Source organism: Magnolia sinica, chromosome 17 (genome assembly GCF_029962835.1).
Source record: "Magnolia sinica isolate HGM2019 chromosome 17, MsV1, whole genome shotgun sequence".
Classification (NCBI taxonomy): domain Eukaryota; kingdom Viridiplantae; phylum Streptophyta; class Magnoliopsida; order Magnoliales; family Magnoliaceae; genus Magnolia; species Magnolia sinica.
The window spans coordinates 1,433,590-1,505,678 of record NC_080589.1 but is presented as its reverse complement, the minus strand read 5'-3'; the positions used below and the strand labels follow the sequence as shown (position 1 = coordinate 1,505,678).

The 72,089-nt window shown below is 41.7% G+C and overlaps 3 protein-coding genes and 1 non-coding gene across 5 annotated transcripts; 1 reads left to right on the top strand and 3 right to left on the bottom strand.

Moving 5' to 3' along the window:
• Positions 1-23,493: 23,493 nt before the first annotated feature.
• Positions 23,494-37,817, bottom strand: LOC131231142 (guanosine deaminase). Of its 2 annotated transcripts, none has more exons than XM_058227235.1 (5): positions 37,450-37,817; positions 31,042-31,101; positions 30,192-30,382; positions 23,902-24,006; positions 23,494-23,793 (listed from the first exon to the last, which is right to left on the bottom strand). In XM_058227235.1, exons 1-5 carry the CDS (start codon positions 37,463-37,465, stop codon positions 23,605-23,607), a joined length of 561 nt encoding a protein of 186 aa, XP_058083218.1. In that variant the 5' UTR covers positions 37,466-37,817; the 3' UTR covers positions 23,494-23,604. The 2 variants fall into 2 exon arrangements, with proteins under 2 accessions (XP_058083218.1, XP_058083217.1); XM_058227234.1 differs by lacking the exon at positions 37,450-37,817 and adding an exon at positions 35,396-35,507.
• LOC131232191 (U1 spliceosomal RNA) lies at positions 24,619-24,779 on the top strand. Its single transcript, XR_009164809.1, has one exon. It is a non-coding gene; the product is annotated as a U1 spliceosomal RNA (small nuclear RNA).
• A 13,458-nt stretch (positions 37,818-51,275) lies between the features above and the next one.
• LOC131230821 (1,4-dihydroxy-2-naphthoyl-CoA thioesterase 1-like) lies at positions 51,276-54,951 on the bottom strand. Its single transcript, XM_058226824.1, has 3 exons — positions 54,749-54,951; positions 53,002-53,193; positions 51,276-51,487 (listed from the first exon to the last, which is right to left on the bottom strand). Exons 1-3 carry the CDS (start codon positions 54,869-54,871, stop codon positions 51,335-51,337), a joined length of 468 nt encoding a protein of 155 aa, XP_058082807.1. The 5' UTR covers positions 54,872-54,951; the 3' UTR covers positions 51,276-51,334.
• Positions 54,952-60,404: 5,453 nt separating this feature from the next.
• Positions 60,405-68,909, bottom strand: LOC131231217 (1,4-dihydroxy-2-naphthoyl-CoA thioesterase 1-like). The gene is made up of 3 exons (XM_058227337.1): positions 68,702-68,909; positions 62,466-62,657; positions 60,405-61,019 (listed from the first exon to the last, which is right to left on the bottom strand). The coding sequence occupies exons 1-3, from the start codon at positions 68,822-68,824 to the stop codon at positions 60,867-60,869; spliced, it is 468 nt and encodes a 155-aa protein (XP_058083320.1). The 5' UTR covers positions 68,825-68,909; the 3' UTR covers positions 60,405-60,866.
• Positions 68,910-72,089: the final 3,180 nt, after the last annotated feature.

The window sequence follows — 72,089 nt, the reverse complement described above, 5'->3', positions numbered from 1 at the left end:
AAACGCGTTTCCAAACAGGCCCTAGATCTTTCTGGTACGGTTACGTGGTTCCAATACCACTACAACTTGTGGTGGTGACGGGATTTTGTGGGGCCAACCTTAACCTTTCATCAGATGCACCCCGTCCATTAGATGATCACTTCTATTTTAGACCATTTGGATGAAAAATCGAACCGAATGGAAGCTCAGCTACGCTGCGGGACAAGTAATAGTTGGGAGGGTACACCGACCAATAAAGCATTCACCACTGTTTTTGGTGCCCACCCTTTTTATTTTTTATTTTTATCATCTAGTCCATTCATTAGGAATGATTAAATAGGATAAAGGAATACACAAAAAAGCAGTCTATTAAAAGACCTTTTTGTGCCACATCACATGAACTTAGAGGTATTAGCCATGATTTTTACATTTTTCTTGAGTTATGACTTCTTTAAGTTTTGGATTGGACTGATTTTTCTACGGTGAGAATGAAGGGAACAACAACATGAACGGGATCGATTGATTCAAAGGTGACGTAGGCCTCGCAGCATCGTAGTATACCACCGCATGTTTTGGTGCTACCGTTACCATTTGAACGAAAACCACTGGAAGTTGTTATAATATTCACAGGTGCACGATAAAAATGGCCAGCGGATAAGATATAACTCGAGGGTTCATATTAAACATATATTTGTGGCCAGGATTATGAGTTCGCGGTGGATTTCACCGCATGAACGGTTTGGATCTTTCGAACACGTCCTACGCAGGCAAATTTTCTGCAAAGATTACCCTAAATCTTACGCGAGCGACTGCCGTTCTGATTCTATGACTCCGTTAGGTTTCCATCTAGTGACCGTTACATGGCGGTGAACTAGCCGTTATAAGTAACGTCGTTAGTTGAGATCCTGATCCAGCGGTCTCCACGTGCGCGTCGCCTGCGGTCAACGTTGTTGACAGCACGGCTCTCTGACGGTGGTTAGGGTACGTGGGGCCCGCCGCTGGAATACCTAACCCCACGACTCTTCCACCGCGCCACGTCAAAGGAGGGAGAAAGATGACTGGCTTCTCGGCTCGGCTCGGCTCGGCTCGGCTGCTACAAAAGGGTAGCGGATTAAGTGTTACCCGGGAAACACGTTAGTCGGTGTTTCTCTGACTGTGGGGCCCACCTTGATTTATATTTTGTATATCCCGTCCGTCCATCAGTTTTTAAAGATCATTTTGTATCATGATAACAAAAATTAAGCAGATTAAAATCGTAAATGAACCATACAATAGGGAATTAATGCACCATTAAAAGATTCTTGGGGACCACAAAAGTTCCGATCAAGCTGATATTTGTATTTCATTCAAGTATTTGTGACCTCATAAAAATTTTGGATGGAAAATAAACAATAATCTGGCCCTTGGAAGTTTTTAATGGTGAGCGTTCAATAAGCATCTTTTCCTTTGTGTGGTCCACTTGAGATTTTTATCTCCTTGATTTTTGGTAATATTATATAAAATGATCTTTAAAAACTTATGGACAGCGTGGATATACAATAAATACATCAAGATGGGCCCAAGGTGAGGGAAACACCCACTGACTTGTTACACCGGTAACACCTAATCCGCTCCCTACAATCGCAGCGTACAGCTATGCCCACACGTAACTCTACACGCGGATAAACTTGCCATTGTGGCCCCTTTCTTTGACATCGTAACCGCGCATCGTGTGGGACCCACCTCTTAGATGGAACATACGACTAATGAAATCGTTCTAATCCTAAGAGCATCCAAACGTGATGGTTGACTAATGGCTGCTTCTACAGTCCTGCATTGCCGCGTGTAAGAAATGGATAGCAAAGCTCTAGAGGAGAGACGCTCCTACCAAGTAGTGTACCGAACACCGACCTACCGTCGTGAGTTGCCAAAACATTTCTTCTCCACACATCGAAAGTGTGTGCAACGGAGGATGTAGTGGGCCATCTTCGGATGGACCATACCCTGTCCATCACGGCAATCAGCTCATAATCGTAGCCCTTTGATTAGTGGCTTGCAAATGAACGGTTAACATAGATAAACGGTGCAAAGTCACGAAAATTCGAAGGTCATGATGAATTTGGGGTGTGGCCCATCTACATGTATATTGTAACAAATATTTTGACTACCCATGTTATATTGTTATAGGAAGAGGCCGGTTCCTCTGCAACGTTTGTAGAATAAGCTTATTCTACAACCGCATCTGTTGGGCTTACCATGATGTAGGGCTCACATTCGCCACTTAACGCGTGCCCCTTAAATCTCACCCTCTATCTCAAAAATCAGGTTGATCCAAAAACCAGGTGGGTCACACCATTGGAAATAGAGGGGTGGTGATTCCCACCATTAAAGCCTTCCAGATTTTGTGTGGGCCCACCCTATTTTTATATGCCATCTGATCTATTCATAGTAGGCAACCAAAAAGATGAAGTGACAGCCCAAGTATCATGACATTCCAAAACTCAGGTGGACCGCCAGGTGATCTTAGAAATATTAGGAATAAATTTATCTTGTGTGGCCCACCTAAATCTTGGATCTAAGTAAATATTGGGCCCTAATGAGAACATGAAGGTACTCACATGATGAACGGAGTGGATTCCATGTAAACATCACGGTAGGTCCCACACACATAGTTGCAGAGTGAGCTTGTTTTCCAAACGTCTACTAATTTTTGCCGAAAAGGGTAGTGATTTTACGCGCTCTGTTTTGATGCATGCACTTCCTTCTTTGTTTTTTTTTTCTACTTTTGACTTTTCTTTAAAGTAGAAAACATTCAGTGAAAAAAAGTGGATGTATCAAGGCACAAAATTCATAATATCACATGCATCTCATGAATGTGAAAATTCGCATGCTGCACTGTCTTTCTCGCCAATATCCTGGAAATCCGGCCGGGCCCACTGTGTATAAAAGCTTGGTATACTCGGTTGATGGGCCACCCCGTCAAGATCAATGGATAGCCATTGATTTAACTTATAGTACATATATGGTCCACAGAAGGTGTGGGTCCGCCTGATTTTCAACGGAGTCGCTCTTCATGGTATGGCCCACCTTCTGTACGACTCTGATGCCCAACATAAATGAACATTGGTGGGAATGACGGGAACGCAAGTGAAAGTACATATGCATCCCATGCACGTGATAATTCGAAGAATGTACCATGCATGTTCCGTGAAAAATCTCGGAGCGGATTGGGCTTTACACGGGTAACACGTGGATATTGCCTTGAGTGGGGGGGCTCACCTTGAGATATGTGTTGTATATCCACGCCGTCCATCAGTTTTTCTGGCTTATTTTAAGGCATGGTCCCCGAAAGGAAGGAAACCCAGACCACATGGTGGGGATTGAACGTCTGCTATTAAAAACTTTTTGGTGGGCCCTGGAAGGTTTTTAATGGCAGGTAATGAGCACTGCTTTTTTGTGGTGCGGTCCACTTGATTTTTAGATCTACTTCACTTGGTTTCGTCCACTTTAGATTTGGATATACTTCACTTGGTGTGGTTCCAACCACAAAAATCAATGGTGGGTTTATCTTGTCAAATCGTTTCTTGTGGTGTGGCGTACCTTTATTTCAGATTGGCCTTATTTTTGGGCCTTTAGGTAACATGAGGTTGACACATCTGATGGACGAATTGGATGTTGTGCATACATATCATGGGCCCTACAACAGTCAGTTACTACCATAAGCCATGTTCGTACCCGTGCGAGTGCAGCGCACCTCCAGAAGTTATTGCATTCCCACTGAAAATTAGATTTTGCCATTTAAAAAGGAGGTCCATCAATCACTTGCTTTTACTAATTCATGCTTTAGTCGTGCGTGTATGTTCTCGTGTCTTTTTCTGTACGAGAGGGTAGAGAAGTTTGCTAGAATACTCCAACGTATAGCAACAGTCTAACGTGGTCATCTTCGGCAATCCGAACCGTTCACAAGATTTGCCTCACCATAGATGATTTAGCATACATAATAATTAAAATCTTCAATTAGAATAATTTAGAACTTTGATTATTTAGCATTCTTCTATTAAATATGGACCGTTATTTTGACGGTTGCCTTGTGGTCCATTAATTTGAAAAATTATAATTTTCCAATCTTATTTCTTAGTATCAGCAGTTTGGATCATTGAATATGACACTAGATCCAACGGCTTATATTATTGCAATAAGTAGGGTCATATTGTAGAAAACCGTGACCATCCACTTGTTTAGAAAGGGCGGTTAGTAACTTGTAACTTAAATGTGGTCCATTGATGGAAAGATAAGGAAACTAACGTAAAGTGGCCTAATCCAATGAATAAAGAGGGAGGCAATCCACCCACTTGTGTGCTTGTTTGAAAAAAGGAGTGTTTGGGAGTCCAATCTTCTTGGTCAATCCTCTACCTGATCTGAGACTCTCTACGGTATACTCAGTTTTTAGTCTGACAAGTGGGCCATTGGTTCGGTAATCTATAGTCTGGACGGTCATAGCCTTTGGCCTGTGGCCTCAAAACAGATGGTTAAGAGAAGTACATGGTAGTGGTCCACAATCAATAAGAAGTTTTTTTGGGGTTTGTTCTATCTACAAGAGGAAACAGACCAACGGTCTGGATTATCGAACCATGGTCCCACTTGTACGAACTGAAGACTGCCTTGCAAAAGGCTCTGGTTATAAAACTTTCTAACATTTCCCACTTGAAGATTGTGCTCCTCTTACTTTCGGTGCAATATAATTTTTTTGTGGCTGGGCCCACCTTATGAACAGCCGTGATTTCGATCATGTCTGCCGAATCAGCACGTGTGTCACGAACAATTCCCTCCTCGTCAATGGGAATGGGGTTTGCTCCCGCTCTGTCTTGGAAGCTAAGCCAATCCATGGAGCTGAGCTAATGGTAGGTGGAGACCATGACTACGATGGTTCATCATCTCTTTAGTGGTGGTGATCATCTACCATACACGTTTCACACAGGCACTTCAATCCAGACCTTCCAAATTGTATGATCCACCGTGGATGGATTGGAAACCTGATCATGAGGCTGATGGAGCTTGCTAAACTGTCCCAACGGTGGGTATCAAATGGACAGATAAAAATGAAACAGTCAATAGTCCAGATTCACTAGAGAAAATCGGACGGTTAAGATTGTCAAATGGTGTGATGTTCAGGCTATGCTCATTCATCAATATCTGGGCCCCAATAATCGAACGGTCCTGATATCATGCCACGTGTGCAGCGGATGAGTCACCCACCATTTGAAAAGTGGTGATCGACTATGAGGGGAGCCTACCCAGTGAAAGAGCTTCCCAATTTCATATGCTTGAAAATGAGAATAGAGTAGCCCAAAAGCTTCCCTTAAGGTCGCTCCCCTTTCAAACGTTTAAGAAAAAAGAGGCCCCTTGTGGGGCCCACCGAAACGTGAGATCTTTGAAAAAGCATCCGTTGAACAGAAAATGCGGGGTGTTGAGATGTAAAAAGAAAAGCTTTGTCAGTTTCCATCACGTAAGAAGATTTATCACGGAAACACATATGAAAGAAAAAGGAAGAAAAAACATCTCTTGCCCTGCGGTACGGACTCGCTTGCACGAGTTGGATAGGCAGACGTGATGGGGAGCGGATTAGGTGCGGTCCTGGCCACACCCAAGATAGTGAGTCCCTTACCTTGGGGTCCACCTTGATGTATGTATTCTAAATCCACACCGTCCATCTTTTTTTTTTTTCCAACTCATTTAATAGCATTAACCCAAAAATGAAGCAGATCCAAATGTTAGGTGGACCATACTATAGGAAACAGTGGTGAATGAGCTCTCCACCATAAAATAATTCATAGGGCCCACTGTATTGTTTATTTACCATCTAACTTGTTGATAAGGTCACACAAACCTGGATGAAGGGAAAAAACAAATATCATATTCATACAAAACTTTCGTGGTTCATAATAATTTTTAAAGGTCAATCACCAATACTTCGTATGTTATAGTCCACATGAGATTTTTATTTCATCTATTTTTAGGGTTATACCTTAAAATGATATTTTAAAACGGATGGACGGAGTGGATATAGAATAAATACATTAAAGTGGGCCCCAGGGCAGGGGCGCACCGTCTTGGGTGGGTCCAAGGCCGCACCTAATCCGCTTGACGCCGTGATGGGCTTGAACTCCATGTAAACGTACCAAATTACCCTTTAATTTATAAGAATATTGCTTATGAGACCTTTGTTTTATCTCAGGTGCATTCTGGTCATAGCAACTAAGGTATGATTTTGGTAGCAGCAAAAGCAAGTCCTGAATGGCCTATCCTGATTAGATTTGTACTGATTTTCGAGTGCTTGAAGTGAAAATCACATGTGGTGGTTGAAAATATGCATAGGTGTATGCTAGACAATGTAAGGTGCCTGATATGTATGATGGCACATGTGTGAGGTGTCCAATTGTGTGTCGTGACACACTATATATAAAACTCAGCACAAAGGATTAAAATTTGAACATGATATATGCTTGCTCCACTAGAAAACAAATGGAGCCACCTGTGACACATTGACAGGTATGGTGGATGTATTATGAGGGCCTATTAGGGTTTTCCATTATTTATTTATTTATTTATTTATTTTTGTGAAATGCGAATTAAATGAGCCATTATTATCACTTCTAAGTGTTTGTTTAAATATAAATTATGGCTCATAAATTAAGATTTGAATACACTTTCTAATTTTTTGTGAAATACGAATTAAATGAGCCATTATTATTGTTGATGCAAATATCCGGTTCGTCCTCTTAGACCTTCGTATACCTGCACAGAGAGAGGACAAAGGAGACCCTGGCTTGAGCAGGGGACCCTCCGATGCCAAGTCAGGCCTGGATTCTGGGTCTAAGTGTATTGAGGAGTTTTTTTAGAGAGAATTCTTTTCGTACCTTTCAAGGTGACCGGGGTCCCTCTTTTATAGCTGCTGGGGCATTTAATCGCACCAGGATTCTCTTCCTGATATTGTGCGCGGGATCTTCTCCTGGTATCACGGAGATAGGATCGTGCCCATCTCGAGCCTTCATCCGATCCCGTGAGCTTCGGGGTCGGAGATCTTATCCCAAGATATCCGGGATGAGGCTTGATCTTGCGATGGTCGATTCTGGTAAGGTGGTCCGCCCGACGCATGCCCGGAATGCTAATGAGTCGTCCGAACCGACTCAACCTTTGTCTCGGTTTAGCGAATCATGCCTCAGATTTGACACATCCTTTGGTGACCCGAGGCATTAAGTCCGAGTCTGCGGACTTGTATTTTTTGTTCCCAACAGTAAGCCCCCCTACTCCGTGTGTTTCATATGACACTTAGGAGTAGCGAGTTTTGAGTCGGTTCACAACCCAGTCCGAGACAGTAGGTAGTCATTTAATGCGTTCCGTGTCGCCTTTGACGGGAGGCGGTTCGGTTCCTGACATCGCATGCGCCGTCAGCCGTCAAATCGCTCATCCTGCCAATGAGGGTTGGACACGTAGCAAGGGCATTATTGTCGTCGGTCGACGAGCGCCACGTGTCGAGTGGGGGAATCGATGCAGGCGTCGAATCATTTCCCCATTAATTACTTCCGCCGTATGGCAATCTTATAAATTGGTGGGGGTCCCGCATTTTAAACTTCTATTGCCATTCCTACTTTTCATTCCCTTTGGAGCCTTCTCAGTATTTCATCTTCTTCCTTTCCTCTCTCTTAACCGTCAGCGCTTCCTTCCGCCATTTCCGTTTTCCTTTCTCCCTCCGGTGAGTTTCTCCTTCCTCTTTATTAAGTAATAATGGCGGATAGGGGTTCTCGAAGTCCCCAGGGGGAGCTTCCGGAGACGAGGGCGAAGCGCAACGTTTTTGAAATGTTGCGGAATCGCCTTCCTTACTAACGGAGATAGCAGTGGATGCCAACGCTGCTTTTCTATCTGAGAGAGTCACTGAAGCTCCGGCGGAGCGCCCTGCTTCCGTTATTCCTTCTCGTGGTGGGTCGTCTTTATTAACCCGCCCGGGAAGGCCTAACTTTCCAAGGGGCATGGAGGAAGATGAGGAGGAAGAAGATGAAATGTTGATTGCCGAGGGAACCTCTGATCCAGTTCCTGTCGATGAATCGGCGCACGCCGAGTCTGAAGGAGAAGGATCGGGGGAAGATTTAAGCGGTCCGGTTCCCTCGGTTTTAACTGAGGCGGACTTAGACAGAATCCGAATCGGGTATCACATCCCCGAGTCGGTCATCACCTATCTCCCCCGTCCGAATGACTTGCCGGATCACCTTCCTACTGGGGCGGTCGCGATTTACCAAGTGTCAATGCAATGCGGCTTGCGTCTGCCCCTTCAGGCCATCGTCCGGAGAGTTTTGTCTCGCATTCAGATTGCCCCGGGGCAGATAGTCCCGAATGGGTGGAGGAACTTATTCGGGTGTGCGGTGTTGTGGGCCGAGATGGAACAGCCACCGCTTACAGTCGACGAATTTCTCCACCTGTACCAAGTGCGAGTGAATCCGAACTACCCTGGCTTCTACGTCTTCGCTGCTTGGCGAGGCGGAGGCGGTTCCCTGATAACTGACCCTCCCACTTCCAACAAACATTGGAGAGAGCGTTGGTTTTGGGCATGTGGTCGCTGGGAGACGGATGAGTCCGGGTCTTGCGAGGCTCGTGTTCCTCGGACATTCCAGAGAGCAGGTGACTTGGGTCTTCTCTCTCTCGCCCTTTTTCATTTTTTGTAATATTCTGAGTCTGAAGGGCTTGTGTCTGGCAGATATTCCGAAGAAGCGGCCGAAGCTCGGCTCCAGTGCCTCGGCTCGGATCAAAGAGTTGAGGACGTTGGATCCGGCGGATAGGTCTTGGAAGGTGCTTTTACAGCCGGAACGCCTTCATCTTGCAGGTCTAGACTCGGAAGTCACAGGTAATTGAAAATGTATCTTCTGAGTTTTCCGAATTTCCCCTGACTTACTTCGTTTTTTTTTTAGATCTGCCCGAAGCCCGTCCCAATCTCAGGACTGTTCACGAACCGGCTCCCCCAGAAATGACTGGAGCTCGTCCTCCCCTCAGGGCAGTCATGAAGTTGAAGGCTCCTCCGCGGTCAGTTCTTCTATCGGAGCCTCGGCCGCCGAAGAGGCAAAGGGTGGTGCGGAAGGAGAAAGAGCCAGCGAGTTCTTCTGCCCCTTCCGTCGTCGTAATTCCCGACCCGGAAGAAAGGGCGGAAGAGACGGCGGTCGCTGCCTCGGAACCTCAAGCGGCACCCGACTCGGTACACGTTGAGACGGATGTTCCGAGACAGGAGGAAGAGACCAGGGCCGCGTCTTCCAGAGGGGAAGGTGAGACGAGGACCGCATCCTCCAGAGGGGAGGAGACGAACCAGAAAGGGTCGTCTTTCCTGCAGCAGGTGGTATCGGGGATGGTTCCCTGGGCCTTAGCCCACGGGGGCGAAAGAGAGTTCGTGAGGCTCTACAACGCTCCGTCATCGCAAACCGTCGGCTATGCAGCAAGGGTGCTTTTTGAACTCGCTCCCTGCTTGATTAAGGCCAGCAAGGAGCTATCCTCGACTCATCGGCTGCAGACTCTTCTGTCGGAAGCCGAAGGGCGACGCGAGGAGGCCGAAATCCGGGTCGGCGTCCTGACAGGCGAGGCGGCCCTTGCCCGGAAAGCTGCCGAAGATGCGGGAGCAGAGGCGACTTCCTCCAGAAGAGCCTTGGATGAAGCGAAAGCAGAGGTTGCTCCGGTACTGGCTCTTCTCTCCGAAGCTGAAGAAGAGAACCGGCGAGTTCTCGCAGTTCATGCTTCGTGCGCAGATGACTTAGCTCGGGCTAAGCTTGAGGTGGCGGAGCATATTCAGCAGGCCGACGAAAAGATTCGGGAGGCTGAGAAGGCTAGGGACCAAGCCGTCCAAGCTTTCCTTGAGTCGGCGGAGTTCGAGGACGAGAGGGACCGCTTGTTTCAAAGCGGATATCTGGAATGCGTCAAGGATATAAAGAAATCTTTTCCTGACCTTGACCTTTCAGAAATCGAGGGTGGAGCAGCCTCGGAATCCGAGAACCCGGACGCCGCTGCTGAAAACACTGCTGCTGGGGACGAGGCTGGTGCATGAGGACAGTTACCAGGGCCCTTCGATTTTTTTTTTCTATTTGCTTTGATGTATTCACACGTTGTATTTGCATGTGTTTTGATGAATGAAAGAAAAATGCTCAGCTTTATTCATTTGACTTGGCTTTAATCTTTCTTAGTTCAGAGTCTTTAAACATTGAGTACCGAGCTAAGGATAGTAGACCTTGAGGTGTTCAGCGTTCCAAGGGTGAGGCAATGGTTGTCCGTTTAGGTCTTCTAGCCGATACGTTCCTGGTCGGATGGTGCCCGAGACGATATAGGGTCCTTCCCAATTGGGTCCCAGCGTACCCGACCCAAATTCCTTGGTGTTGGAAAATACTTTCCGGAGAACCATATCTCCTATTCGAAACCTTCTAATCTTAACTCGGGTATTGTAGAACCGAGCCACTTGTCGTTGCCGCGCCTCCGTGCGCAGCCGCGCCACTTCCCTTTGTTCGTCCAGAAGGTCGAGTCCGAGTGCAAGGAGTTCTTCATTCTCTTCTGCATTGAATGAGGTGATTCGAGCCGAAGGTAATCCGATTTCAACGGGAGTGACGGCTTCCGAGCCATAAGCTAGTGAAAACGGAGTCTCTCCTGTGGTCGTTCGGGTTGTAGTTCGGTAAGCCCAAAGAATTTTCGGGAGCTCTTCGGCCCATGCTCCTTTGGCCCGACCAAGCTTGGTCCGAAGATGTTGCTTGATAATCTTGTTAACCGCCTCGACTTGTCCGTTGGTTTGAGGATGATGAGGTGAAGAATAAACGTTTCTGATTCCGAGGTTGTCGCACATCTCGCGAAAGCTCCTATTATCAAATTGCCTTCCATTGTCTGTAACAATGGTACGGGGTACTCCGAATCGGCAGATAATGTTTTTCCATACAAACTCGGTGATCTTCTGCTCGGTTATTTTAGCTAATGGTTCTGCCTCGGCTCACTTCGTGAAATAGTCCACTGCTACCACAGCAAACTTGGTCTGACCTTTTCCCATAGGGAGCGGTCCTATGATGTCGACGCCCCACTGTGCGAAAGGCCAGGGACCAGTCATCGGTGTCAGTGCCTCGGGTGCTTGCCTCGGAATTGCCGCGAACCGTTGACATTTGTCGCATTTTTGAATGAACTTGCGAGCGTCGTGTTGGATAGTGGGCCAGTAGTATCCCTGTCGTAGGACCTTGTAGGCGAGAGATCGCCCTCCAGAGTGGTTTCCGCAGATTCCTTCATGGATTTCACGTAATACATAGTTCGCCTCACTGGGTTTGAGGCACCGCAGCAACGGAGCGTAGTAGCCTTTCTTGTAAAGGGTTCCGTTGAGTATGGTGTAACGAGAGGCTCGGATCTTAACTCGTCGAGCCTCGGCACGATCTTTAGGCAGCTCTCCCTTGTCAAGGTAGTGGCGGATTGGATCGATCCAGGATGGTCCCGAGTCGATTGTGTTGACGGCCTCGCCAATTGGTTCATTTACACTCGGCTTGTCGACGTATTCGATAGGGACGGACCTGAGTATATCATCTTCATTGGCGGAGGCGAGCTTTGCTAATAAATCGGCTCTGCTGTTTTCTGTACGAGGGATCCGAGTGATACGACAGAGCTGAAATCCATTGACAAGTTCTTTCGCTTTCTCCATGTATGCTCTTAATTGGTCTTTCCGTGTTTGGTATACACCGGTAACTTGATTAACAATCAACTGAGAGTCGCTGAAAACGCTTAGGTGCGTAACTCCCATACTAGCGGCGAGTCGGAGGCCGAGTAACAATGCTTCGTATTCTGCCGTATTGTTCGACGCTTGGAATCCAAGTCGTAAGGCATACTGTATATAGGTATTATCGGGAGTTTCCAGCACAACCCCAGCCCCACTAGCCTTCGAGTTGGAAGAACCGTCGACATACAGTTTCCATGGAATAGGGCAAGGGGGAGCGGTTGATGTCGGAACTGCACCGTCCTTCGGCGTATCGTTTACTGAGAGTTCGGTTGGAGGCGTCCCCTCGGCGATAAAATCAGCTACGGCTTGCCCTTTGATTGCTGCCTTTGGTCTGTATTGAATATCAAACTCACTCAGCTCGATAGCCCATTTAGTGAGTCGGCCGGAAGCCTCTGGTTTCTGCAATACCTGGCGAAGCGGAAGATCGGTCATCACGATGATGGTATGGGCATGGAAATACGGCCTGAGTCGGCGAGAGGAAGTTACTAAAGTCAATGCGACTTTTTCCAAGCTTGGGTATCTCGTTTCTGCTGGCAGTAACACTTTGCTGACGTAATACACCGGCAGTTGCTTTCCTCCGAATTCTCGTATCAAAGCCGAGCTGACCGCTGCCTCGGATACTGCTAGGTAAAGGAGTAGGGACTCCCCTGACTCGGGTTTTGTTAAGAGAGGTGGAGAACCGAGATATAATTTTAACTGTTGGAACGCCGCTTCACATTCTTCCGTCCAACCCATCGTTTGCCTTCCTTTCAATTGTTTGAAGAAAGGGAGACATTTATCCGTGGCTCTGGACAGGAAACGATTAAGTGCTGCAACTCGTCCGGTCAACCTTTGGATGTCCTTAATGGTTTTGGGGGATTCCATATCAATCAAAGCCTTTATCTTCTCAGGGTTTGCCTCTATTCCTCGCTGACTGACCAAGAAACCGAGGAATTTTCCGGAGCCTACTCCAAAAGCACATTTACTCGGATTTAGCTTCATCCGGAACTTCCGTAGGATTAAAAATATTTCTTCCAAATCATTCACATGATCTGCCACGTGTATGCTTTTGACGAGCATGTCGTCGATGTATACTTCCATGGTTTGGCTTATAAGCCGAGCAAAGATTTTGTTAACTAACCTTTGATAAGTTGCGCCGGCATTCTTCAAACCAAATGGCATCACTCGGTAACAATAAAGGCCTTTGTCGGTGACAAAGGTAGTTTTTGATTTATCTGTTTGATGCATTACAATTTGATTATAGCCTGAATATGCATCCATGAAGCTAAGGAGCTCATGTCCGGCGGTACTGTCTACTAGCTGGTCTATCCTCGGAAGCGGAAAGCTATCCTTGGGGCAGGCTTTATTTAAGTCGGTATAGTCAATACAGACTCGCCACTTCCCGTTGGATTTCTTTACAAGCACGACATTCGCGACTCACTCTGGATAGTGTATTTCTTCTATGAAATTAGCCTGGAGGAGTTTGTTGACTTCTTTTTCAATGATGGCGTATCGTTCAGGGCCGAGCGGTCGTCGCTTCTGTCGGATTGGTCGATACGACGGATCGACGTTGAGTCAGTGAGTCACCACAGAGGGGTCGATCCCGGGCATATCTTCATGACTCCAGGCAAATACGTCGGCGTATCTACGGAGCAGGGCTATCAGCTTTTCTTTCAAAGGGGACTGCAGAGATGAGCCAATTCGTACCGTCTTGGATCCATCCGTCTCGACCAAGGGGACCGACACAAGATCTTCGACCGGCTGTCCTCGTTCATAATTCTCGCCCCGAGGGTCCAATGATTCGATCGTTAATATGTTGGTCGGACTTTTGTCGGCGGCTCCTTTTACAGCTATCATGTAACATCGCCTCACATCTTGCTGGTCTCCTTTGACAATTCCGACTCCCGACTCGGTCGAGAATTTCATTGAAAGATGGTATGTGGATACCACGGCCTGGAGGAGACTCAATGAAGGTCGGCCGAGTATTGCGTTGTATACTGAGGGTTGATCGACGACCAGGAAGTTAATCATCATCGTCGTCTGATGTGGGGCACTACCAGCAGTGAGTGGTAACGAGACAATCCCTTCGGGCAGTACCTGTCCTCCCGAAAAACCGATCAATGGGGTCCGAACTGGGCGTAGTGCGGACCGTTCGATCCCCATTTTGTCGAACGCCTGGGTAAATAACACGTCTGCAGATGATCCCGTATCGACGAGTATCCGAAACACTTTTCGGTTAGCGATAGTCAGGGTGACAATCAAAGCGTCATCGTGGGGATGATAGATGCCTCGGGCATCTTCCTCTGTGAACGAGATGCAATATCTTTCTCTTTTCTTCTCCTTTGGTGGCCGATCTATAATCATAAGCTCGGACTGAGGCTGACTAAGTTTTCTTGCATGATTCCTTCGTGCATTGTTTGAGTCGCCCCCACCTTGTGGACCGCCGATAATCGTCCGGATTTCTTCCATAGGTTGACTCTCGGTCGGGCGTGCCTCAGCTGCCCCAGCTTTAACCATGTGTTCTCTGAGTCGGCCGTCTTTTATGAGTCGTTCGATCTCTTCTTTTAGGTGACGGCAATCACTTGTGTTATGCCCGTGATCACGGTGATAATGGCAGTATTTATCCTTGTCTCGCCGATTAGGATTACTCCTGAGCTTACTGGGCCAGTTAACAAAGCCTTCGTTTTTTATTTCCATCAATACCTCTTCCCGAGTCTTGTTCAGGGGAGTATATGTGGAAAATCTTCGATCCGGCCGTTTGCCTGACCTTCGCTCATCACATGCTTGATCATCCTTGCGTTTCCTTCCTCCGGCCGAGTCGGCTTCCTTTTTGGCCGACTCTTTGGCCAAAGTTTTAGTTTCACGCAGGATTCGCGCTTCCTCGGCATTCGCATACTTATCCGACCGTGCCATAAATTCTGCCAGAGTATCGGGCGGAGTTTTGTCTAGAGATGCCAGGAATGACTTATCTCTAACTCCTTGCATGAGCGCATTGAGAGCCGTTTCTTCTGAATGTTTTCGAACCTGAAGGGATTCGAAATTAAAACGCTTGATATAATCTTTCAGTAGCTCTCCCTGCTTTTGAACTACGTTGTTCAGATGTGCAGGGGGCTTCAATTTCTTCTTTCCGCCGATGAAGTTGGTGAGGAAGGCGTCGCTCAGCTCAGCGAACGAACTGATGGACTTTGGTTTCAACTGTTTGAACCACAGTCGAGCTACATCGGTCAATGTAAGAGAAAAGGCCCGACACATTACTGCATCCGAGGCATCGTGGAGCTCCATATAGGTTCTGAAGCATTCAATATGCTCGGTCGGGTCGGTCTTGCCGGTGAAAGGAGTGATTTGAGGTAATCGAAACCTCTCGGGCAACCGGGCCTTCAGTACCAAGTCCACAAAGGGGGACGCCTTCGCTTCGGACCCGATTGAATATACATTCCGGCCGTGCTTCATGTCCGCCATCTCTTTCGCCATCTCTTCTCACACTTCTCTTTTAAAATTTTGAATATCGGCTTTCCAAGGTTCACTGCTCTCTGCCGTGCCTTCCATGGATGGGCGATTGCGCCTTCTTCGCTCTATCTCGTGCCGAAGATCAGTCGGGGGTAGGGAAGCGTTGGCTGACTGCGCTGGAGATGGTTCTGATCCGCCTTGGGGTTGGCTCGGCCGGAAAGACTGCGGCGCGGAAGGTTGAGGATCAACCACCGTAGTTGGTACGTGTGCTGTCTCCCTTTGAGGATGCGGGAGCGGCTGCATTTGTTGCTGATACATTCGTTCCAGCATCTGCTTCATCATATTCATATCAGACCGGATTTCTTGAACCTCCTTATCCAACCGTCCATCGTCGCGACCCCGCTGATTGTTGCTTGTCCTGGTCGCTCCTCGTTGGCGGTTGTTAGGTGGGTTCTGGGCTGCGGGGACCGCGACTGGACCCACCGGCCCTTCAATCTCATTCAAATTTTCCTCTGGGACCGTCCTTCTAGTCATTACCATTGAAATCAATATAGAGATATGAGATGGCTTTTTTGTACGGTTCCCACAGACGGCGCCAAGCTGTTGATGCAAATATCCGGTTCGTCCTCTTAGACCTTCGTATACCTGCACAGAGAGAGGACAAAGGAGACCCTGGCTTGAGCAGGGGACCCTCCGATGCCAAAGTCAGGCCTGGATTCTGGGTCTAAGTGTATTGAGGAGTTTTTTAGAGAGAATTCTTTTCGTACCTTTCAAGGTGACCGGGGTCCCTCTTTTATAGCTGCTGGGGCATTTAATCGCACGAGGATTCTCTTCCTGATATTGTGCGTGGGATCTTCTCCTGGTATCATGGAGATAGGATCGTGCCCATCTCGAGCCTTCATCCGATCCCGTGAGCTTCGGGGTCGGAGATCTTATCCCAAGATATCCGGGATGAGGCTTGATCTTACGATGGTCGATTCTGGTAAGGTGGTCCGCCCGACGCATGCTCGGAATGCTGATGAGTCGTCCGAACCGACTCAACCTTTGTCTCGGTTTAGCGAATCATGCCTCGGATTTGACACATCCTTTGGTGACCCGAGGCATTAAGTCCGAGTCTGCGGACTTGTATTTTTTGTTCCCAACAATTATCACTTCTAAGTGTTTGTTTAAATAGAAATTAGAGATCATAAATTAAGATTTAAATACACTTTTCAAATTTTTTTTGTGAAGTGCAAATTAAATGAGCCATTATTATCACTTCTAAGTGTTTGTTTAAATAAAAATCATTGCTCATAAATTAATATTTGAATACATGTAGATGCAGGGACGGACGTGAAGAGGTTGAGCACCGCCTTCCTCAAGGGATAATTACTCCAAATCCATGGAGCTTCAGAGATTCCTCAAATCCACAAAGGAAAATAGGAAAAGAGAAATAAATTTAAAAAAAATTTAAAAATTGATTGATAGATGATAAAAACGAATTTACAATCCTTTAAATAGTAATACCAAACATAAGAATATGTTTCAGGATCAAACTCTAACTCAAACTTCCTAAAATTATTTTTGTGCCTTACTATAAACTTACTATTTATAGACGACATGATTACTACTAGACTTCATGGTTTTTGGCCAAAAATAGTAAGTGTCCAATTTGGCCTAACCATGTTGTTATCCCAAATTTTTAAAGCCCTTTTCATATTGGCATAACTCCTAAAGCTCAAAGGATGAAGAGTTATGATCGAACTAAAACTTACGTTATAGTAAAAATGAAAATAAAATGAATTTTCGACCGTTGATCCGATTGAATCTCGCGAATTCGGCGTGAACAACCCGGCATAGCGGGTTGATTGGCTAAAGTAGCTTCTCCTACCTTAAATTCATATATGGTACGTCGAATAACTCATTCTGATTTGCGAGATATGTCTTTTTAAGGGTTCTGATGGTCTTGATCACTTCCGCCTACAATCAAACCTTTTCTAATCCTAATTGTCATGGTCCTCCTCAACTTTCATACAGAACAAATAAGATTTGACGAGTATCCAAACGTCAATTGTCTCAGTAATGTAAAAAAAAAAGTGCTATTATTATGATTTTATTACTCAAAATAAACATAGAAATTATTAGTCAAATGTAAATGTAACAAGGAGACAAATAAAGAAATTTGTAATTATTGTGTTTTTTTCATAGCATTATTTGAAAAATCTTGAATCCAAATAATAACATCAGTGTATTTTGATGATGATTTGACATTGAAATAATATAAAAATATTATTATTATAATTTTAATGCTTATAAACCAACTATGAGAATCAACTGCAATTTATACAAATGTTGCTAGAAGATGGATAAAGTAACTTATAATCATTACAGATTTGCTTTACACCATTGCTGTTATTGTTGAAACAAATCAACTATTTATAAAAAACCTAAATTAACTGACTCAACGGTCCAAGTGTATTGGTGAGCTCAATGTATCATAACTGATGATACATCCAAGGAAGCACTTTAGGTTGATGATCCTAACCATTTGATCCATGGCGCCTAATAATAAAGGCTATGGTTGGAATAAAATAGTCATTTCTTGTCTCTAGTGGTATCAAATGAATGGGTAGTCCAGATTCAACCCTTAAAATTGAAATTGGTGCTATAATAAGTCATCTCAATGCTTGATTTTGCAATGTCCTAGTTGGCTAGACATCTTCAAAGTTCTAGAATTTTAAAAATCAATGGAAGGAGAGAGAATGTGAGGAGATGGTGTGGGGATGAAAGGTAGAGGTCAAATTCGTATTTTGGGTCGGCTCCCAAACACGTCATGATTTCGTAATTTGTGGCAATCTTCGATGTGACCCTCACGTGTGGGAGTAGTTAGAGAGAGATGGATTGAATGGATGGACAGTCGAGATTGATTGATACGTAAAAGATTGTCAAGATTGAGAGGGAGAGAGGGTTCGATTGAATGAACAGTTTAGATTGATTGATGCTGAATGAACAGTCTAGATTTATTGATTCTGAATGGATGCGCGATATTGAGAGGAAGAGGGGGTTAGATTGAATGGATGGTCTAGAGTGATTGGTATGGAATGGAAGGTCAAGAGGTCATAGAGATTGATTCAATGGATGATCTAGATTGTTTGATACAGAATGTATGGTTCAGATTGAGAGAAAGAGAGAGAGAGAGAGAGAGAGAGAGAGAGAGAGAGAGAGAGAGAGAGAGAGAGAGAGAGAGAGAGAGAGGGGTTGGGTTGAATGGATGGTCAAGATTAACAACCCATCACCCTGGGCCAACATGTCAAGTGTCTAAGACCTCGGAGCCCTACAAAAGGTGGGCCCCGCCATGATGGTCATTGGGTGGGAAAAGCAGGCTCGTCCGGCCATCCGGTGGTCCACATGAGTAGGTAGACAGCCGTACGTTTGGACTGGTCTATGTTCATCGTGCGGCCCACCTTTTGCATGGCTAATAAAGTCATACCCAACAAGAGGTTGGCATTAGTGTCGGGCTGTAGCTTTAGCTACCCCACAAGAAGCTGGAGGTGATCATCGTCGACAAGATGAGAGAGAGAGAGAGAGAGAGAGAGAGAGAGAGAGAGAGAGAGAGAGTCTACGCAAGTTGCTAACATGAGCATGGGTCTCGCTACGCAAGTTGCCGGGTCAGGCGCCGATTTCGTTTACTACACCCTTTCTTTCTTTTGACTCTCCGACCATCTCTCTCTCTCTCTCTCTCACGTGAATCTCAAATGACCATTACAACCTCAGCACAGGACTTCCAAACCTACAAGTATAGAACCATGGAGAAGCAGAAAGTCCATTGCTGGACTACTATGTTAGTTTTGCACCATTTGAGAAATGGTGGTGTTACTAAGTTCACCCAAATATTCTAAAGATTTCACTCCTGATGTCATGATGATCTGGAATGGAATTCATTGGGCCCACCATCGGGAGACACTCATCATATGATCTAAACCTCTAATATGAGGCCTTCAAATGAACGGTTAAAACAAATTGCACTACTCACAGTTTAAGTCCTACAATTTGATGGCTAGGATCATCTGATTTGTGTGATGAAACATCTCCTTACGTGGGTGGGCCTGATCACAGGGATGGACCCTTGTGCCCCTATGGTTATGACCCAAGTGATGCACCATTGTAGTGCTGGGTTGCCCGTAAGAAAACAAACAAACAAGGGTATTAGCACCCTGTAAACATATTCATACTAACCAGAGTTAAAAAACCCAAAACCTCAATTGCATTTATGTTAATCTGTGTTAAGTTGACTTAATGACTCAACCACGTCTTTACTCGATTCGACTGGACTCAGGCATTTAAAAATAGTTATGTTTAGTAACATTAATCAATTACTTGAAATGAATAAATGCATAGCCCATGGTGCATTGTAGATATTCGAGTGGACGACACGTCGAGTCAGTGAGCTGACTCGTGAGTTTCGAAAGTAACAGAATTATAGAACTACAACATTAGTAACACTGTAGTTTTATTGTGGGGACATACATTGCTTTCGCCGCTTAATTAGGAGGAAAAATGCGATTTTCTTGGATAAAGTGGGCCTTGATAACCTTAGGGAGGAGTTTTCCTCAGATTGAGTCTGGTTGCAGCCCGTGCTTACTTGTATATTTTGGTTTTGCTTTTTTTATCCTCATGATAGGCTTCCCGGGCCTTTTTTCTCCCCGGGCAACCCGAAAGTCAGTCAAGGTCTCTGTTTGTGGCTCCCACTTTATTAATATACTATGATTTTAAACAAACAAAAAAAAAAACATAATTATAAATTATTTTTTTTTAAAAAAAAAAGGGTGAAAACGGCGGTTGAAGACCGTTGTTTAAGGGAATTCAAGAGTTCTTATCCCTCTACCTAGAATCAACAACTTGTCGGTTTGAATTTTGGTGTCTTGGGATAAGAAGTATCCGAATGAAGGATCCATGAATACAATGATCGCGTGAAAAATCAAGTATGAGTTACACAATCTTGGAAAAATAGATAATGGTGTTAGCTAATTAGAGTAACATTATCTATGCTAATTCAAGCTCGAAACAATAAGGAAGTTTTTAAAACAATTTCTGTACTTTGACCTTAGCTTCATTCCAACTTGCCCTTAATTAATGGGCCATGACGAACGGTATCTTGATTATCATAAATGGGTTTGCAGTCTTTCTCGATTAGTCAATATTTTAGCAGTGTATTTTCTGTTGTAATTGTCAAAGAATATTGGAATGATGATACATTGATGTGATGGTCTTGATGGGAAAATCCTAACCCTTCAATTGGAGGCCTGAAAATAAATGGTTAAGAAAGAAATTACAGCAACTTTCCACATTCAATACAAAGAGGATCAATTGGGAAGATTTTCAGTGACTGGGATATCCATGCATGATGATGGGGCTAATGGGGACACTGGTTTTTAGTTTGTGTAAGTGGAGCCCATGTTTAAGTGATCCAGACGGTTGGTACCATTTCAGGCCCCACTGTGGATGGGCCTTGCTCTAAAAGCTTCCTTGATAGCAAAATGCTTGCTTATCAATTGGTGCAGTCAAGAGGATAAATACAACAACAATCCACATTGAATAAAAAGGAGGCCGAAGATCGGTGGCTTGGATTTTCTGATCTTGGAGATATTGAAATCCAGACTGGGTCCATCACAGAAAAATGGTCTAGATCATGGAAAAGTAGGCCCAACTTGCACAAGCTGAATACCAAGTCTTCATTATTTAAGTTAGATAGGTGGAAGGTATGATTCATTTAACAAGGGGTTAGAGACAGCTCCAACATCTTCAAAGGCAATTTATTGAGAATGGGTGTCATAGAAACGTAGTTGTCAGTGATTCATAGCATTTTCTATCAAGGGTAGCAAACTTTCCATATCTTGACCAATCAAACTGAGATACTGTATTTTAATCATATCACCCCATCAATGTGATGCATTTCTTACCACTTCAATTTTCTTGATTCAAACCAGTCAAGCTGCCGCTTGAAAGTATTGCTAACCAGTGGGCTCTCTCTCTCTCTCTCTCTCTCTCTCTCTCTCTCTCTAACACACACACACAGATTAATTAAAAATTTGATTATGATGTTTTGAGGCCTATCCTACAGTACTTCTCATGTGGGGCACAGCCCACATCCAATCCCTCCACAAGGTGTGCCTCTTCATGTTCATCCCGCATCCCAAAAATAAGCCTGACCCAAAGCACAGATGGCACCACAAGGAACAGTAGGTGGGGATGCCAGCGGCACATCAGTAAAACCTTTCAGATTGTGTTTGTAAGGATCACACACACACACATATATATATATATACACGGAAACGCTCACCTGCGAACCAGTTCGTACCTACTACGGACGAACTTTTTTGAGAACCCATCCTACGTGACGTGGATCCAAAATCTGAACCGTTCATGTGAAGCAGCACCTCGTGAAACCCCCCAGGCCTAAGTTTTACTTTGATCTAAAACTTTGATGGCCCATGAAAAATGAAAACATTTTCCTCCCTTGATTTGCATTTCTCTTTGCTATGGCCCAACAGAATTTTAGACCAGGGTGAAAATTTGTCACATGGGGTTTCATGGAATTCCGCATCACATGGACCGTTCAGATTAGACACCCATGACACGTGTGCAAAAGTGCGCACGTGCGTAGGTGCGCACGACTCTCTCTCTCTCTCTCTCTCTCTCTCTCTCTCTCTCTCTCTCTCTCTCTATATATATATATATATATTCCAGCCAATCCATTTCGAAGGTGCACCCTGCTGGATGAATGGGCACCCCACAAACCAGTCCATTCCAAAAGTCATGTTTTAGGTATACTTTTTCATGTTGTGGCCCACCCAGGTTTTGAATCGGCTTGATTTTAAGGTTCCAAGGAGAACAGAAAGGGGCTGACCTTATGGACGGCCTGGATGTGGGTTTACAACTTAGTAGAGCAACAAGCACATTTGTAGTAGTTGTTTCTGCAACTCTTATTCACTTGTCCGTAAAAGGTAATAAACTCACAAGAGTTTCAACACGAGGTCATGGGTTCGAGCATCCATTGCCATGATATCTTATTATGGTGTGAGTGCATGAGCATGTGTGTGGTGTGAGTGCTTGTGTAAAAAAAAAAAACCACAATGTTGAGACCAAAGGTTCATTGCTACACAGCTTTAGCAATTCCAGTGCCGATCTTTTTCAAACTAAGGTAGCAACGATTCATTAACAATTGAAATGGTTAAGGATGCGTTTGGTTGCACCAAATATCATGATATGTAATGATTAATCAGTCTAATTTGGTGCATCCAAACACCCCCTTGGAAAAAAAAAAAAAACTAAAATCTAATTTCCTTTATAAAAAATAAAAACAAAAAATAAAAAAATAAAAAACAACAACCAGATTTCTCTGTCGAAGAGTTCAGATCCCCAACTAAAGTTTAGAGCTTACGATAAAAACCAAGTCCCTTGGTCACATCCATTTGTGGCCTAGATAAGGATTCCAAATGGACCATCATGAAGTAACCAATCAGATCTTGACATCTTCACCATCCAATATACTATCATAAAACTCTGTAACGTAATTGCATTGGATTGTATGCTCCCATTTGCCATCATAGTTCAGAAGAGTATTTTCTAATCCATGCTTGCAATTTCACGCTCTCTCCCACTTCCTTCATCCTGCTGCTTACAACTCGGTCATCTTGATCACTCATCAACTGGGGTCCAGCCCGCCGTTGATGGATCATGTGGAAACAACCCCATCAATCAGTGATCCTCGAATCTCTTGCAAAGGTGTTGAAGTCCTTTACATGGACGGTGAAGTATGCAGATTGCCTGCGACACTCATGTGGGCCACATGACAGGAAATAGTGGGGATTGAACGCCCACCGTTGAAACATTTGTGGGCCACAAAAGTTTTGTATCAAGCTAGTATTTTCGTGTTTTCAGTTCGTCCCAGTGGTAATGACCTTATGAACGGTTTGAATGGCACATAAAATCAAGGTGGACCACGGGCAGGTTTCAACGGTAGGCATTTCTCTCCCCACTTTTTCCTGTTGTGTGGCCCACTTGAGTTTTGGATCCACCTCATTTTTGGGTTCATGCTCTTACATGAGCTGGTAAAACTAGCTTACGACTGAGGTCGGGTGTTGCAGGCAATCTGCATCCAATGGTGAAGATCTCTAGTCATTGGGGTTTCTGGCATGTGCCAATCCTACTAGATGAATGGTCTAGATCACCAGATAATGGCCTACAAAGGGCTAGCAAAAATGCAAGCAATGCATGGTCTCATCCCATATAAAATCTGAATTGACAGCAATCCAAGATCATGTATTGCAAATGACTGCATGAGTCTAAATGATGTATGACAATGATGAGAATGAAACCACTTATTTGGAATGGAGAATCAGTGGCACCACAGAATAATAAAGGAAATTCATGGAGAATGGTCTTTCCTTCCTGTCAGCCCTTGAATTTGTCAATCAATACATCCGAAACTTCTCCTTGGTCTTCTCAAAGACTTGTTCCGCGATGATGGCACCATTACCATCAGCTCTTTTGATCTCCAAGTGGGCCTTTTGGTAGAATCCAGTGCCCCTCAATGCATCAGCTATAAAATCATCGAATCCAATAGCTATTGCCGCCTCTGCCTGGGCTCCGTACACCAACCTCTGCATTACAAGGACAGTTCATGTGAAACCCAATCAAAAACATAACTGGATAGTTTTTCAGACAAAATACCGAGTTGTGAAAAGAGGAGAGAAGGGATGGTGTCCCACCTTAATTCGAGAAAGATGGATTGCACCAAAGCACATTGGACAAGGCTCGCAAGATGCATACATTTCGCAATCGGAGAGCTCAATCCTTCCAAGTTTCTTGCATGCCTATACAGTATACATGTATCACACCATTCGTGAGATTCATATGGATGTAATTGATAAAATACTACGAATGTGAAACACAAGCTTCAACAAGAACACATGCATGCCTTTATGCCACATATGCAACTACAAAATACAATGTGTATTCCATGGCAATAAGAGAAACTGCACCAAACTCAAGAAGAATACAAGAAGTAGAGAACTGCAGTGTTGCCTCATGCACATTCATTTAGGAGGAAGATCGTATTTTTTCTTATTTGCATTGTATCTGATGATAGTGATTCTATATGCACGTGGCATATAAAAAACTAGGACTAATACCAAAAACGGAATAACCTCCTCTTTTCCTCCCATCCCAAAACAAAAAAAGAAAAAAAAGAAAAAGAAAAAAAGAAGTCATTAATGACTAGGTAACAGATTGACACCTAAAAATGGATTTTTGACAAACAAAAAACGATGTTGCGGAGACAGGATTTGAACCTGTGTCTTAGCTGAAAATAAGTAAGGCATTGATGTCGGTTTCCCATCTGTTTTCTGCAAATAGACCACTGCAGTGTCTGGGATGCCTCATCAGGTGTCGGGCATAGTTGTACAACTCAGGCATAGGTGTCAGGCATACTTAGCTGGACGGGGTCAATGGGTGATCAAGAAGGCCCATGGCCTAGGTTAGTGGCTTCCATTGCACTTGGGAGGGGCACCGACTTAGCATCTCCTCAAGTAGGAGAGTGCATGTCATAATTTGTGGTAGAGGGGGTATGCATTCGCACGGGCCCCTGATAAATTTTAAAAAATTAAAGAAAAGAAAAGAAAAGAAAAACTTGGTGACTCAACTTGAAACTAAGCTGAGTGCACTCGAGTCGATGAGATTTGGATCCAACTCACCCCAAAACTTGCTTGAGAGCATGACTTGGCCTTGATTTGTTGATTCAACACGATGATCCAGCCGACTTGACTTGACCAGTAGTGAGTCACTCGCTTGAGCTGAGTTTTATATGAAAAGGCAATGGTTTTTGGTACCAGCATGCAAAGGTTCAAATCCTTTCACTCCAGATTATGAACACCTGATCGGAGCTGTCAAGAACAAGCTGATGACTACAGGGGAAGCGGCTGACTGCAGCCCTTAAGCCCAGCTTGTAGAACGCCAAAAGTGTTAACCTAAACCTACTTTACTAAGAGGAAAGAGAAGGGAAAGAGAGACAACAGAGAAATCCTTCCAACCAGCCAACCTGCATAGTTGAACACAACCACAACCACAACTAGAATAAACACTTCAGCTTCGGCTAGGTTCTTCCATCATCCTGGCCCTTGATTAACTCCTTGTTCCATAAATTGGTCGCTGCTTTCTTACTAGCTTGTTTCTACAACTTCTTAAGGGCTTGTGGAGTAACGCACTTCACTTGCTCTCGTGAAACATGATCTTTGGCTTCTTGGGAAAGGAGGTTTTGCAAAACCATGGGAGACATGGCCCAACTCGTGTTGTTTGCAAAAGCCTGGTACTTGTGGTATGCCCACCTCCATGAAAAAAGAGGTTCTCGCTTTCCACAAAGAAGCGAGGCCCACAAGAAGGGTGAGTGCAAGCTATTTCAAAAAGACAGAAAAGGGGTGAAGCTTTCCTTTGTATATTATGGTGTTGGGTCATCTTAGTAAATTACAAGATTTGATGTGGTATGGGGTTCCTTTGATTTCCAGATGCAGCTCAGGGCCAATGTATCTTTCTGTCAGTTGATGAAATCAAGGAAAGCCAGCTCCATTTGATTGTGATGAGTAATTTTTTTTAGAAGCAACGGGAAAAATATATTAAAAACCAGGCAAAAGGAGAAAGCATACAAAAGCAAGAAAGAAATACAGAGCTGCTGAGATAGCAGAACTGACACTAACACCCTAAGAAACAAAGGTCATAGCCTTTCAATCCCTTAACATTAGCTGCCCATTCAACCAACAGCCTCTTGGCCCTGGCCCCCACCACAGAAGCTGAAGAAGACATATCGTTGAAGCATTTATCATTCCTTTCTAACCAGACCGACCACCAAATTGCCAAAATGGCCAATCTCCAAATGGATGTTCTGGGTTTTCCTAGCCTCCAACCGTGCCAGGACGAAAGGAGATCATGGGTCGAATCTGGAATGCACCAGGATAAGTTGAACTGTTGTCCAAAATCGTTCCGGATTTGACAAATGAAGGGGCAATGCACCAGAAGATGGTCCACCGATTCCGCATCTTGCATACAACACAGGCAGATATTGATGAGCTGCATTCCTCTTTTACGGAGATTGTCAATAGTTAGGATTCTGTTACGGTCCACCAGCCAACCAAAACAAATAAACTTAGGGGGCACTGGGTATCTCCAGATGCAGGGGGATGCTGAGATTGGGGGGTTTGAAGAAGGAGAGAGATAAGAATATAAGGATCTGACTGTGAATAAACTGGACTTATCTATCCTCCAGATAAGCTTATCAGGCTCAGAATTCTGCGGCATGGTCTTGGAGATGCAGTCGAGGAGGTCCATGTACTCAGTAATCTCGCTATCTCTGAGATTTCTTACGCATCTAATGTCCCAAACTATTTGAGCAGCCGTAGAAGAGTAGCAATCCGAGATGAAAATGTTCTTGACTCAGTAATTTTTCAAAATCATTTCCTTTTGACCAAAATAGCCAAGGAAATATGCTCGAATGACCAATTCTCTAATTGTGGCACGAAATCATTGGGCCCCACAGTACAAATCCCGGAACCCATAACGGATTTTCAGGCAGTCCACGGAATGAGCAAAAGATCATTTCCACAGCATGATTACAAATAGAGGAAGTGGTCACTTTATGTGCCATTTCAGTGTGAAGGTATCTTCACACGTCGAGTTGATGCTGACTGAAGCTGCAGAGGCATTATGGTTAGAGAGAGGACCAAATCCAATTTGGGTTTTGAGTAGAAAACCAGCGAATCAAGTTGTAGAAAGAATAACTGGCCTGGTGACCAGTATTTGTTCCTATATCTGTAGATCTTGAATTTGCATCTTCATATCATCATCATCATCATCATCATCTTTCTCCCAACAATTTGGGGTTTGCTTTGAATGGCGGACTGACAGACGTTCTAAGATCATCAGCCCACCAGACATCCAACCTACCCATTTTATACAGGCTTCTGAAACCGGCCATGGAAGAGGCTCTCATTTACACCGCTTGCATGTTAACACTCTCATAATATGAAATGCAGCCTGACATACATGCAGGCCCCAAACCGAGAGCAACCAAAGTGGGCTCATGAAGGGGCAGTTGCCAGACAACCTGCCGTGCATGATACACCTGGGCATAAAAGGTATGCTCAAGTAGCAGGCTGCACAAACTAGCAAGGAACCCAGATGATGATCAACATGACTCACATGTCAACAAGGTCGAGCCCCACACAGCACCTTAGCACACCTATGGATTGCTACCCACAAAGGAGAAATTACAAGCAATTGATGTCTACAAAATGATGTACCAGAAGAGCCTGCTGAGCATGTGAGTTCAGGATTGTATGCTTTCCAATAATGGGAATGTCTCAAGTCCAACCGGTTATATCACAATTTATAGTCCACCCAGCAAATAACTTCCATTCCATCATGTTTGTGTGGCATCGTCACAAAAATCAGACCCATCAACTCAACAGGTGGGCCATACAATAGAAAACAATTTCTAGACACCAATAAATAACAAAACACAAGTGTGGTTCATTCGATGAGTGGACATGGCCGATTTTTGCAAACGGTGATCCTCATGATGTGGACAACCTACTAGACGGGTTTGATATGGAATACCATGTGGGGTATAGGAAACAGTCAAAAGTTTTTGAGTTTTTTTTTTTTTTTTTTTGGGTTTGTGGGGATTGGAAAGAAAATGCCAAAAAAAAAAAAAATTTAAATAAAAAAATCAAAGATGAAAAGTTTGGGTTTAACACAGTTTTGACTACAAGATAGAGTAAGTGTATTTAAAATATAAGATCAAAATATAGAAAGTCAGTTAAAACAGGCTTCTGTCCACTAAAAATAATTTTGTAAAGCAATAATGAGAATTTCTATTTCAAATCCTATCGATTGGAGAAACAGATTCATAAAGGCACCCCAAATAGCTCGGACAAGGCTGTGATGATGACGGCGATATATGCCCACACATAACATACAAGAAATCCCCCTATGTAAAGGAATTACCATAAGAATTCCTGTTTCCGTAGACACCAGAATCCCAGTACATTGGATGATAATGATATACACAAGAAAATCAACATGATGATGATAATATACACAAGAATTCTCATCATTAAAAGAGACGAGAATGTAATTCTCTAGATGATGATAACAATATACACGAGAATTTTAACTGTGGACGATCTGCACAAGAGAGGGATGATCTTGCCCACCGTTTGTCTTTTGTGTAAGCTAAGTGAAGAAACAGTGGAGCATCTTCTCATCAACTGTCCTTTTGTGGCAGGGGTTTGGGAAAGCATCATATCAGTATTTCTCTTTGAGTCGGCTCTTTATGGCCTAGCATGGTGGCTTTCCTTCTTCATCCGACAAATGGAAATGGCTTATAGCATTGCTGGCAGCTTTGAGGGGCATATGGTGGGAAAGGAACGAAAGATGTTTCAGGGATAATAGTCATTGCTAGGTTTTTATAGTTAACAGGGTGTTCTTCATGATTAGGGAGTGGGGTGACTAAGCTGGGGGTTGAGGTGTTGTATTTTTAGTTTTTCTTTTCTGTTTGTCTGTTTTGTCGTCTGCTTTCTCATTTCACCCTTTGGGCTTTTAAAATAAAAATAAAAAATAAAATTCATCCTTCAAAAGAAAACATACACAAGCATTCCCTTCTCAACTAGCACTCCACGTGGTACCAGTTAGGAAGTGCATTAACAACTTGAAGTGTGGAAAGATTCCACAAGGAAAGCCACTTGATCATGCATACATATACATTTTGGAAATAAGGATGAGTCCCTTTCGAATGTGCTATGTAGGAGGGAATAAAATACAGGCTTCATTTTTTACATCTCTGATCTCAATCTGTCAAAATTCCAGTTGAATCATGTTAATGATTATTTGAATTAGTCCCATTAGGTATATTGAGGAAACAAAAAAGGTTCTACTCTCAACAGGTTGGGCTACATAGGTTTCTTTCAAAATGTTAGCAAGTGTTAAAAGCCCTAGGAAACAAAGTGGGAGCATGACTCTGAAGCATGTTCTCCAGTGAAACCGAGTCGACTCACTTCCGGTGGAGTTTAAACCTAGTTCCTAACATCACAAAGGTCAAGCTAAGGCACAATTTATGTTCCATGTTGGTTGAAACTTCCTGGTTCAAGATTGTTTCTTGTCCACTGAGCTGTCAGGTTCTATTTGGAAAGTGTGGAAAACCCAGTCCACATCGAGCAGAATGAAGAAAAGCCATCAAACTGTCTCGAAATAGATAAGTGAGGTCAACGTGGCAAAGAGGCCATTCCACTCAATGCAAATATAGAATCCGAACATAGACCTAAGGATAACAATAGATACGGGCATGCCATTTAATCGAAAGTGCCACCGAACAAGTATTCACAAGCATTTCGAAGATGGGGCACACTCCAATGGTACTGACCAGTTGTGCGGCCTACGTGATGTATTACACCATCCAAGCCATCCATCCAATGCATCGCCTCAAAAAACCCCTAATGCTCGATACTCAGCCCAATCCAAAACTGAACTGGGGCAACAGCAAAGAGAACATGCTGGAAGGGAACAACCAGCCTTGAATTTCAAAGAGGCACACCTTAATCATAAAACAGTCTGGTTTTTTGTCCTGACCCGTCATCTGGTCTGGATGAATATCCAAACAACTTGGATTCTATATATATAATATGGTAGGCCCCACTCTAATCAACGGTGGGAGTTCCCTCTCCAAATGTTCCATGTATTATGGCCCACCTACATTAGGGGTTGGCTAATTTTTTGGGGATGGGGGTTGATGGATGGGTTGGATTCCATGAACACATCACTAGGCAGCAATGGAGCGCACACCTTCGAAGAATTATAGACCAGGTTCAACCATTTTCAAATAGGATAATGAGCCAATGTTTCTACCGTCCATTTCAAATGCCAAAACGGAACTGATTAAGAAAGGGCCTCGCTAAAAAGCAACGAATATAATATATACCAAACGTTCATGTGAGAAAATACTTTCTCGTCTTACCTCTCTAACAGCTGTCACCTCAGCATGGGCTGTTGGATCTGTGTGCTTCAAAACCATGTTATGACAACTCACAAGAATTTCATCATTATGAACAACAACAGCTCCAAAAGGGCCTCCATCTCCACAATCAACCCCATTGTAAGCTTCTTCTACAGCTCTTGACAAAAATTTGTGATCTCGATCCTGCACAGCTGAATGATCCAAAGAAAACTATGTTAAGTGCCAACAACCATAAATCGCAATTTCATTCACTTAAGGAACAACTAAAATAGACTTCAATAACCAAAAAGAAAGAAATTGACAAAAAAGAAGAAGAAGAAGAAAGGAATGGAAAACGAATCATAGTACTCATTTCACCTTTAGACAAGCATTCCTTTGTCTAGAGCCTTGCTAAGCTCACATGTGTGCAATAAAGATCATCTAAATGCCACATATATGCTAGCATGGCACAATAGGTCCGGGATCCAATCCTTCAATTAGAAAGGCACCACACTATTTTGATGCCCTAGCCCTAGAATCAAGTTGATCCACTAGTCAAGGTGGGCCACAGTCTGCAAAACAAATGTTCATCTCTGAAAAAACTTTGCTGAAGTTTTCTAACATATCCGCTTGTTTCCAATATCGGGTCCACATGTTGAGTGGACCAAATTTACTTCTGGGAAAACATGTAGAAGGTTGGACCAACTTGATGACTGGATCTCACACCTATGTGTCATGCTAGCACATGTGTGGCGTGTACATGAGCTTTATTGCACATGCATGTGCGCTTAGCGAAGCTCCTTTGTCTAGATAGAAGAAATAAAACCAGACTAAGAAGATACAAAGAGCCAAAGAACTGATTACTGCTTACCTTCTTGATGGCCCGGAAATGCAGAAGCTACAGCAATGGCTCCATCCTTGGACTCCAGAACTGAGAAACGAACAGGACAAAGAACAGAGAAATTAATAAAATCAATCAAACATAGCCCAATACAATAAAACCTAACTTGTTTGTGATTCTTTTTATGAGGACTTATTTACAAATTTCCACTAAAATAGAATTCATTATGATACTAAACATAATGATGCAGAGGAAGAATACAAAAGAAAGACTAAATAAATCAACATGAACACTCCAAAAGAATTTGATCTATCTGAGAACTTCCACAGGTAAATTCACAAACAGTAGAACGTAGCTCTCACTGCAAGCCGTGTGTACCCATAGTGTAGAAATTGCACAAGCAAGACTATGGAGAGGAGGGTCTTGGCATCCATAGAGGAGAAGATAAAAGACAAAAGAAGAGAGTGTAGAGAGGAGAAAGAGAGATAATAACTAAAAGACAAAAACAACTTTATTCAAAAGTAAGAAATAGAGAGAGGAGATAGCTTTTGCATACATGTTGTGTATGTAGTATGTACTAGCTAGCCTTAAATAGAAGAAGGCTCTTTATTTCTTAATCTTACTAACACCAAAAGTCTAAGAAGGAAATTTCCTAACCAATCACTTTCCTATTTTGACTCAACCAAAGCTTGCTTAATAACTACGTATCCTAATTAAATTAGGACCCAGCAATGATACTCAACATACAAGAGAAAAATAAAAAATAAAAAAATAGCTTCACATGAAGAGGAACAACACAATTGTTGATCCGAGAATATGTATAGTAGAAGGATTATATGATCCTCAACCATGGAAATAAGATTACAGTTAAGAAGAAATGGGGTATATTGATACTGACTCCTAAAGCCCAAGAAGGGCTTCAATACAAGGCTACTTTGATCCTGAATCATAAGGGCCTGTTTGGGTGCCACTTAAAATGAGTTTATCCCAATTAATTGTAATTATGCGTCAGAGATCATATTTCTTCTTTGGTAGGAATCGAAAATATCTTTATAACCAACAACCATGATCTCTAATACATAATTATGATTAGTAAAATGCAATGAAGTCATTTCTAAGTGGCACCCAAACAGGAACTTATATTTTTCTGAAAAAGACAATGACCAAAGTACCTTAGGTGAAGTACACAGAGAATAACTTTAGGGTAAAGCGGGAAATAATACATCATCATCATCATCTAAGCCTCACACCAACTAATTGGGGCTGGTATGAGGGAAAAAAAAATACATGAATCGATAAAAAAATGCATGAATCAAAAACACCATTGAGGTGGCACAGTAAATAATACATGAATCAATAAAAAGGGAAATACTCTCTCTTAACAAAGAGATTGTGCCAAATTCTCCTAGATTGGTCCTTGGCAGTTTTTCAGTTGATGCCAAATTCTCCTAGATTGGTCTTCGGCCATTTTTCATTTGAATACGAAATAGGAACCGTTCTTTCATTTTTTTTTTTCTCTTATTCATCTGTTTGCAGGCCAGTAATAAAAGTGTTGAGATTGTCCATTTAGGAGATTTTGGCAGATGGGTCATCCATTGTGGGCCTGCAAATTGATGGTCTGAATCATTAAACCATGAGGCCCACTTGTACAAACTCAGGACCCAAGGAAACTACATATCCTTGGGTGGAAGATCATAAAGCTCCACATTCATAGTATAAACTATCGCTTTCCACAAAAAATATAGAAACAACATATAATCTAACTAGTCACCAGTTCTAGTCATCAGGTGACCATATAGGCAACCACCACAGGGCTATCGCTTAGGGTCACCCAGGTGATTTGACAACTATGGTTCTCCATAGAAAATGCGAATATCTAAGTATGCACATTGTTTGAATTATCTCTGATATTATCGAAATATCCCCGATATTATCTTTATCTCCAACTTGGCGAGTAGAGATACCGATAACACTAGTATCAGAAATTCCAGGTATCATCAATTTATCGCTAAATACTGCCAATGTACCAATATCAACAATGTAATTGCCAATATTTTCAACCATGTAAATTCCAGGTGTCGCTTTTATTGCCAATGTATCAGTATTGCCAATATTTTAGGTGACACTTGTATCACAACAAGTGTATTGACGATATTTTAATAATATCGCCAACGTATCAATATCATAAAAAAATTGTTTATTAAAAAAAAATCCAGTTCAAGTTTTTTTTTTTTCTTTATGAGCACATGATTGTATGCAATGTTCAATTTGTCATTGATAATATTAATAATATCTCGACATTATCGTTATCGCAACATGCGCAATATTGAGACCACAATCTTTCGTTTCCTTTCCAATTGTTGATGATTTCTTGGCGAAATATCGTGTTGTTGATATTCTGTAATATTGATGGATGTTTGGATGGAAGGTTGGATGAATGATTGGCTGGTAAGATGGGATAAATGGGATGGTTGGACTGATTTCTTAAGATAGCACATGCTTTTAGGCCCCCATTAAATGGAAACTTATTATGCATTCATTCTTTTTGCATTTTTTTTTTTTTTAAAATTCCTAAATATGCAAATATGTGTATTTTAGCATCTCCTGAAGTTTTACTAAAAATTCCACTGTTTTCCCTATATCTCCCTACATTTCCGGTTATCAGCGATATCGATATTGTTTCCATATCCCTAGCGAGGGAAACTTGTAGTGATACTAATACTTTGAACACTGAGTATGCACAAAGACAATTCCATGCCTTAACTAGAGCCCTCTCATCACGACCATACACATACTCATAAACAAGAAATGAGAATGAAAAAAGAAAAGGAATTCAATAAGAAACTCCTTAAGAGAACAATTGAAGCATCTAATACTTCTACAAATTGCCAAAATGAAGCCTATGATGGCAATCCTACAACCATAAGAGATAAATAAATAAACTATATTTAAACAAATGAATCAATAATAATAGTCTAGGAAAAGAATTAAATTACATGAAATAAACCAACCCATATGAGAATTCCCCCCTCAAAATTCCACCGACTCAAAGAAATAAAGCTGAATTCCAATCCTACATAGAGGGGTTATAAAATCATTGACCTGAGGATGTGCATGCCATCCTTGGGATTTCAGTCTGTGCAAGGGGAAAACATGGTTCAGTGATCCAAACTGTTGGTCCATATGGCACCCACAGCTGGTCATGCCTCACAAGTTCCTTTATAGGACAATCCTATTCAATTTGTGGTCATCAAGTAGATTGTTAAGAAATAAGGAAGGGTCTGCTGAGGGGGTCCTTAGTCGAGTCCTTACGTTTTCTAGGGAGCGGGCTCCCTGATTGTAGGGTGGGTGTTACTTTGTTTGGGGTTGTTTTTTGGTTTCTTTTGTAGTTGTTTGCTTTCCCTGTTGCTTCCTTTTTTCTTTTTCTCATGTTTCGTGTGCTCTTTTCTTTTTGGCCGCTGGCCTTAATAATATTGCATCTTTAAAATTTTTTTAAAAAAAAGAGTTTTTTCTTTTTATGACGACTATTCCCTATGGATGCACGTAACCACCTGCAAATCACGTGCATTGGGTAGTCCACGGAGAGGGGAAAAAAGATTGTTAAGAAGGGAAATACAGCAACAGTCCCCATGCAGCAGAAAAAATGGCTCAAGACGGGTGACTAGGATCTTGCAATCTAGTAGATGTAAGGGGATGGTCCACCTGAGGTGAGATCCAACAGATCAATGATCTGGATCACTGAACTGGGGCCCACCACTTGTACTAACTGAAAACCCAAGTATATTATCCATACCCCTGGGTCAAAAATCTTAAAATTCCTCAACCAAATGTAACCATGAAAGGAAAAAAGAAAAGAAAAGAAAGGAGCATCATATTCCATATAGACTAGGGTAGTCATTAGATTTCTGGTGGTGTATGATGCTTAATATGCAGGCATAAAAAAATGTACCTGTGGCATTCATTAACAGAAAGTAAAGCAATTAAATGCGGAACCCATGTTGCTAAGTCATAGTCCCAAAATTTGATTGGTTACGCAATCCTAACCTCTAATTCATGAACGCTTGTTTGTTGAAATAGGACCACTGCTTTTTCTTTTTCTTTTTTTTTCCTTTTTTTTTAAATAAATAAAAATTCTTAACCATCCGATAAATGTCCAGCAACAAATAGACAGATAATTGAGTAAGCACAATTTTCTGTTCATGATATATCTAGAGAGAGACATAATTTGAACAATTTAATTTGAATTAATTGCATTCCACGTATGCAATTTAAAGTAATTTCTAAGTGGCTACATATCATCCATCACACCCTGCCAGCGTATCAGGAAATGAAGAAAAACTATGTAAGTAAGATGAAGAAGAAGAAGAAGAAGAGAAAAGACAACCCGACCCATGAGTAGCCATATGCAGGGTAGCTATGATACAGGAGGCTCCCACATGTTCCTCAAATCCAAACTGCCCAACTAGTGGGACCCACTGCATGTTTGTCCAGTACCCAGATTCAAATTGATCAGACAATACCGACCTCTGACAAAGAAACACTTAATCATCGAATTTGGGACCTTTACTAATTTCCATTTGTACAGTCCATCAAATGCTTGGCAATTATTTAGTTGGGAATAGACTTTCAGCATAATTTACGAGTTATAATCCATAAAAAAACGGCCCACTAGGACAGCTCGGATTTGATGCACATGCATGCCTTCAGTGCGAGACCTAACATGTATCCTAGCTACAGCAGCTGTATGCACAGTAGCTATGATACAGCTGAGGCTTCCATACCTACACGTAACATGTGTCTCAAATCCAAACCAACCAACTTGTGGGGGGCCCACTATATAGGTTGTTCCAGTACTTGCAATCAAATTGATCAGACAATACTTTTGTGATAATTGGATACTTTATCATCAAATTTGGAAACTTTATTACTTTGCGTTTCTAGCAAGGTATTCTGTAATGGTTATTGGTTACAGCGGCCGTAACGGTCACCACCGTTAACTTTACGATTCGGGCTACCGTATCGGCCATTATGGTTTCTTTTATTTTCATTGAAAAAAACCCGAGAAACTATATTGGCCTCGCCGTTAAGAGGCCGTTACGGCCTTTATGGGTCTTTTTTTTTTTCCATAATGGCTGTTACGGCCGTTACGACTCCGAAATGTATAACGGTTGCCATCCTTCGTTGTTACCTTTACGTAACGGCCTTTACAGCCCCGTAATGAATGTCACGGCACACTATGGTTTCTAGTCCATCGCATGCCCAGCAATTGACTAGTTGGAATCATCCTTTCAGCAAAATTTTCGAGTTATAATCCATGTACAATGGGTCCACAAACTTTGGTTGGTTTGATGCACATGCCATTTTGTGTACGGTGGGGAACCTCACATGTATCCTAGATAGAGCAGCTGTAAGCACAGTAGCTGTGATACAGGTGAGGCTCCCCTACCTACATGTAGCATGCATCTCAAATCCAAACCATCCAACTACTGGGACTGACTGTCGATTTGTCGGGTACTCAGAATCAGATTGATCAGATAATACTGATCTCTGAGAAATGGACACTTACTGTCGAATTATTTTTCTACTGCCCATTTCTACCGTCCATCGGATGCCCACCAATTGACTATTTGGGGATGACACTTCCAGCATAATTTTCGAGTTATGATCCATCTACAGTGGGCCCACTACTCAAGCAGCTCGGATTTGATGCACATTGCGTCCGTACCGTAGGTGACCTCACATGTGTTCTAGCCATGGCAGCTCCCCTACCTACATGTATCATGTGCCTCGAATCCAAACTGCCCAACTAGTGGGGCCCACTATAGATTTGTCCAGTACTTAAAAATCAGATTGATTAAGACAATATAGGCCCCTGATAAATAGAACTTTATCGTAGAATTTGGAACCTTTACGACTTCCAATCTACCGTCCATTGGATGCACACCAATTGACTAGTTAGATCATCCTTTCAGCATAATTTCCTAGTTATAATCCATCCAGAGTGGGTCCACTAACTTGGGCGGCTCGGATTTGATGCACATACCACACGTACAGTGGGGGATTCCACAAGTATCCTAGCTACAGAACATATGGCTGCTCTGTATCAAAATCAGAACCATCTGAAAATTTCTACTCATAATTCTGAAAATAAAAAATTAAAAAAAAAAAAGAGAGAGAGAGAGAGAGAGAAAAGGAAGAAGAAGCAAAAGTAGGGGCTAATGTATCAATCATACGATATCAATAAAAAAAGATTTAAAAAAAAAATCAAACCAAAAACTCCATAAATTAAATAAGTCCAACCCATCTGAGGATTCAAACTCCAAATGCAATCTTCCAATTCCCAACAAAAAGAAAAAAACGGAAAGCAGAGCCCAAAAAATGAGGGGAAAAAAATACAAGAATCACCAAAAGATGTCATGAAAGATCCAAAATCCTTACCCTTAGCCTCTTCCATGAAAAATCTGAGATGGGTCTGTGCGGAATCGAAGGGAGTTACGAAGAAAAGATGAGATTCTTCGAAATGGGGCTGTGAAAACGAAGGGCTATGATGGGGTGTTGGCCGACGATAGCAATTTATACTGAAAAGGAGGGGGCGCAAATGGCAAAAAGGACTAAAAACTAGAGGTCTTTTTGGGCTGTTTTTTAAAAATCTCCTGAGAAATTTGGAGGAAATAGCAAAATCCTGAACAAAATCTACAAAAAAATTGGGAGATTCCAAAAGAAGAATGCAATTCCTTGGAAAGGCTTGGATTTTGAAGGTCTCTTTATGGTACGCGGTACGCTTTTCCGAATCTCCGCACAGAACATCACACCTCTTTCCAGGGAAGATTAACTGATAACGTACACCGCTGGAGCACAGATTATAAATAACCCATCAGGCACACGTACGGGTGATCGGCACCGTTTAAGATGTGGGCCCGTTACAGGGACCATGTACACCTCCATAAAGCCACTGATCTCGGCCTAAATTCATCCTGGACCATTTATCTGTGGGACATATCGTTTAAAACAATGGATGGCCGTTGGTTTGGCTCATTTAAGTTTACATTTCCCTACATATGATTGAGGCCTATCTGATTGACGGTCATAAAATGGCGTTATTTTTCTTTTTAAAGTATTCATTTATCTGAAGGTTAGGAACGTTTTTAGGGAGATCCATATGTCCGCCGTTTATTCATGGTGCAGATCGTACTTCTTGAACGGTTCTGATCACCCGAAACATCTACCGTTTATTCATGGTTGAGATCGTACGACTTTTTGAACGGTTCCGATCACCCCATACATGGGCCCAGACGCTGGGGCATTATTTGTAAGTGCTCCCGCGATGCACCTGCCTCCTGCCCTTTACAGGGTAATATTTTCCTCCACAGGCGTAAAGCAATTGATGGCGGCGTGGCATGCAGCTCCGGCCGCCGGTCGTACATGAGGTTCCTGTAATTCAGTTTTTACAAGTGGGCCGATGGTTTCAGTGATCTAGGCCGTTGATATTATGCCCCGCAACATTGATATTTTAAAATCATATCCGCAGAATGTTTGGCCCTTTTTTGGCTTGAATGCCAACCGTTGTTGATTTTCTATTTAACGTTCCTTTTTCTTGATACTTATTGAAAGGTTAGGAATTCTCCACGTGGAAGAATTTAGGTACCTGGGCCATCCACGGTGGTTCCCACAATATCAACGGTTTGGATCAGTGATTTGTTGTCCCGCTTGTACAGACTGCAAAACATGAATGGTAGTGTACGAATAATATCAATGGTTTGGATGAGTGGATACTTTTGAAGAGTCAAAATCAACCCAAATAACTACTCTTGAGTGGGCCCACCTGCGCTGAAACGATGGATGGTTTAGATGTTTCCTGCAGACGTTTTAATTCAACATGCATGTGTGGCACGCTGGATGAGTGGACCAGCCAGATCATTGTGCCGTCTGATCTTCGCGGGACGGTTTGGATGGTTCTGATGTCCTTCACGTGCAACACGCGAGTTGGGAGGCACATGAAGTCACGTGCAGCTAGCTGTCGGTAGGTAGGTAGTTCTCCCTTCTTCTCTTTTATTTTTTATTTTTTATTTTTTTATTTTTAATGTTTCTACGACCGACAATCATCTCTAATCATTGCAATTTACAAGATCGATTATCGGCCGTATGATCAGCTCGTGTGTGGGGAAGTCATGTGTTTTGGAAATCTAAGCCGTGCAAAACGTGGAGCCTCACCGTGAAGGGACGGGCATTTCCTGCGAAAGCCTTTAGGAGGAAGTTCCTGCGCTGGGATGCTGGGTGGGTCCACAGTGATGTTTGTGATAAATCCATTCCGTCCATACGTTTTCCAAGATCATTTGAGGACATTCTACAGAAAATTGGATGGATACAAAACTCGAGTGGACAGCACGAGAGGAAACAGTTGTGCTTCAGTCATCACCGTTGAAACATTTTTAAGGCCATAAAAGTTTGGACGTCATATAAAAAACCAAAGTGGAGCCTAGGAAGATTTCAACGGTAGAAAACTCTTTCCTCAATTTTTCCTCTCATATAGCACACTTTAGTTTTGAATCCACATCATTTTTCGTATAATGACTTAAAATCATCTCGGAAAATGGATGGACGGAATGGATTTATCACAAGCATCACGGTGGACCCCACCCAGCATCCCAGTGCAGGAACTTCCTGCGAAAGGCTTTCGCAAGAAATCCGCGTCCACTGTGAAGGGCTGTGAAGGGCAGGTCGTGAAATGCCATTCGCAGGAAATCTGCATCCACTGTGATGGGCAGGTCGTGAAATTTCAGGCCGGTTCACTCATTCATCATCATGATACTTGATGGCGGAATGGATGAACATATGGTCTGATCTTGAGCTAGGCCTTGTTAGAGCTGGGCATCGAGTCGAGTTGTGTTGAGTTACAAATGACCTAGCTTGATCTAGTTTTGAAATATGCCTAACTCGAACTCAACCCGAATTGGTACCGAGTCCAACATGCTTAACCTGATACGAGTCCAGTATTCCTTGCTCCAATTATAATAACTACTCTTATTTTTATAAGGCATTCACAATTATTCACACTATTTGGGAGGAGAGAGAGAGAGAGAGAGAGAGAGAGAGAGAGAGAGAGAGAGAGAGAGAGAGAGAGAGAGAGGAGGAGGAGGAGGAGGAGGTTTTTAAAATACCAAGGAAAGTGGTGCGAGAACACTAGGACCCAATTGGGAAGGCCCTTACGTAATCGCAAACACAATCCGGCCAGGAACCTACCGACTGGAAGACCTAATAGGACAGCTCATGTCTCATCCCTGGAATGCCAAGCATCTCAAGATATACTATCCTTAGCCCGGTCAAAGAGCAATCCATACTCGGCTCGTTATCTTTTAACACTTAGAAGAATCATAGAAAGAATGTATAATGCGCAAATAAGTAGCAAAAAACATGTATTTACTGATCAGTAAAAAGTATTACATTGTTGGTTTAGTGTTTATAATTGTATCATATTAACAATCAATAACACTCGGACATCGATAAAGGACGATGCTCGCCGCTGTTGACACGCTTGGCCCCGAAGCTTGGTGTGCTTGAAGTGCCTGAAGTAGATGTGTGGAGAAGAAAAGAAGCGTACCCCACCACACTAACTTCAGGGCTCGGCCTCGCCCGTCGCACGAGGAGCTAACCCAGAAAGTGCTGATGGATCTACATCAGGAGCTGATGGAGCCACATCAGGAGCAGTAGCAGAGACGTCATAAGTGTATGCCTCGGGGTCTACCGTCACCTTGCCATCAGACCCTGACTTGCCCTCATCGAAGCCGGATAGATATAGATGGGAGAAAGACTCTTTCATTAAATTAACGCACTCTACGTAACCTTGTCGATAGACAATGACTCGATCCTCCTCATAGGCTGAAGATGAAAAATACTGTTCCACCGCCTCAACCTTCGCGGCCGCAAGAGCAACCTTGTTCCTCGCCGCGAGCTCTTGAAGCTTCTTGTAAGCCGAGGCACGTTCTGTAGTGACCTGCTTGAAGGCCAACCTGGCCTCTTCCAATTGCGAGGCCATGCGGTCCCTCTCTGTCATGACCGTCTCAAGAGCAACCTTTGCCTTCTTGAGCTGATCCTCTACAAAAACAGCCCGAGACTCAACAAATGATTGCCAAGCCTCCACTTCCAATTGTCGAGCCTCTGCATCCGACAGCTGAGCTTCCGCATCCCCGGCTCGCATAGTCAAGGCGGATGTCTCCGCACGGGCCTTCAGCATGCAAGTTTGAGTTGAGTTGGGTTATGGATTGAGCCTGAGTTGAGTAAGGTTGTAGATTGAGTCGAGTCTAACAGATTAAGTTTTGGGTTGAGCTACTGATAACTTGGACTCTCTAACTTGGTTTGAGTTTGAATGAGGCGAACCCTATTCGGTTTGGACCGACTCACACATTTAGTTTGGATTGGTCCAACTGTCCGAATGAGTCATCCGAGTTAGTCTAATCAGGTCGTTCCGTTCCGTGCCCAACTCCAGGCTTTCATTAGCGTCCATAAACACAATGAACTGGCTGACTTTGCACTAGTCCTATTCATTTCATCAGCAACTAAAAAAGATTAAAAATAAAATAAAATAAAAGGCAATTGTAGAAATAAAAGCACACTCACATCGATGCAGGTTCAAAGTTGGGATATGACCGACCAAAGGGTCCCTCCGGATCTCTCGTCATGCTATATTTGGGAGCAGATCAGGTGTTACCCGGGTCTCACCCCAGTGGGTGTTATCCTTATTATGTGGGGCCGTCTTGATGAATATTTTGTATATCTATGCCGTCCATCCTTTTTCTCATGTTATTTTAGTAAGTGATTCCAAAACTCAAACATATACAAGTCTCAAATTGACCACATCACTGGAAACAGTGGTAAATGACCATTAAAAGCTTTTTGTGGGCCATAAAAGTTTTTAATCAAGTTGATCTTTTTATTTTCCCTTAATCTACTCTTAGTTGACTTTATCAACGGGTTGGATGGAAAAAAAAATCAAAAAAACATTACGGTGACCTTTATTGTGGGCACCAGGAAGTTTTTAATGGTGGTGTTCACTCATCTCACGGTGTGCTCCACCTGAGATTTAGATCTGCATAATTTTGGAAGAGCGTTCCCCACATTATATCACACCTTTCTTTTTTTTTCTTTTTTTGGTTAGCTTGATAGCACACCCACTGTCAGATCACACTTCACTGTTAGCCACCCCCATTAGGCAATCGATGCCAAGACCTCAGTGTTGAAGCTAGGTATCATCCACTCGGTCTACCACTTGAGCTATGGATCTGGGTGTAGGTAACACCTAATCTGCTCCCACCTTATCTTTACAGTGGGTCCACCTTATACGCCCACCATTAAAAGCTTCTTAGGGCCGTCATAGTATTTGTTTTCCATATATCGTTTTGATGAAGTCACGTAGGCATTTGATGAAGGGAAAACACAAAATCAACTTGATCCAAAACTTTTGTTGTGAAAGTTTTTAACGGTGGACAATCAATCACCACCATTTTTTGTAGTGTGGTCCGCCTAAGATTTGTATACGCTTCATTCTCTAAATGAGCTAGCAAAATGAATGGATATCCTGAATATATAACACACATACATTAAGGTGAGACCCACAGTCACAGTCACAATCACAGCCTCACTAAAGTCATTGTTTCCCTGGCCTCACCAAATTCCCTATTTTATAAATATTTCTCAATATCATAAATATATTGTGATGGGTACTAATGATATTAAGGTAGTGTGATGCGCTTTTGAAGAGCTAAAATGATATGAAAAAAGAAATTATCTCAAAATTTTATTCTCTCCTTTTTTATGATTTTTTTAATGATAGAATTTAAATAACCTTTTTTGAGTTGTTTAGAGAGATATAGACGTGTATGCGAACTGAGCTACCTCAGTTAGCTCGCTCAACTCGACTTAAAAAAGCTGGATTCAACTCGGTTCGATGTTGAGTTTGAGCCAAGTCGAGTTGATTTGTTGAGCTTGAAAATGAGTTCGAGCTGACTCTAGCTCGACTCCACTCAGATTGAACTCAACTCGAATCAAACTCGGATTAAACCAGTTCGGTGACTCAGTTACTTTGATATTGATGTTGCTCACCAAGTGTTTTATGAAATGACTCAACGAAGTGTGGCTCGTGGCAAGGAAGGTATGTATATGGAATAGATACCTTTTTTTTTTTTTTTCTTGATTTTTATATTGCTTAGAAGGTGTTTAATAAAATACTTGTGAAATCATTGTTGTTGTTTTACATATAGCGAAAATTTGAAGGTACAGTCCATATGTTTGTAAAAATGTTGCACATGCGAAATCGGCTCGAACTGGCCCTAGCTGTTAACCGAATCGAGCTGAGCTGGCTAGTCAGGCTCAAGGACCAAGTCGAGCTGAGTTCAAGTTGGGGTCAACTAGTGGCCGAGCCGAGTCTAAGGCTAGCTCGACTCGGTTTGACATGATGTACACCCCTGGAGAGAAATCAAAATTTTAGAGGAAAATTTGTGATGGAAGAACATAAACAGGCTAGAACTTGTTTCGTAAGATTTTTATGATTTTATTTGTGTTTATATAAATTTTTTGTGGCAATTCAATAGAAATAAGTTACTAAATTATGATTATATTTATTTTATATGCAAAATCATGAATTTAAAGCTCCCTTATTGAAATTAGAGGGGAATAAAAAATTTTGGAGAAAATTCAAAAAACTTCCACCTTAACCTGTTTAAACTGCAAGTCGGGTCTCAAAAAACTTACTTGCAGGCTAATCTATGGATTGGAGATGGTTTCTTGATTTTCTAAAGAAAATATTATTTTTAATTAAAATATCAATTATTAAAGTTTTATTGAAGTATTTTTTCCTCTTTTTTAGCTTTTTGATGTAATATTTGTGTTTGGTACTTCTTTTGCATGATTGATTTATTATATGAACATTTTTTTATATTAAGCGTGTTACTTTTGTAAGGTAGTGCATATTTTAAGAACCCTATGCAACGAGAACTTATTATGCATGTTTGTTCTCTCATAAGGTTTAGAGTTGTAAGTTTGTAATCATGTTTCTTTTAATACTTCTTAAAACTTCATTAAGAAAATCCATCATTTTTTTTATATATATATATATATATATATATATATATTATATATATATATATATATATATATATATATATATATAGAAATGTTTCCCTCCATAACTATCCATTCCCTTATGCACACAAGAATACCCTTCTGATATCATCATATTTCCAAATTTCAAGGGTGTGATGTATGCATCGATAATGATGCTCCAAGCACATGTTCTATCAAAATTTCAAATTGGCTTGAATTTCAGTGTGTCCATTCGTCCTTTTGGGGCCGAATTGATTATTTAGTTGGATGGCATATAAACAACACATTAGAGTTTACATTCAAACCTGAAATTCTTACACTATGTATCTCCTTCCTCCTCGATGTTCCTATTGTTCCCTTTGGTGTAGCCCACATGTGTTATGAATTTGGCTGTTATTTGGGCTCTAGGCCTAACATGCAAGGGTGCACCCAATGGAAGGGCTAGGTGGGTACACATCATGGTGGGCTCCACCTAGTTAGAATGTATATGATAATTACTATATGTTTCAAAGTATGTGATCATTCTCATAAATGTAAGATCGTCATTCTAATCGGATGGCATGGCATGTTTAAATCATAATGGTCACGAGTCTATGATTAATTTATCTATGACTTTGATCATGCATTCATTATTGCTTGTAATCCACCAACCATTTTAGGTTTGATATATAATGCATGCCATGCAATGTGTATTGACTGTTAGTATGAATAGTTAGACACATATACTTGGATTAAAAGAGAAATAAGAAGAGCCTTGCCCATCCACACATAAGCCCATGTCCCAACATGGTATGCGTGTAGGATATGAGCTTTGAAAATAATGCTTATATCTTTTGCCTTAAGAACTGATGGTTAATATATTTTCTAAGATATTGAAACATGATTTATAAAATTGACAAATAAAACAAATTTTTTAGCCACTCATTTTCTTTTTACGCCGTTGACAGTGGAACTATGGAAGGCATGATTTAAGCTAGAAGATTTAAAAAATAATAATAATAATAATAAATAAAACTTTCTTTCCTTCTTCAATGCTAGATTTCTGATTGTTCTGCGGTTACATTTGGATGTATGCATGCCAAGGAAAAATTAAATTTTTTTTTTGTAATAATAAGAAATGATATTTTCAGGCAATATTGAAACATATATGGATTGTAGAAATCTTGTTTGGATAACAAATGAAGATCTTATATATATGCAACAATGTTACCTTAATTTCTTAGGTTGTAGGATCAAAATAATAATTAAAAAAGTATAATAATTGCTTTGTAAAACTTTCTATTTTAACTATCCAAACATTTCAAATTACCACATCTGTGAAAAATATTTTCCATTTTTATTAATTTAAATGAATTGGTGACATACAATGGATTTTCTCAATTCCATTCAAGAAAGTTCATGGGTGAGAGTTTTTTTTTTTCCCTCTATTTTCTTCCATGTTTGTAAGATTTAAATCTAAATTGACTTTGATTCGGTTGAACTCAATCTAGTTTGACGCGCGCTATAAGTCACCCAATGACTCACCCTTGGGTTATAGCCCAACCTAAGATGCGATGGTTTATGTCCTCCAAGTGTGTGTGTGTAAGGAAATGGTACGATGAGGTCCACCTCATGGGAACTTTTCATGAGGTCGAGCTATGTGGGCCCCACAATGATGTGTGTTGAACATCAATACTGTCCGTTTGATGGGTCCCCTTTAGGTTATTGGATATCCCAAAAATTAGCCGAACTCAGGTGGGCCATACAATCTAAAACCTGGTAAAGACATGCATAAAATATAGGGCAGACCTGAGTTTCGAATGCGGTTGAAACTTGGTATAACCCCCCTCATCCAAGTAGGACATACAATGGATGGGCTGGATTTGTGAACCACATCTCAGTGGACCCAATAAATAATTATAAAGGTTTTAATGGGAGGGTAACCCCTATCAACTAGTATATGTGGTGTGGCCCACCCAAGTCCCGGATTAACTTGATTTTTAAGCCCATGGCCCACCATGAAATTGTGCATCTGACTGATGAGGTAGATGTTTGACGCACATCACGTGGGGCCCCCACAGCATTACTACCATTTCCCATATATATATATATATATATATATATATATATATATATATATATAAAATTCAAAAGAGATATCTTAAGTAATTGAAGGGAAAGAAGAGAGAGGACTCTGAGTGCACTTTGGTCCGCCAATCATCTCTTCCCATTATAAAAGGATAATTCATACATATTATAAATATGTAATAATTTGGACATTAAATTCATGAGAAATATACAAGCAACATGGTGGGCCCTAAAGACCGTCTTTTGTGTGCAGCTCAAATGAAATATCCTTCTTAAATTTCATATAGTTGTTGTCGTCATCGATGTCATCATCTTCGTCGATGTCGTCATCATCCTTCCCGTATTATTTCTTTTTATTATTATAAGAAAGACAAATGTATATATTAATGTCATTGTCATCGTGTTATTTATTATTATTAGAAAGGCCAATGGCATGCCCTTTTTCGAAATTTGAGGTTATAATTTCATGGATGTGTGAATGGAGATCATGGTCGCATGGAATTAGTCAATATCACACATTGGTTTTCATCATTTTCAATTCAAATACATTTAAAAAAAAATAAAAATTGACACTTTGCTTCCATTGCTTGATGTGGCTTCTTAGAAGCAATTTCGTTGACCAAGAACATCTATCAAGAGTACTTCCACACGTCCACGTTTGCTCCAGTACATCCTAGCATGTTGCAATACGGTACATCTGAATCTTAAACTTTGATTCTGGGTCATTTCCAATGATCCAAACCGTTTGTATGACTATCTCACTTTGTTTGGTGGAAATTCAACATTAAAATCTCTCAGTTGGTTGTTTTCAATCCTTTAATAATTTGGCTATTTTGCTTTGAAAATGAATGGTCAATGTAATATTTGCGTAATCAAAGGTTTGAAATATTCAAGAGTTTTTCTCCAGTGTACCCATCCAACGGGAGTCCTGTCAAACAAGCAGTTTGCATCGTTGAAAAGGACCGAAATCAAACGGCTAGAATCTCGACGAATCTTGTTGTAATGCGCCCGGATGCATTCGAGCAAACCTCTTCTCCACGCAACTAAAAGGGATACGCGTTTTAGGTGAGACTCAGACAGGTAACAGCTAATTGGGTGAGGTCCTGACCGTGGGGCCCACCTCAATGTATTCGTTGTATATCCACACCGTCCATCAGTTTTTCCCTATCATTTAAGTGTATAATCCCAAAAATAAGGTATATCCAAAACTCAATTGGCCACAGGGTAGGGATTGAATTCCCACCATTAAAAAAAATTCTTAAGGGCCACACAAGTTTTGGATCAAGCTGTTATTTGAGTTTTTCTCTGTGTAATCTTATCAAAAGGTTGAATGGCAAATAAATATTATAGTGGGCCATAGGATATTTTTAATGGGGGCCGTTCAATCATGACTTTTTGACTTATTTTTGCGATCGGCCACAAAAATGGGCACACAAAACGGATGGACGGTGTGGATATAACATATACATCAAGGTGGGCCCCATGTCAGGATCTCACCGACGAAGCTGTTATTCCTGCCTCACCTTATCCGCGTTCCTAAAACACGTGGGTCAATGGAAAAACACGTGGGTTGGATGTGGACAGTTCAAAAGCAGATTGGGGGGCCACCGACTGGTGATCGGATTCTGTGGGGCCCACCGTGACGTCTTTTAGCCGCTTTGTCAATCCAATCCATTTTGCATAGAGCTGGGCATTGGTTCGAGTCGGACCGGATTCGGCCTAACCCGGTCAGATTCGAAATTCTAATAGGCTGACCCGAAATCAATCCGATCCGAGACCGAGTCCAGGTCACTTGACTCGGACAGATCCGATGCTTGATTTATTTGACCCGATCCGAGTCTGACTCGGTGAGGGAAACCGAGTCGGATTAGGTTAGACACCATTCGGATCATTTCATATGGTGTGGTCCACTTCAATCTTCAATGTATCATAATTTTTTGTTCAACGCCTAAATTGATATGTCAAAGTGGGTGAACGGCTTAGATAATATATATCCATCAAGGTGGGCCCCACATGACTATAAAAAATTTGTATCAACGCTTGCTGCATGTGTTGTCCCATCGGGCAGGCTAATGAAGTAACGTCATCAAGTTCTGTGGGCCCTACTACGCTGTATGTGTTACATCCACACCGTCCATCAATTTTGAGATATCATTTTAGGGCATGAGCCAAATAATGATGTAGATAAAAATCTGTAGTAGATCACATCACAGAAAAAAGTGAGGAGAATGATTCCCACCGTTGAAACTATCCTAAGGCCCACCGTAATGTTTATTTGAAATCCAACCTGTTCAAAAGTTGAAAAATAAAGAAATAAGGGAAAACACAAATACCAGGTTGATCTAAAACTTTTGTAGCCTTTAAAAGTTTTTAATGGTGGGCGTCACTGTCCATAGAGCTTTCTATGTTGGGGTCCACTGGAGCTTTGGATTTCATTCATTCTTTGGATATTGCCCTGAAATGATCTCTCCAAATGGATGGAAGGTTGGATACGAAACATACATCATGGTGGGGCCCAAGTAACTTGGTTAAGCCATTTTAATACATACTTCCACAACCTACCGTGTTTACGTGCAAAGCAAGTAATACACAGTATCCAGTTGTTGCCCGCTTGTTGACGTGCCGGGCAAGTAACTCATTCTCATATGTGAGTGAACTCTGTTGGGGCCTATCGTCAATGCATGTGGTGTATCCATGCTATCCATTTGTTTTTTTAGATTATTTTAGCTGTTGAACCCAAAATTGATGAATATTCAAAGCTCAAGGGGACCGCACCATAAGTAAAAGTAAAAATATTGATTTTTACTCCGGATCTGGCCGGATCAGAACGGTTCGGATCTATTCGGATCGGGTTTTCGGATCGGAACGGTCCGGATTAACCACTATCCGATCTCGATCCGAAAACTAGTCGGATCTAAATGATCTTACCCGATCCAGGCCGTCGGTTCGGTTCGGAACGGGTCGGATCCACCGGATCGGGTCAAAAATGCCCACCTCTAATTTTGCAGCTCATTTTAATACATGGGACTGGAATTAAAGCATATCCAAAACTGAAGTGGACCATCCATATGAAAGAGTGGGGATAATAACATCTCAGGTCTTACGCTAAAATTTATTTGCCATCCAACTTATTAATAAGGCCACGTAAATATGGGCAAAGAAAAACACGTTACCATTTCGTCTAGTATGGTTCACTTTAGCTTTGGATATGCTATGCTCTAAGCTCATATTCTAAAATAATTTGAAAAAAAGGATGAATAGTACAGATAAAACACATACATCATGGTATGCCTTATGCAATCTCTTCATTAGGAATATTGATGGTGTTGGGTCTTCACCCAATCCACCTCGGACCATCAGTCGATGCATGCAAGCCAACTGTGAACGGTGCAAGTAGGGGTGTGTATGAACCGAGTTAGCTTGGTTAGCTCGCTCGACTAGAAAAAGTTTGATTCGACTTGGTTCGAAGTTGAGTTTGGGCTGATTTTTTGAGCTCAAAAAAACTTTCAAACCGAGTTCTAGTTTGCCCGAGCTTGACTCCTCTCGGATCAAACCCTGACTCGAATTGAACTCAGATCGAACTAATTTGATGACTCGGTTACTTTGACATTGATGTTGCTCATCAAGTGTTTGATGAAATAACTCAACAAAGTATCAACGGGTGGCAAGGAAGGTATGCATATGAAACAAAAACCATTTTTCTTTGATTTTAATGTTGCCAACAAGGTGTTTGATGAAATACTTGTAAATAGCTGCTGCTGTTTTACATATAGTGAGAAATTGAAAGTGCACTGCATGTGTTTGTGAAAATGCCGCATAGGCTCGATTTTGGCTCGAACTGGCCTGAGTTGCTGATGGAACAGAGCCGAGTTGGCCAGTCAAGCTTGAGGATCGAGCCAAGCCGAGTTCGAACTGAGATCAGCTAGTGGCCAAGCTGAGTCGAGCTGAGGCCAGCTCGACTCGGTGTACACCCCTAGGTGCAAGCCATCCAATTCATCCATCATTTGCACTCCATTATTTTCTCTTTGGCTCCCAAAAATCAAAGAGTCATGGAATGGCCTGATTATTTGGGTGTTCATTTATCCTTGCTGGGTAAATTTTCTGAATGAATTAGATGGCATATGCGAAAAAACGCGACAGGCCCTACACACAATTTAAAAGGCTTTAACGATGGGCTCCTCATCCAACCATTCCTTAATTGTTGTCCACTTGAATCTTGCACCCACTTAGGAGAACTTAGAACTGAAATGTATATTTCATTAGTTCTCATAAAAATAATCATTAAATTATTATTATTATTTTTTCTTTTCTATCTTATTTATTAAGTAAAGAATATTTAAGCTAATCTAATTACTAGCGAAATTCCATTTGAAAAAGCTATTTTAAATACATGTACAATCCATTCGCTGTTAGCAAACTTTACAAGGAGAAATATATATATATATATATATATATATATATATATATATATATATATATATATATATATATATATATAAACCTACAAAAAAAAAACTAATAAGTTTTAATATGTCGAATGTACATGAGAGCCACACACACACACACATATATATAGAGTCATGCTCCCCTGCGCACCTACGCATGTGCGCACCTTTGCACACGTGTCATGGGTGTCTAATCTGGACGGTCCATGTGATGTGGAATTCCATGAAACCCCATGTGACAAATTTTCACCCTGATCTAAAATTCTTTTGGGCCATAGCAAAGAGAAATGCAAATCAAGGGAGGAAAATGTTTTCATTTTTCATGGGCCATCAAAGTTTTAGATCAAAGTAAAACTTGGGCTCGGGGGGTTTCACGAGGTGCTGCTTCACATGAACGGTTCAGATTTTGGATCCACATCACGTAGGATGGTTCGCAGGTGAGCGTTTCCGTGTGTATATATAAATGTGTGTGTAAGCGCGCGCGCGCGTGCATGGCTCTCATGTACATTCGACATATTCATGATGCCGATATCCACGTACTTGTAGGTTAATATTGGTACATGTGGGTCACTTAATGATGCATGGTAGATTTCATGAATCACTTGAATATTGATGGATGATAAAAAAAAAAAAAAAAGGAAAAAAATAGCAATTAGTGATTTTACATGGACATGTCCATCTATGTATACGGGAAAAAAAAAATGCATACATATGAGTCATAGCTTTGCACGCTTCTTGTAAATCTCCATAGCATCATTTGAGTGGTTGGGTACAGGCATGTTAGAAACAAGAGTGACCTTTGATGAGGCTATCAACACTCTATTCTCTGCTGCTGATGGATCAACCTTCCACAGCTTTACTTCCCATACCTTATCAAGGCCACAAGCTTCTATCAGTAAGATAATCATAAGATAATCATATCATCAACATAAATAAGGCCACAAGCTTCTATCAGTAAGATATCATCAACATAAATAAATGCCATTCATGGGCTAGATCACAAAGGGGTCTAAGAAATTATGACAGTCCACGCAATTAGCAGTGAACCCAGATATTTGTGCGAGAAGTGGACAGTTAAGACCATCTAGATAGGGCATTTTCATAGTAGGCCCCACCTGAGTGATTGTCCTAGGTATGTTACATGCTATCTCTTCCATTTCCTCTTATGAAGATATGAAAAAATAAAAATAATAATTTTCATTGTAAACTTTTTACTAGGACTTTCAATTGGATGATGCACATTAGTGGATACAAAATTCTTTATAGAAAAACTTTGATACTCTGGTAGAGTGTGATGGTTGATACACAGGCCTTTTTTCTTGCTTCGAAAGTGCATGCTGGTAAATTCCAATTGCATTTTAGATACTTATTGGATTATCTGGCAATTGGATTCAGGGCATTTATTGGATGGTTTAAAAATGGGAAATATCCCATGGCCATATTTCATCAAAAAAGTATCCATGAATCAGATTTTAGGACCAATCTAGCTTTGTACTATAATGGGTTGTGGAATTTAACCGCTTTAATTTGAGTTAGTGTATCTCATCTGTACAATTCCTGTGTATCAAGTATCACTCTGCTAGAGTATCTAATCACTCGCAGATTCTTCAAATCATAGTTTGAAAATCCAAAACTCTATTCAGCTCGACTCAATGTTATGGTGAGTTGGGTTGACTCACCGATCGACTCGGTTCTGCGAGTTGTCTTGATGAGTATTCCTGAGTCAGGGTCGAGTCATAGCCGTGGCCAAATTTCTTGATGACTTGGCTCAAGGCTTTACTGAGTTGAGTTGAGTTGACTTGTTCGAGTTTTGAGTAGAGTCAGCGAGTTTTAGAACCATGTTTCAAACACGTTTTCCAGCAAAGCCAGGGAGGCTGGTCCCAGCCCTTGGATTGGGCCTGGGCCTTTATTCAGGTCTATCAAGGGGTTGAGACAGCTCTTTCTATCATGGCCTGGGCTTAGTTCGGTTTCAAGCCGGTTGATGGTTGCCATTGATATTATCTACAGGTCACAGTTGCTTAGCCTGAATTTCAGTCCCAAAATTGTCTGGGCTGGATCTGTATTTTGAGTTCACATAGACTGTTCTAAACATTTCAGACCAACACCGACTGAAAGTCATTTTTCTGGCTCACAACACCTCAGAAATTATTAGAAGGTGGGACCCACTTACCACAATGGTTTTAGTTGTAGTGGACCATCAATGTCTAAAAACATGTGCCAATGGTCCACTTGTATTGGGCTTCTTTTTATGGCCTATGAGTTAGAGCTAGGCCCAACTTGTGTGGCCCACCTTGAGCTGGGCCACAAAGGCCCAAGTGGCTTCAAGTAGACCAAGAAAAGAAAAAGATGCATGAACAAAAAGAAGGGCATGAGATTGGTGGACCTGGATTGTTCTGCCCACTTTGATTGGCTGTGCTTCTGCCACGACATCATCCCCAAGTTTGGCCGGACTGAGATGATTGATGCTGAGCTGTACCCCAGCTACCCTCTTGAAGCCTGATGCCACCATAGCTCCTAAGCTGGCTAGAGACTCGGCCACTAGGGCAGATACCCCACCATGTAGGACTTTGAACGGCTGATCACGATTCATGGCCACTAGATTAGTCACAAATAAATTACCACCTATTTAGGAAATCAGTACCATGAAAATGATAGGCCCCACCATGAAGATCTTCCTTCTCAAAAATCAGGACGATCCGACCATTAGGTATGCTGACCTGTATGTTGAATCAAACCTACGGTTGTCTGTTCATTCAAGCAGTGTGGCCCACCTGATAAGCTGATCTGATCGTCATGGTGGGCATACAAAAGTGGCGTATGGGTGGGAAAGATGGTATCGTACCACAAATTGTGGTACCTGCGGTTAGTGATCACTCATCACAGGGCAAATACCCCACCATGCCAACAAGACCTCGGATCGTTAGTTTGCAAAAGTGGGGTCCAGTTGTTTGATGATCCCAACCGTTGATGTGAATTAGAGGGTGGATTATGGCCTAGATGTTCGGCCAACGGTGGGCCATCAAATCAACAGTCGAAATCACCTCACAGCAGTGCTCACTTGTACAAACCACAAACAGTGGTGATTCAAAGAGTGGCCACACATGTGAGGTGTTAGACATACGTGCCAGAGATCCGGGCCATTCATCAGGTAGGATGCACTTTGAATATGACAGATGCGAAAAAGTAAGGAAATACAATCAACAAGTCAGCCACACATGTATATTGACTTTTAAAGGTTGGGTCCTTTGACTTTTTGACCGCCTTTTAGCTCTTAAAGTTTGACCTGACACGGATTGCCAGCTCATACGAGTCAAATGCAACTTTTCTGAGTTGACTCAGACTCGATCGAGTCTGATCAGGCTCATAACCATGAGCCAGCATTGAAATTAATATGGGTGAGTTGGGTCTGACTCAACCAAGTCGACTCAACTTGGAGCCAAGCAAGTCAAAGATGATGAGTCTTAAAATCCACCAATATTATTTTTTAGTCCACGGAATTGGTGTAATCTATCTAATAAATGGCGTAGTAGTTTGAACCGTTCATTAGGAGGGGCTAAGTTCATTGAATCATGATGGAACAAGAAAATCATGCCAATCCAACTATAACATACTCCATCACATGAATTAGAACGTTTTTTTTATAGTTAACATGGCCTATCAATGATTGAATGTGCCTGATTTTTTTAATGGCATATATGCATTATAGCGGGCCCACATACACAACCGTGTATAAGCAAGCAAATAAAATCTACAAGTAGTTGTATAGAATTTTAGTGGGCCCACAGTTTTTTCTATATATATTTTATTTCAAATAGGTAAACAAATAAAAGCTCTCAATTGAATTATTTAATCCTTTGATAATTCTGAATTTTAGCTTTGGATGATATGAACGATCACTGTAACCTTTATATAATTAAAAGGCTGAAATATTCAATCTAAATTTATTATTTATTAATTTTTATTTTTCACTTTTTGGGTATCTCCAACTAAATAAATCTCTATCAAATAAACGGTTTGGATCGTTGAAAAAAAAAATCCAAATCAAATGGACAGAGTTTCAACATATCTTATATTGTAGGATTATAGAGTAGGTAACCTAAAGAAAGAGTCCGAAAGAGCATAGGACTCACCTGACAGCAAATAGGAGTAACTTTGAGTCGGCCTGTGATCCTTTTAGCTGAGAACTCGTCGAACTCAAAGCCCATGGCTTGTAATGGTGCATCTAAGATCGGTGTTTTCGACCTTGAATCCATCTCTTCTTCTTCTTCTTTCTCGACTGAAGGGACGATTTCTAGTTTTTTGTTTTTTTTAAGGAAATAGATTTCCTTACCTACGATCCTTGGCAGCTCCCTTTTATCCCCGGTCTGGCCAAACACTCCTTTTCTACTTTTGTTAGGTAGGCCAGATTTTACTCCTTTCTTTTACAAGGTGGCTGATTGTATACTGCCCATGCAGGGGCTATGTGGGGCCCATCGTGATTTTTGGGTTTTATCTACGCCGTCCATATATTTTTATAGATTATTTTACGTTATTAAAAAAAAAACGAGATAGATAGAAGGATTAATTGGACCACACTATAGGAAGCAGTGGTGATAATAATGTGCAACGTTGAAACCTTCCTAGGGCCCACCGTGATGTTTGTTTCCCATCCAATCTGTTCATTAGGTCACATAGACCTGGACGAAGGGAAAACATAAATATCAGTTTGATCGAAACTTCGACCGTTCCTAAGAAGTTTTTAATAGTGGAGGTTCAGTCCCCTGTGTGGTGCAATTTAAATTTCGGTCTGGCTCATTTTTGGGCTCATGATATAAAATGATCTTGAAAAATATATAGACGGTGTGGATAAAACATATACATCACAGTGGGCCCCACAGAGCACCTGCCAGGACCGAGTCGGTCAAGCTAGAGGGGGCAGCACGCAATCCGCGTTCCTTCTTTGACGTATACCACACGTGATCAAACACCCCTTTTATTACGGTTTGTTATTGGGCCCACCTGTCGACATGGTCCCATGATTAGAACCGTTCGTTTGTTGGGTTGTACAACAAATAAGCTTTGTTTCAATATAACACTATGGTAATGATCCTGACCTTTAATTTTGGAGATTATGTTTCAACGTTGTGGATTTATCTGCATACTCAGCAACGGTTTGAATCCTTCGTTTCGCCTAAATTCGATTGGGTGGCACTGGCATATATGGCATAGGATCCAGGATATGGACGGTTCTGATCAGATGATCATTTTAGTATGTGGACCCAATAGAGCAACCTATATGGGAATGGAATGTACGATAATGAAGGATTTTCCCTTGGCCGAGATCGTGGAAGCTAGTGGCAGTTACCACCATTTAAAATGTTGTTGACAGCTCAACGGTGCTCATGACATTATTGTAAGCAATCCAGAAAATGGAAGTCAAATCACTGATCCAATTGTGGTTGGAAATACAATATCAACCATCTGATTTTGTGATTCGAATTTAATGAGATTAACCCTCTGATTTTGTCCGTAGAAATTGTATCATGGACCATTTTTTTCCTGTCCATCTGATGGCACCAATTGGACGGCTAGGATTATCCAATCAGCATGATTGTGGGCAAGCAGTCCGTTAATAACGAGTTCCATGATTTGGACGGCGTAGATTGATCTTACATATACCTCACATGTAAGATCCAAGCCTTTGCAATAGTTATGAACGTACATCAAGCCCTTAAAGCGGGTAGCTGGAAAAAGTGACGGTCCTGATGAATCCTACTTTTTAATGGTCATGATGGATTGGACGATGTGTATAACAAAAGTTCCCTAGCTATTTGATACTCCTGGGGTATGGCGCTTGATACGCATGTATCCCGAAATTGTACACGTGGCATAACTAACTCAAATTAACCCGGTTAAGTTGTGGATCTCAAAATCAAGTTGCTAGAAAAATAAGGAAAAATCCCAACCCCCCAGTTTCCTCGGCATTTGTTTATTAAAATAGGACCATTGAATTTTTTATTTTTTATTTTTTTCCAATTTCAACCGTCCGATTAATTTCCACCAACCGGATATTCAATCGAATATGGATATTCGTAATCTTTGGTAAATGATATATTTAGATTGGGAGACTTTATTTGGACAGTTTATTTTGAATTACTTATATGCGACAAATGCAGGTTATAAGTAATTTCTAAGTGCCTGTGTATCATCCATCACACTGCCAGAGTATCAAAGTTTTGCTCAGCTGGCCCACTTGCCGGATGTTGACCTGTTGATCTGTTTGGCTTGATATGTAGGTCTGGGCTCGGACCATGTAGATGTCCCAGACATCAGAACGGTTGGTTCGATGCAATCATTAACTGGGCCTAGGTGTACAAAAGAACAGACATTTCAAAGATACTTGTAAGCTCACAGTTTCCATTTCATGTACATGTGTATCTTAAATAGTGGTGTCAACGGGCCAAGTTTGGTAACCTGGCGGAGCTCTTTCCAAGTCCGGCCTGCATTGTCTAACGTAGGCCCAAACACAGCCCAGGCCTGTGATAGGCCAAAATAGTCTGGCCCCACATGTTTGTGCAGGGCGTGAGCCCAAGCCCGAGCCTGGGCCCCAGAGGGAGGGAGAGAGAGAGAGAGAGAGAGAGAGAGAGAGAGATTGGTATATTATAAAATTGCCATCCCAAAACCTAATGGGTTGGCTGAGGGCTTCAATTTTAAACCTGAGCTTGACCCTCAGGCATGATACTCTAGCCAAAATCTAACATGAGGCGAGCCAGGCCCGGCCCATTGACAGCCCTAGATTCTTAAAGGAACTCTAGTATCTAGAGGTGTACATGAGTCCAGCTGAGCCGAGCTTTGCCCAGCTCGTGCTCGACTCGGACAACTTGAGTCTCAGTTCGTGTTGGGCTCGGTTTGGCTTTCGAGCTTAGAACAATAGCTCAGTCCAGTTCGAGCCGAGTTCGAGCTAAGCTCCGACTGTATCAGAGATACCGTCTAACTATACCAGATGTTCGTCTGGCCAGTGGTTGCTGGTCGGATGGGTTCGGACTATACTAGATGTTCGTCCGGCCAGTGGTCGCTGGTCGAATGGGTTCCACTACTCGAACGGATGTTGCTCGCCGGAAAAAACCGGAGAGAGAGTGAAGGAGATGACTCACTTTGGGAGAGGAGATCGTCCGAGAGTAAACTTCGTTCAAGAGAGGAGATCATCTGGATAGATATTGGAAGAAGGAATATTGCCGGGAGAGGAGATCGTCCGAGAGTATTAGGTGAACGGATGACCGGTTTGGGCGATTTGGAGGGGCAAATGGGGTTATGGTTGCTGTTGGGCAAAATGGGTAGGGTCGGGCGTTGAAGGTTTTTTTAAAAACCCTTATATACTCACTTAAACTTGATCTGAGTCAAGTCGAGCTGAGTCGAGCTAGGTCCAGCTTGGACTCAACTAGAAATATTCTGAGCTCCCAAAATATGGCTCGACTCGGTTCGAATAGAGTTTCGATCCGAGTTGAGTCGAGCTTTTTTGAGCCGAGTCAAGCGAGTTACCGCGCTAAGTCTACTCGTGTACAACTCTACTAATATCTATATCATGTTTCAATGATCAAACCATTTATGTAAAGAGACTCCATTGTGGATGGATGGATGGAGGGAATAGGCTTAAGAAATTCTTAGGTTGGACTATTTTAAACTTTCGATCCTTTTCTTACGTGGATCAAAGATTCTCTAAAATCTCCCACTTAACCTACAGTGTCATGTCTGTGGCCCATTGTGATGTGTGAATGATATTTCATCCATCCATTGTCCTCGCCCCCTCATCCTTGGCTCTCAAAATCAGGCATATTGAAAACTCATATATGGACATACCATGTAAAATCATACCTAAAATCTCTAAAATCACAGGGAGGGTGAGGTCCACCTTAATTTTAAAATGGCCTGAATTTTGGGGTGTCCATTCATTCCGGTGGGACGCATCTTTTGAACTCGTGGGGATGACATATAGAAAACATTATGGGCCCTGCACACATTTTGAAAGGTTTTAACAGTAATTGTCCCATTTCAACTATTGCATGGGTGTGGCCCACTTGAGTTTTGGATTAGCCTTGTTTTTGGAAACAAAAGAGAACATAAGAGGGTGATGGTGTTTTTCAAACACAACAACCCACATCACTGTATAGATAGCCCACCATGATTTGATGAGCATTTTCAATGTCTGCTAAGCCTGTACATGAACCGAGGTAGCTTGGTTAGCTTGTTCGACTTGACTTGAAAATGCTCAATTCGACTTGGTTCAAAACTAAGTTCAAGCCAAGTTGAGCTGATTTTTTGAGCTCGAAAAAATTTCGAACTTGGTTTGAGCTTTGCCTGAGCTCATCTCGACTTGGATTGAGCCCCAACTCGAATCGAACTCGGATCGAACTAGTTTGGTGACTCGGTTATTTTGATATTGATATTGCTCACCAAGTGTTTGATGAAATGACTCAATGAAGTGTCAGCTGGTGGCAAGGTATGGATATGAAACAAATACCCTTGTGTCTTGATTTTGATGTTGCCTACCGAGTGTTTGATGAAATACTTGTAAAACTGCCGCTACTGTTTTACATACAGTGAGAAATTGAAGGTGCACTGTATGTGTTTGTGAAAATACTGCACAGACGAACTCGGCTCAAACTGGCCCGAGCTGCTGACCGAACTAAGTCGAGCTAGCCAGTTAGGCTCGAGGACCGAGCCAAGCTACGTTTGAGCTGGAGTCAGCTAGTGGCCTAGCCAAGTTGAGCTGTCGGTTCGACTCGTGTACTCCTCTACGTGCTGATAGTAGTGAATAAAACATGCAGTCGAGGAGGCTAGAGACACTTTGATTGCTCAAGTGATCAAGATGGCAATTCTAGCGTCTGATCGAAATGGAAAAAATAAATTCAGGAATGACACATTTTCAGTACTTGAGAAGTGGACCACTGTACCATGGAAGAGAGCACAAGACAGCAGAGAGAGAAAAAGGAGACATTCCAGATGAAGGAATGAACTCTATATCATTACTGTTTAAGATGATAATCGCCTGTAATTGGATCAATCCAGACCATCCTACGAGTGGGTCTTGCTCATAGATTATCGACGGTTATGAGCAGTCGAAGGTTGTAATTCTTACTGAATGGACGACGCCATCCATCAGTTTTTTAAACTGTCAAATGTGTACCTTGTGACCCATTTTCATCTACTCTCAACTTGAAGGGCACTATTCATTCTGTTCGGTGCATGTCCCACCCACAGGCCATCCACTAGATGGATGGTTTGAATTAAATCCACCACCCCACCCTCCACAAGTCATGTCTTTTATAGCTACTTAAATCAATTACCAAAGGCAAACACAGCCCTATTTATGCCTAGGGATCATTTGGACCATCTAATCGGTGATATTTGGTATGCTTGGGAGCAAAAATCTCCTTTTTGGAAATTACAATAAAACCATGTGATTCCTTTTTTATATTGATTCTGATTATCACTTATGTGTAAGTTATAGTATTCTCTCTCTCTCCACCAATGCATTTTTAATATAGGCTACTAAACGCATTTATATGGATTGCAATTCTAATTATAAGCTACCAAATGTAACTGGTGATTCCAATTCACATGGATCTTGTAGTAATTACCAATGCACATAAAATACACGCAGCCAAACAAACATCTAAAGACAATCAATGAATGTTTAGGGCCTATTTGATTATCCATCAAAGTTCATCCAATCAACCTTTACAGAGAAAAAAAAAAAAACAAAAAAAACAAAAAAAGAAAAAAAAAGAAGAAGAAGAGAGTTTGGGCTATCATATGGATAGGCTATTCTGCTATATTAACTGTTGTTTGTCAAACACCCTATTTAGAGAAATGTCTGTGACTTTCAGACATGTTTGATACATTTGCTCACATAGATATCGGTAGAATTATAAATTGATAATGGAACATGTGGCACATATCGGAGAAAAGGGTGAAACGACTATTGGCAAAGCTTCCCACGGACTTGTCTATGTATGGATGCATACATGTATCAATGCATGCATGCATGTAAACACCAATTACAGCACTTGGATTCAGTCGTCAAATATAAAGAAGAAAAATACATGGGAAAAATGGTACATTTTAATTAATTATTTATTTATAACACACGCACACATACCCACATACTCATGCTATAGTGGGATTTCACCACCTATGGATACTCGAACCCTTGACTGGGTGTTGAAACTCCTAAGAGTCTACCACCGGAGCAAGAGTATGGTACATGAGTCATAGCTTGGCATGCTTCCTGAGTATCTCTCCTGCATCCCTTGTGTGTGGGGGCACAGGCATGTTAGAAAGAAGAGTGACCCTTGATGATGCTACCACCACTCTATTCTCTGCCGTTGATGGATCAATCTTCCACAGCGTCACCTCCCATACCTTTTTAAATTCCAGTCTTCTTATCAGTTAAATAATTATATCATCAACATAAGAGGACATGAGCCGCCTTACTTATCAAGATGGGCCCCAAAATTCAGGATGGTCCACTCATCTGGCCCACCACCACCTGATGTTTCGTGAGAGTAGTTGTAATGCAAGGACATTTTCACACCAGGCTCGAGTGGGGTAACCAGTGAGGTAACCAGTGAGATACGGGGACACACTCGGGGTGGGCAGAGGCGAGCCCCACCATTATGAGGCAGTATCAAGAATTTGAATTCTGAGTAATCTCTGTTGAGCCCACAGTGAATGTATGTGGTTTATCCACACCGTTCATCTGTTTTTTAAGCTCATTTTAGCAGTTGAGCCCAAAATTGAAGCTTATCCAAAGCTCAAGTGGACCATACCACAGGAAACAGTTGAAATAATGATTTCCACCGTTGAAACCTTGCTAGGCTCCACAGTGATATTTATTTGTCATCCGACCTTCTCATGAGATCACAAAAATATGGACGAATGGAAAATACAAATGTGAGCATGATCCAAAACTTCTATTACCCCCAAGAAATTTTCAAATGTAGACATTCAATTCACACCGTTTCCTGTGGTGTGGTCCATTTTAGCTTATTATAGGCTTCATTTTTGGGATAAGGACCTGAAATCATCTGGTAAAATGTATGGACCGATTGGATAAAATACATAAATTATAATGGACCCCACAGAGTTTACTCGGTACGCAATCTGCCTCCCGGTACCCATGTGATGTGGGGTCCACGAAGGGGATTGTACCGAAGTCCTAACCCATATGATGTGGAGCTTGAGTTATGAAATAAAGGGATTAATTCACCATACTCTATCAGCATGAGCTTCTAGAGCAAGTGGTTAATTGCCCCGTATCAAGTTGGCATTTTAAAAAAGTGATGACCGATGGGTTGTATTCATGTATATGTGTGGACAAACTGATCTGGATGATACCCATCAGAGAATGCAAAAGAGAAAAACTCTGATACTCTGGCCTGGTGTGATGGATGATACACAGGCCATAGAATTGCTCAGAACTGCATGTGTGACACAAAAGCAAGTCGAATTAGACTGTCCAAATTATGGGTCCCAATTTAGATGTATCATGAACCAAAAATTACGCTTATTTGTTTTTCTGGCCATTGGATCGATGGACATTCATTGGATGTGGATGGATTAAAAATGAGTGAGGCACGATGGGTTCCATAAGTTAGTTTAATTTGAGTAAATCCACGTCACATGTACAATTTCCAAGTGCCATAGTAGCAAGTGTCATGCTCGGCCAGAGTATGAAATAGTCCCTAACAAGGACTAACTTCTATGGCCCACCTTAGGCATTCCCTCAAGGAATCTAACGGCTCTCAAAGAGTCTTAAATAAAAAAGAAATGGATGATCAAAGAGGGAAGGGAATGACATTGGCGGACCTGGATTGTTTTGCCCACTTTGATCGGCTGGGCTTCTGCCACGACTTCATCTCCAAGCTGGGCCGCATTCAGATGATTGATGCTGAGCTGTACCCCAGCTACTCTCTTGAAGCCTGATGCCACGTGGGCCCCTATACTGGCTAGAGCCTCGGCAACTAGGGCAGATATCCCACCATGCAATACCTTGAACGGCTGATAATGATCCATGGCCACCCAAATATATTAGTCGCAGATATGGGAGGAGAACTGATCACCTACAGGCAACTGTACCACAACTCGTGGTACCGTGCTTTCTATCTCTCCAAATTGGCACCTATTTAGGAAATCCGTAACATTAAAATGATAGGCCCCACCGTGGAAATCAAATTTCTCAAAAATCAGGTTGATCCGCTCGTTAAGTCAAACGGACAGTTGTCCGTTGATTTAAAACAGTGGGGCCCACATGATGAGCGGACCTTCCTGATTTTTGTGGCCCGTGATCTTTATAGCAGGGTCTACTGCTTTAATGGTACCGATGTCCTGCATAAGTAGCACGTTGGTGGGAGAGATGGTTTGGTTCACAAGCTGTGGTTGGTAGCCCCCATCATGCAATAGCAATACCATCCGGCGCGGTTTGGGTGGATCCCTAATTGTGGGGCCCACTGTAATGTATGTGACTTACATCCACACCGTTCATCCATTTTGAAAGCTCATTTTAGGGCATGATCCTAAAAATGAAGCAGATCCAAATCTTAGGTGGACCATACCACAGGAAACAGTCGTGATTGAATGCCCACCATTAAAAACTTCATGGGGCAACCGGAATGTTTATTTTCCATCCAAAGACTTGGACGAAGAGACCATACAAATATCAGCTCGATCCAAAAGTTTTTAATGGTCGATTACCAATGTTTTCTTTATTATGGTCCACGTGAGATTTGGATATGCTTCACTCTTCTCTCAATCACCACTCATAGAGAAATACTTTCATTCCTAGAAATTCTGGTGAGAGATTCCATAGTTTCTTTAGTGTTATCCTCACTTATGGTCATGGTTCTTAATGTCGATATTGACAATACTAAGTATAGGTGTCATGGTCGAAGCAAAAAAAATTAAGAAAAATATCAGGAAAAAAAAGAAGAAGAAGAAAAGAGAACAATAAGATATTAAATATTTATTTATTTATTGTTTTTTGAACGTGCATATGATAGTGTATCGGACCATTTTTTTATGAGAATGTTGTCTATCAGTTTGACTTGTTAAAAGTCAACTAAATGGGCCTTAATGAAACACGAATCAGGCATGATTGGGTGAACTAGGGTTCATTACATTACATTGAAACACAACAAGAAGAAGATGAAAATATCAAAAATAAAGTAGAAGTTTATCATTCTTTCCGAATTTTTTCATAATGGTCCACTAGGCTTCAGTTAGTCTAATCCCTTTCAAATCATTTTCTTTGATCCCAAAATAAGTTTAGATTTGGCCGAAAATGAGTTTTTAAACTTATTCCATAGTTTAAATTAAAAAAAAAAAAAAAAAAAAAACAGAGAGAAGAGAATACATAAATGAATTTTTTTTTTTTTTTAAAATGAGTTGTTGTGGACATATTGGGCCACATCATCAATTTTTTACATCAGGCCAGTACGATTTGTATTGTATTGCGTATAGGCTTGTGATGATACAATACCAATATTCATATCTATGCTTATCATTAAGAATCAATATCTTTCTTTAGTCTCCAGGAGTGTTTCTATAGTCAGGAAAAAGTACCATCCCTTAAAAATAAAATAAAATAAAAATTGAGATATTTCTTTGGTGTTGTGTTTTTTACATGTAATTGCATGAGCTTTTAGGGTAAGTTGACAAAATGGACCAGGTATTTGAATTCGTTAACAATTTTCTAAAAACAGCTCATTAGGTAATGAGGATGAGGAATTCCTTCCAAAGCCCACCACAAGAAGCTAGGTAGGGTCAATGTGATGTTTGTGAGAAATCCACCCAATCCATTAGTTTTGCCAAATCATGTTAAGATATGTGCCCAAAATGTGAGGCAAACCCTTGTTGTACCTTATTTATGACTGTTTTTGAAAAACTCAATTAAAAATAATATATGTTATAACAAGAGTAAGATATAACATACTAAAGATATTCAAGGATACTTGGAATGTTTTTTACGGAATCACAACTGACAGGGATAACAAGACATTAAGCAGTTGAAAAGAATTTAAAAATAAACCAAGCGGCTAAGAGTCATCCAGGAGGTCGACCGAGCAGCTGAGTGAAATGCGGTCGAGTTGGTAAGGAAGCCTGGAGCGGTTATTACGATAAGTGACAAGTTTAGATGGAAGTCTCTAGAAGGTCATGCAGTACTAAAATAGTTACAGTAACCGTCAAAAAGTGGGAAGCATCCGGATGATCAGTGTAAGACTATAAATAGCAAATGAATGTAGCAGAAAATGATCGTCTCATATCAACCAAACCAAATTTTTCTTTCAATTATTATTCGATTATCCGTCGTTTGCATTCCTTAGTGTAATATTTATTGTTATCTATCATTTACATTCTTTAGTGTAATCTCTAACAGTAATCAAGTAGTTGTTAACTTTAGCTATAATTTGAGTTAACACTCATACGCTGGATTTAGTTCGAGTATCAAGTAAAGTTTTCCATCTAGAGAGCTGTTATACAGTTGTTCTCTGTAGCCGACTGTAATAATTTTCCTTTTGTCTTATTTGTACTAAAGATAAAAGTCATTTTGTACAGAAGGCAGATGGGTGACCCATTTTCAAAGGAAGAAGTCCAATTGACAATCGCGTAATCATCTTAAGCAACGCTATGCAAGTAGCTGAATAGGTGACCAGTCTTATTAGAGCTCAGTCATATACTGTCGACTTCCGACGTATTTCTATTTGGTTTGAATTGAACTGCATATTCAATTCTGGCACGCCTGTACTAATCATGTGACCTAGATTGAAATAACAACAATAACCCTAAACTCAAGTGGGATGCACAATAAGAAACAATGAGGATTTAACATCCATTGTTAAATGTGTGGGGCCACAAGTTTTAGATCTGGCTAATATTTTTTAAAGAAGTTTTAGATTAGGCTAATATTTTTGCGCTTTCAGTTCATCTCAGTAGGAATGACCTTATGAACCGCATGGATGAGATATAAACATAACGGTGGACCCTGGGAGGTTTCAGCCGTGATCATTTCTCTACCTACTTTTTCCTATCATATGACCCACTTGAGTTTTGGATATTCCTCATTTTTTGGCCCGTGTCCTACCATGATATGAAAAAACAGAGGGTCGACATGAATTTCTCACAAACATCATGATGGGCTCCACCTAGCTTCCTGACCCATTTGAGTTTTAGATCTGTGACGCAGGGGAGGATATGTAGAGGTCGAGCACCGTCTTCCTCAGAGGGATAACTGTTTCGAATCCACAGAACTCGATACCTTGAATCCACGAGGAGAGATAGAAAATAGAAAATAATTCTAATAAAATTCACAATAATTTGATTGATGATGAAGAACGAGCTTACAACCTCTTAAATTATAACATAAACCCTAGGAAGAAGTTTCAGAATTAAATTATAACTAAAACTCCTAGAAATCGTGATTTACTATCAATAGTAAACTTATTATTTATAGACGGTCGTGATTCCTACTAATGCACATGGTTTTTGGCCAAAAATAATAAGTGTCCTATTTGGCCGAACCATGATGTTCCCCTAATTTTTCTAAGCACTTTTCGTGTTGGACACAACTCAAAGCCCAACGAAAGTAAAAACGAAAATAAACAGGGATTTCGATCATCAATCTAATGGAATCTCACAAATTCGGCGTGGGCAACCTAGTGTAGTGGGGTTGGGTGGCTAAAGTAGCTCGTCCTACCCCCAAAATCATAGGCATGTCAGATAACTCATTCTAGTTTGCGAGATACATCCGTTTTAAGTTCTGATGGTCCGGATCACCTCTGTCTTCGATCGGGCCTTTTATGGTCCATCTTGGCCATGAAATTATCTGCACACGCTCTACATCAATATGCTTTATTTTTGGGCAATGTCTTGACATGATCTTAGAAAATAGATGAAGAGGTTAATTTCTCACAAACATTATGGTGGTCCCATCCTTTGTCTCAAGGTGTTCCTGTTTTACGCTTTCGTGGGCAATTGAGTTCTACGTAGTTAGGGAGCTAAGATGGCTCGAAAAGCTCGCTCGGCTTGACTCGATCTAGCTCGACTTGACTCGAACGATGACTTGAGTTGAGCCAAGCTTCATATGACCCAGCTCATTCTGAAAACAAGCCAAGTTCGAACATAGTAGAGCTTGACTCGACTCGACTCGAACCTGGCTCGGCTCGAAGCTTGAGCTCAGCTCAACTCGAATATATTTTATATTATATTTAAAAATTAAAAAATAAACATAAAACTTAAACCATACTATACCCGTCTATTCCTTTCTTACCATTTCCCTTCATTACCTAACTCACCACGCTTGAGCTCCTCTCTCTCTCTCTCTCTCTCTGCCACTCACCCGAGCTTGACCCAGCGTTTGCCCAACTTATCTCAGCCATACGGCCTGCACTCGCCCGAGCGCGCTCTCTCACTCTCAGCCCAAACAACAAGATACCCTCTATGGCTCTATCTTTTATATATATATATATATATATATATATATATATATATATATATAGAGAGAGAGAGAGAGAGAGAGAGAGAGAGAGAGAGAGAGAGAGAGAGAGTGATGCTCATGTGCGCACCTACGTACACGTGTCATGGGCATATGATCCGAACAGTAAAGGTGATGCTGAATCCCTTGAAATACCAAGGGGCAAATTTTCACCGTGATTTAAAATTCTAGTGGGCCATAGAAAAGAGAAATGCAGATCAAGGGAGTAAACTGTTTTCATTTTTCATGGCCCACCAAAGTTTTGGATCAAATTAAAAATTGGGTCCAGGGGGTTTCATGAGGAGCTACTTCATGTGGACCGTTAAGATTTTGGAGTCACATCACCTATGATGAATTCTCAAAAAAGTTTGCATGAGTTCGGTGCGAACTGGTGCGTAGCATTTGCACAGAACTCGTGCGAACTTTTTTAAGAACCCATCATATGTGATTTGACTCCAAAATCTGAACGGTCCATGTGAAGCACCACCTTATGAAACACTCTGGGCCCAATTTTTACTTTGATCCAAAACTCTAGTGGGCCATGAAAAATGAAAACAACTTCCTCCCTTGATTTGCATTTCTCCTTGCTATGGCCCACCAGTTTTAGATCAAGGTAAAAATTTGTCCCTTGAGGTTTCATGGGATTCCGCATCACATGGACCATTCGGATTAGACGCCCATGACACATGTGCAAAAATGCACACGTGCATAGGCGCGCAGGTGAGCATGACTCTATACACACACACATTATTAATTAAATATTTGATTTGGGGGTTGGGCCCGTTGGTTCGGGTTATTGGGTTGAGTCAGGTGCAGGTTGGGTGCTGAGTTAGGTCGGGTTGGGAGCAGACTCGACTCGACTCGACTCGAGGTAAGCCCGCCTCGACTCGATCCACTAGCTCGCCCGAGCTCGACTCGAAAGGTTTAGCAAACAATCCAAGATCCAAAGGTAAGCTCAAGGCCGAGCTCGAGCTCGAACTCGAGGAGAGCACGAGCCAAGCCAAGCTTGACCCACCTCGACTCGACTCGGCTCTTGTACAGCCCTACAGGTACTGACCCGTTTTCAGACATCATAAACAGCCTGTCGGTATAGATTTTCTTCCGTCCAAACGCAAGACTCAAGGCATACACCATCATTACCTAAAACAAACACGACTCAAAGGGTCGTGCATAGGCTCATTGTAGTTTTACCACCGCATCATCCAACCCATTCAACAGATTCACCCCACTATGAAAGACAAATACCCCAGAAGTAAGGTCGATCCAACCATCATACAACTCACCACATGAATTTGACGGTTGTCCATTAATCCCTATGGAGTGGCCCACTAAATAATTAGATGGGCCTTATTTTTTGGGGCATCCCATCATCGCAGCAGGACTCATGTAATATACGGTTTGGATGCCATAAAAAATACGGTGGGCCGTATATCATGTGTACAGGGAATAAGAATAGACAAGAACAAACCAAGCGAATGACTTTTAAACGCAGATGAATAACCACATCCTACTAGGATTCGTAATCGCAGGGAAACCGGCCTGAAGAAAAGAGTTCAAAAGAGGATAGGACTCTCACCTGACAACAAGCAGCGGTCACCTTGAGTCGGCCAGTGAGCCTTTTTGGTGAGACCTCTTCGATCTCAAACCCTATTGCGTGTAATGGCGTGTCCAGCTCTTCTGTCTTTGATTTTGCATCCATCTCTTCTCGCTTCGCCCTGCTTTCCTTCTTCGCCTCGGATTCCTATCGAGAGAGTCCCGATTTCCCAGAAAGGTTATATACAAACTGCCCTTGCAGGAATTTTTTATCCCGCGTGTTACTAATGTACCTGGGTCCACTTATGTCGAGATCGTCTGATCATTTGAACCGTCGGTGGATGAAATTACAGTTTGGTGATGATCCTCACCATTGATTTTTGAGATTTTATTTCATTGTTCGAGTTTCGTTTTTCTATACAGTATGGGTTGGATCATTAGTTTAGTCTAATTTTTAAAGGAAGCCTCTATAGATTGGTTTCCAGAATATGGACGGTTCCGATCATCTGAGCGTTACAGAATGTATGTTCGATAGAGCAACATATTGGTATTGAGGGTCCAGTAGATTGGACGAGTTTTCCTTGGGTAGGGGAATTGATTCCGGTGGTAGTTTGCCACCATTTATAAATGTCGTTGGCTATTCAATTGTTCACAGGGAATTGTTCCATGGAAATCCAGACCATGCAAATAACGGCTTATGTGTTAATTCTAACCGTTCATTTGGTAACCATCAATTGGATGATTATAATTTCTTGAATAGTGTGATTTTAGAGATAAAATCTATCCAAAAAATTTCCCAAATTTTAGATGGTCTGGACATTCATTCATGGGTGTCACATGTGGGTAAAATGCATCAACACCATTTCCAAAATGATGGCAAACGTACATAAAACATGGATCTGAGCGAAGGAATGTTAACGAGAAAGGTGAATCACGGGGCGTGTGACAACGTGGCACACATTACGACTGTAAGGTGACCTGATCAACAAATCAGGCAAATCCAACCATCTGTCCGTCCACATCAAGAAAAATAGACGGTTAGGAAAAGATAATCATCAACGGTCTAAAGTCAACGTCAATGGGTACTTTTCTGATGAGTTGATCAGCCTCGTTTTAGGAAAATAGAATTTTAAAATAAAGTGCCACCTGATACATGGTTCAGATTCCACACACGTATGTAAATTCGTACGTGTGCTGCTGTTCAATTGTTCAATCTCATCTTGCGCGAATCGCTATGGTTTTTCACGTATTGCAGGCCAAGCGCCGTTTACGCAGTTGAATGACAAAAATACCCTGCAGAGAAGAACTGACAAGTGACATAATAAACATATAAAGTCGTCTCTTCCGGTCAATGCGACCTCACTACTTACTAGCATGCTACAGCACGTCTTCTCTGCAAGTGGCACGTTTTAATGCCAATCTAAACCGACCAAATCGTGGGAACAACAATGGATGGACGATAATATCAAATTTATATAAGATTATGATTAATTCCATCCAATATAAGACTCTCAAATGGATGGTTAAAAAATGATAATTCGAAAGACCAACTTCAGTGCGAAAAATCTGATGTTTAGATCGTCCAATCGCTGTGATTTTCGCTCGAAATGAGCGAATATCCATGCCACGTGTACTCCTAAACGGAACTTTACTGTAGCAGTCGGCCAACTTGTGAGAGATCCAAGCCGATCATCAAGTAGGCAATGCTTCGGATCGGGGCGCGGCTTCGGTGGATCCCCGGACCTACCGAGGTGGGTGGAATCCCTAACCCTGGGGCCCACCTTGATGTATTTTACTTACATCCACACCGTCCATCTGTTTTGAAAACTTATTTTAGTACATGATCCAAAAAATGAAGCAGATCTAAATCTCATGTGGACCATAATACAAGAAACAGTGGTAATCGATCATTAAAAGCTTCTCGTGGGCCACTAAAGTTTTTTTATCTAGATGATAATTGTGTAGTCTCTTCATATGGGTCTTTGTGACCTTATCAACAGGTTAGATGGAAAATAAACATTCTAAGTGGCCCCAGTGAATCTTTTAATAGTGGGATTCAATCAGGACTGTTTCCTGTGGTATGTTCCACCTAAGATTTGGATCTGCTTCATTTTTGGAATATTACCCTAAAATGAGCTATCAAAATGGATGGACGGTGTGGATTTAAGGCACATACATGAAAGTGGGCTCCACAGTTAGGGATTCACCGACCTCGGTGAATCTGGGAATCCACAAACCGCACCATTCGGGTCGGCATTTTCTTAAAATTCACACCAATTAGAAAATACTAACCGTTGGATTGGAGAAATTTTATTTTATGTGAATCATTGAAGTATAACCATATATTTTCTTTCCCACAAAAGACCTCCAATATAATTGTTAGAATTGTTAGATCTTTGTAATTTTTTAATTTATAGACCATCCAATGTATATTCTACGTGATGATCAGTTCAGATCTCGTACAATATTTTCCATCTGTACAAAAATCAAGTCGCTGATCGAGTGGGCGAGAGCAACTTCCTTCAAGGTCTTTTTGTAATTCTCGGGAGTAGTAGGGGTTATCGGTAAATAGGGGAGGGACGCGGATTGCGTCCTACCCCCGACCGTCTCTAGCCCCGGGCGGGCAGTTCTGTGGGCGGGCCCACCGTGATGTATCTGTACATCCAAGCCGTCCATCCCTTTTCTAAGATCATTTTAAGTTGCCGACGCAAAAATAAGGAAAATCCAACGCTCAATTGGACCACACCAAATAATAAGCTTGGTGGCTTTAAATTCACAAAGCATTAAGGCCAGCTGCATTAAATGCAATAGTGATCTGTGGTGTGGTCCATTTGAACGTTGGATATGCTTCATTTTTGTGTTCATGCCTTAAAATGATCCGAGAAAAGGAATGGACGGCTTGGATGTAAGATAAATCAGGATGGACCCACCCACAGAACTGCCCGTTCGGGGCTAGAGACGGGCTGGGGTAGGACGCGGATACAAGGCAGGTAGGTGCGGTCACCGGTCATGCAGGTAACAGGCATTCTTAGGGCATGTGTTTGGTGGGAACGGTCCAGTGGAGGTTTGGTACACTACACCCCTACGTGTTTCAATGGGACACGTGGGGAATTAATCTCTTCATTTGGATAAATTTTCAATGATCAACACCGTTTATACGGTGGACCTCACTACATACGAGCCCCACGGTCATATATATCACAGTCGGCCCCACAAGCTCTCAATGGATCGGATTCAGTTGGATTAGGCTCAAGTTTGAAAATCTCTAACCAGATTTGAATCAGGATTCGGATCGGGGTTATATTCATATCCGATTGGAAACGGATTGGCTACTCTGCTCCGTGGCTGGTGGTCGGTGCTCTATGGGACCCACCATGATGTATGTATTTCATCCATTCTGTTCATCCAATTTTAAAAATCATGTTATGGCT

What these genes read in the sequence shown, in the direction of transcription:
- LOC131230821 (XM_058226824.1), bottom strand. Translation starts at nt 54,871, where the DNA reads ATGGATTCAAGGTCGAAAACACCGATCTTAGATGCACCATTACAAGCC. An exon ending in TTACTCCTATTTGCTGTCAG is followed by an intron (nt 53,194 to 54,748) that starts GTGAGTCCTATG and finishes AATCGTGATCAG; the next exon opens with CCGTTCAAAGTCCTACATGG. An exon ending in AAGTGGGCAGAACAATCCAG is followed by an intron (nt 51,488 to 53,001) that starts GTCCACCAATCT and finishes GGCCTTGATAAG; the next exon opens with GTATGGGAAGTAAAGCTGTG.
- LOC131231142 (XM_058227234.1), bottom strand. Translation starts at nt 35,492, where the DNA reads ATGCAGTGGGTCCCACTAGTTGGGCAGTTTGGATTTGAGGAACATGTG. An exon ending in TATGGCTACTCATGGGTCGG is followed by an intron (nt 31,102 to 35,395) that starts GTTGTCTTTTCT and finishes TTCGTTTCTCAG; the next exon opens with TTCTGGAGTCCAAGGATGGA. An exon ending in AGGTGACAGCTGTTAGAGAG is followed by an intron (nt 24,007 to 30,191) that starts GTAAGACGAGAA and finishes TATACTGTATAG; the next exon opens with GCATGCAAGAAACTTGGAAG.
- LOC131231217 (XM_058227337.1), bottom strand. Translation starts at nt 68,824, where the DNA reads ATGGATGCAAAATCAAAGACAGAAGAGCTGGACACGCCATTACACGCA. An exon ending in TGACCGCTGCTTGTTGTCAG is followed by an intron (nt 62,658 to 68,701) that starts GTGAGAGTCCTA and finishes GATCATTATCAG; the next exon opens with CCGTTCAAGGTATTGCATGG. An exon ending in AAGTGGGCAAAACAATCCAG is followed by an intron (nt 61,020 to 62,465) that starts GTCCGCCAATGT and finishes GAATTTAAAAAG; the next exon opens with GTATGGGAGGTGACGCTGTG.